Source organism: Lathyrus oleraceus, chromosome 7, assembly GCF_024323335.1.
Source record: "Lathyrus oleraceus cultivar Zhongwan6 chromosome 7, CAAS_Psat_ZW6_1.0, whole genome shotgun sequence".
In the NCBI taxonomy this organism is placed as follows: Eukaryota; Viridiplantae; Streptophyta; class Magnoliopsida; order Fabales; family Fabaceae; genus Lathyrus; species Lathyrus oleraceus.
In genome coordinates, this window is record NC_066585.1 from 519,559,299 (window position 1) to 519,631,387 (window position 72,089).

General features: G+C 38.5%; 2 protein-coding genes across 2 annotated transcripts; both read left to right on the top strand.

Annotated features, from left to right (window-relative positions):
• The first annotated feature begins 36,636 nt into the window (after window positions 1-36,636).
• On the top strand, window positions 36,637-40,141 carry LOC127104704 (uncharacterized). Its single transcript, XM_051041874.1, has 4 exons — window positions 36,637-38,051; window positions 38,162-38,932; window positions 39,011-39,322; window positions 39,409-40,141. Exons 1-4 carry the CDS (start codon window positions 36,637-36,639, stop codon window positions 40,139-40,141), a joined length of 3,231 nt encoding a protein of 1,076 aa, XP_050897831.1.
• A 492-nt stretch (window positions 40,142-40,633) lies between these two features.
• On the top strand, window positions 40,634-42,406 carry LOC127104705 (uncharacterized). The gene is made up of 2 exons (XM_051041875.1): window positions 40,634-41,322; window positions 41,983-42,406. Exons 1-2 carry the CDS (start codon window positions 40,634-40,636, stop codon window positions 42,404-42,406), a joined length of 1,113 nt encoding a protein of 370 aa, XP_050897832.1.
• Window positions 42,407-72,089: the final 29,683 nt, after the last annotated feature.

A 72,089-nucleotide genomic window follows, 5' to 3' on the forward strand; every position in this document is an offset into this window, starting at 1 on the left:
TCGATGGCCACATGTTCCTAATGCACCACTTTCATCTATTCCACTATCAATGCCATTGCAACAACAAGAAAGTGTTCAAACTTCTCAGATAAGCCGTGACCCTGCCGGAAGAATAACCGTGACGGTAACCTCACAACACATACATGTGACGCATCATGCCGTCGATACCCTGCAACAAAGCCATAGTGAAATCACAGCGGCATCAACCAAGTCATGATCAAACATGGCACATACATTGTGAATTTGACAAAGTAATGCACATGAATTTTGGTTTTCGCACTCACTTCGACATATGTTCCTGCAGTAAAACAAGATATGTTTAAAATGCTACCAACTGCACCAACATCATAAGAGTTTGCTCTTGGAAACTACAGCCAATTCCTTTGTTCCCGGTCCACCATGTCACCTGGCCAAAACCTCATTCCTACCAACAACAGCGAAAAGAAAACCATAACATCATCACTTTATATTTTCTCTCAACTACCAATCAAAAACGGATAGGGAAGCAAAATCGAAAATAAAAGTTGAAGAGAGTGACCATGGAAGATTTCTATGATGTTAAGACATCAACCATTGGCCGCCGTTTAGTGAGCTTATTTGGAATATTTGACGGTCATGGCGGTTCTCGTGCTGCTGAGTATTTGAAGGATCATGTATTTGAAAATCTCACGAAGCATCCAAAGTTTTTGACGGATACCAAATTGGCTAAGTGAAACATATCAGCAGACCGATGCTGAGTTTCTAGACTCAGTAAAAGATAATTTCCGGGAGCAACCCCTGCTGGCATGGCAATGATGCTACCTCCGGTTACCTGCCAAAATCAAATGCAACAAAGCAGACAGTGTTATTAGCAGAAATCTGAGCAGCGAGCACCTTATAAGCATGAAAATTTGATTAGAGACAATCGAAATGCTATTCCTTAACTGCAAAGAGCCTTCCGTTTTGAACCAAAGTGTTACGTGGTTGTTAGAATACATTTCAAACAATACAAGTTACAGTGCAATTCAATCATAATTATGTCTCTTTACAGACCACGGTACGAATCCAACAACAGCTGGTATGGAGTTCGCAACGCGCCAAGCCATTTTGCTTTGCTTTGAAGACTCGGAATCCACGACCTGCATAATAAAATCGGTTCCATGGTAAGTTTCGTGACAGCAACAACCTGTAACATCCTGCAAAGCGCCAGATGCATACCAACGACTTTGCTTTCCCAACAATTCGTGTCGTATATCACCTGCAAACATCTTCCAAACCAGTTGGATAGAGAACTAGCGGTTCATTCCAATAGTTTGTTCACCAACATTTTGATTTAACACGAAATCGATTCATCATCGCAGAAGCTAACATTCATATAGCCGCATCTAATCATTCATTCCTTAGCTACCACATAATTACACATATTCATAACCATAATGACAAAATAAAGCCAGTCACCATCTACTTCTAGTGGGGAAGGCCAGAGTCGAGACCGTCCTGCAACAAATGCAACCGAGACACCAGTTCACAGCTATAACCTGCAGCCATCAAGCAGTTCAATGCCAATTTCAGCGCGTGAATTCCAGACCCGGCAACCATAACTCGCATATAAAATGTTAACCTACAACATAGCATCACATTTCACTCATACTCAATTGCAATAACTCAAACATAACTTTCATCCAAAAGCCCTGAATAATGCAGTATCAGCACCGAACCTCAATACAAACAAGTTTAATGCATTGCAAAGACACACTTTCCATTCATTTGCTCGCATTTTACTGCAGTAAAAAAAAAAACAAGTTAACTCAGTAGGCGGTAAAAAATCCATCAGTAATCCAAAAAGGAATTGAGACAAATTCAAAGCAAAAAAGCATAGGATTATGTTACCTCTTCGGATTGAGTACCAATTTGAGGCAAACAATCTGAACCCCTTAAAGCACTCCCAAGAGCATGCCATTTTGATCTCCATAAGCTGAATCGAAAACCCTAATAAGCTGGGTATAAAAAGGGGATACTGTTCAGAATAGGGAGAGGAACGAAAAACCCTAGAGAAGAGTATTAGCGGCTGCTGTTCAAAAAGAAAAACCCTAGGATTAGAAAACGGCAAGGAGGCGGTAACAAGAGGACTTTGACGAAAAGAAGTAGAGAAAACAGAAACCAAAGCAATAGTGAGGAAAAGCATTACCTCCATTTTCATCGATCAATCCAAACTGCAACTGGTTAGTTTCACCTTCGATTTGTTTCACTATTAATATAGCTTCAAGTTTGTTTTCCCTGCGTGTTCGCGTTACCGTCATGTCGCTGATTCCTTATTGTTGTTCGAAAATGAGTTTAAATGATGTGCAAGAGAAATGAGCGTTTCTTAGCAGAGAGAGAGACGAGTAGGAGGCGGAGGGGAAAGACTCTATTTTCACCATCTGTTAATTTATTTGTAGGCTACTTTATCAAGGCTTTAAAGCCATTAATGATAGCGCCTTTTTCAGAACCCAAAGTTGACTGTTTCATTTGATTCTCTTGGCCTTTCCAATTTTTCACGTGACCGTTGTCGTTCCCACATATTCCCTTGCAGTAGGCGGCTAGGGTTGATGGTTCACTTCCCTCTCACCATTCTTGTGGGCTTTAGTAGCCCATTAGTTTAAACAGCCCATATTGTTTTAGCTAGTTTTTTTTTTTATTTTAAACTTATCTTTGTCTATGTTTGCTTATATATATTTAAGTTGTTATTAAGATAATGAATGACCATAGGTGGTCGAGTGGAGAAAGCAGTTTCATCTTTCTTTAGTGGGATGAGATGAGTTCGATACTTGGAAATAGCATATTTCTATTTACTTTCATTTTTTTGTGCTTGCTATTTTATTCTTTCCAATTTTAAATTTTTAATGTGCCGTAAATATTTTGTTTATGTATTTATTTTTATTTTTATTTCGTCCAACTTACTTTTGGACATGTTCTCCACGAACTCATGTGCCATGTCAATTTAATTGACCAACACTTCAAACATTCACATTAATCTTTCTATCCAAATGTATCTCTTTTTTAATAAAATAAAATGTGAAGAAAAAGGTTACCTGGATGGAATGTCCAGTCGTAATCCCGAACATTAGGCTCAAGCTGTAAGAGCTTGCAAGTCATAAATGTTCGTCTTCTCTTTAATATTCAAATCTTTTCCTTAATAAACGTGAAGAAAAAGATTACCTGGATGGAATGTCCAGTCGTAATCCCGAATATTAGGCTCAAGCTGTAAGAGCTTGCAAGCCATAAATATTCGTCTTCTCTTTAACCCTCTAATATTCAAATCATCTTCTTAAAAGTTGGAAGAAAAAGATTACCTGGATGGAATGTCCAGTCGTAATCCCGAATATTAGGCTCAAGCTGTAAGAGCTTGCAAGCCATAAATATTTGTCTTCCCTTTAACCCTCCAAAACACTCATAAATATTCGAATCATTTTCTTAGCAATATTGGAAAGAAACAAATTGCCTGGGTGGAATGTCCATACGTAGTCCCGAGTATTAGACCCAAGCTGTAAGAGCTTGTAGGTCACAAGTACTCGTCTTTCAAATTTCAAAATACTTAATTCCTATCTTAACCTTTTTCAATAAAGATGGAAATGGAACATGGTGTATACCATGCACTCCTGAGACTAGGATTCGAGATGTATATCTCGCTCATCCGAGTTCTCGCCATCACTCAAAATACATTCAACCAATCAAACTCTTTCTCGCCGCCGTGCGATTAATCAAAACCTTTTTCATAAACGAAAGATATATTGTCTTAAGTGATACAAAACAATGTTTCGGCCACGATTGTTGAGTAGAGATAAATGACGTTTTTCCGAATGTAGATTTATAAATCCGTTCGATGTGTGGTATGCGTTCACTCCTTATCTGTTTTGGGTAAAATAATGTTTTCGTCGATTAATACAGTATGACTTTCGCTAAAATCGACCAACAAACAAACATTTTTCTACCCAGAACTACGTAAGCCTTGACTTCTCTTTTGAGATACGTAGGAGCAGGATTTTTAAATCTTGTCAGGCCCACTAATAAAAAACTTAGGTTTAGTCCTTCGTCAAAAATCCAAAAACATTCTCTTCTCTCTTCTATTCTTTCTTTCCCACCTAATAACTGAAAAGCCTAACACTTCAAACTAACATTAATGCACACAACTGACCTAATGGTTCCCGTTGAGTACAACGGACGTGAGGGGTGCTAATACCTTCCCCTTGCGTAATAGACTCCCGAACCCGGATATTGGTTGCGATGACCATATCTTATCCTTTCTTTTGTCTTGGGTTTTATCGATATTTCCCCTTTCCTTTTTAGGAATAAATAAAGTTCGGTGGCGACTCTGTTCAGTCCATCATTGCGAGCGTGCGATCGCGCTTCGCTTTGAAGTCGTATCCCCATTATTTTCGAGGTGCGACACTATGCCAATGTTACCAAGCAAGTGGTTGCCCGGTTCATTAAGAAGGAGATTATATGTCGTTATGGGGTTCCTGAGAGAATCATTACTGATAATGGTTCGAATCTTAATAACAAGATGATGAAAGAGCTTTGCAAAGATTTCAGGATTGAACATCACAATTCTTCTCCTTACAGACCGAAGATGAATGGTGCTGTAGAGGCGGCTAACAAGAATATCAAGAAGATTGTGCAGAAGATGGTCGTTACATACAAGGATTGGCATGAGATGTTGCCTTTCACTTTGCATGGGTATCGTACCTCAGTACGTACGTCAGCCGGGGCAACCCCTTACTCCCTTGTGTATGGTATGGAAGCAGTCCTACCAGTTGAAGTGGAGATTCCTTCTCTGAGAGTCTTGCTAGATGTCAAGCTAGACGAAGCCGAATGGATTCGAACAAGGTTTAATGAGCTGAGCCTTATCGAAGAGAGGCGGTTAGCAGCTGTGTGCCATGGGCAGTTGTATCAGAGAAGGATGAAGAAGGCCTTTGATCAGAAAGTGCGTCCTCGAAGCTATCAGACAGGTGATTTAGTTTTGAAGAGGATCCTTCCTCCCGGTACAGATAACAGGGGCAAATGGACTCCGAATTATGAAGGTCCATATGTTGTTAAAAAGGTTTTCTCTGGTGGAGCCTTGATGCTTACAACTATGGATGGTGAAGATTTTCCGTCCCCTGTTAACTCAGATGTAGTCAAAAAATACTTCGCATAAATTGACTCGCTGGACGAAAAGAATAAAAGAGTCCAGGCAAAAAAGGGCATCCCGGCGAACCAAAAACAAAAAAACAAAAAAAAAGAAGAAAAATGTTCGGGCAAAAGTTAGGGATAAAGAATGAAGAATATGTACACCCGGTAAGTCGAAAACCCGCAGGGGCGGCTTAGGCAAAAATGGGTATCCCGATGGATTGAAAACCTGAAAAGGCGATCCAGGCAAAAGAGGGATTAAAGCGAAGGCTACAGTCTGAGTTATTTGTACTTCATCGCGCTTCAGTGTCTACCATCTCGAAGGGTATGATCGGTCCAATCATTCTTCTCAGAAAGCAAAGAATTTGGGGGAAATTGAGGATCTGTGAGTCATAACAGAATTGGGAAATAGTGGATGCCGTGTTCACATTGCCAATAGGATAGTTTATTTCCTTTTGTGCATAATTACCTCTTTCTAGGAATTGCTTCCTGATGTATTTGCCTTTTCAGGCCCATTTTCAATCAATAAAAAAGTCGTTATTCAGTTAAATTGCTCTCTTGTTTTTTATCTTACTATTTTGTTTGCAAAAACGTCCGAATTTTTGATAAACATTGCATATAAAAAACGTGAAGGCTAGACAATAACGTGCAGAAAGATAAAACATTTGAAAATCATTTTGAAGGTTGAGTACACTGGGGTGTATCTTGTCCATATAATCCCCTGGGGCATGTATGTCTTGCTGTGTTGCAGGTTTGTTCAAAGGTGTTTCAGCACTATCCAGTAGTGTGAGAAGTTGGGTTGTCTAAAGCAAGTTCAGGACTTGTCTCCCCAGCATATTCGAGATCAGAGATTCCTCAGCAGGGTTGAGGACGTTTCCCCAGCAAGTCTGAAAACTGTTAGAACGGTTCTTCCCCAGCAGGGTTGAAGATGTTTCATCCAGGCCTGAAAGTTGATCTTTCCCCGACAAGTCTGAAGATTGTTAGTCCCCACTAAGTCTGAAGGTTGCCGTTTCCCCAGCAGAGGTGTCTGTGGGTAGTTTGTTCCTCAGCAGTCGGGTCTGAAGTACTTCGGGAGTCGGTTATGCGAAGGGAAGGTATTAGCACCCCTACGCATCCGTAGTACTCTACGGGATCCACTTTTGTAGTTCTTGTCTAAAGGGTGTGAGTTTATCTTGTGTTGTTTACCAAAAAAGGGGTTAAATGAAAATGACTCGCGCGGATGTTGCATCCACTGCATACGTATCTCATTTAAATATGAGAATTAGAGTCTTCGTAGCTCGGCTGACCTATGGGTTGGGGGGATGTGTGCTCGCTAAGACATCGCGTCTTATGCCTACGTATCTCATCTGGAATGAGAATCAGAGCAAGCCGTAGTTCGGCTAACTACGGGGTTATGGATTGGGTTTTGGACGAACGACGTTACTACGCAATCTACCGGATGCTCGACCTTTGGAGACTTACTCACCTGTAGTAGAAGGAGTAAACGTGTGTTTAGGAGAAGAAAAATCAATGAAGGGTTAGGGTTTGGGATCCTCATGCAAAAAGGCAGTCCTCGACGAAGGAACCGCGCTACCTATGGGGATACGAACACATACAAAACAAACATGTATAAAGTAAATGTGCCAACAAGGCAATTAGAATAAATCTCCCAAATGGTATCCCTGCAAAAGTCATGTGAGCCTTCACAAAAACTCAACAAAAGGGTCAGTGAAACATGATAAGCATTTTTTTCATGGATAGTAGTATGGTTTTTTATGGATAAGAGTATGGTTTCAGAAACCTCAAATCCTATGGCATACACTTCAGAAATTAAACGATTAAGCATTCAAGGCATTACTTATACATTCATACATAATTATGAACCCGTGGGCAAAAACCTAATGAAATTCATCCATCATACCTCAAACATTCAGAGTATTCAACTTCAAAGCAAAAGGTAATGGGAATAAGGGCAAACCTGATTGAAGAGCTTGATTGAAATTGAGTTGCACCCGTGAGGTTTACAAAACAACCTTTAGAGTTTATGTGAGGCAGAGGTGATTCTGTGCAGTTGAGTTCCTTCAGGTTTTGGAGGTTGCTATGAGTTCTCTGTCAGGTAGTCTCTCTCTAGGTTTTGTCCAGGGTTTTGTTCCAAGGAAACCTCAGAGTATTTTGCTTCTCTTCCTTTTTCTCTCTGTTTTGTTTCAATGAAATTCTAGTATTTATAGGCTAATATTGGTAGCTTAGTAGGCTTTTGAGAGAGGTCCAAGTTTGAGATTTTTTCTTTTATTTATTTAATTTTTTTTTTGTTTTTTGTTTTTCATTTTTTTTTTGAAAAAATATTCCGATTGCCATGATGAAATGCAAATGCTAAATGACCTAAAAATGAATGCATGCATGAGGTGTAAAGCGTATGCTTCCAGAAAAAATGAAGGGTAAATTTTGGGGTATTACAGCTGCCCCTATTCAATCAACTGGAGACCTGGAAAGAAGATAGCAGCGACTTTCGTGCTTTCGAGGTATCAAGGGATTGAATACAATAAAAGCCCAAAAATTTACAACTGAAGTGAAGTGAAGTAACAATGTCTGTCAAAATCGGCAAAAAGGTGGTCTTGAAAGAAGAATCCGTCTGGTACGGTGAGAGTCAGTCTGAATACCGAAAAAGAATGTTAACCTGGTGTAGCACCTCAAATTTGCACCTCCCATTCATGCATTCATTTCATCTTTAGGTCATTAACATTACATTAACATTACATTGACATTACATTAACATTGCATAGTACATTGCATCTCATCAGTCAAAACTAGTATCAGGAGAATTCCTCAGTGCAAAAGAGACCAAGCATTTCCATGAGATAAAGGCCCTATGGTTGTTCTAGAGAGCTTACATGAACCCAAGGTTCATTTTGAAGCAACTTGACCAAGTGTTAAAGGCTCAAAGGTTCACAGTGCAGTTTCAGGTCATCTGGGGCCCATAAAAGTCAACAAAAAGTCAACTGAGGGCTAGGAGGTGGAGGAATGGTTTGAGACACTTCATTCATGTCCTAAAAGAGGTTTATTTAACATGTCAAACATCTACCTTGAAGAGTTTGAAGCCAGATCAAAAGTTTCCCAAAATGGAAAGTGACCTGTAATTTCAAGTTTCTAAAACTGGAAATTTTTTGGACCAAATTCAACTCAACTTTCCAACATCAAAGAAGCTTCAAATGAAATTTTGTCCAACATGAAAATTGAAGATCTTTCTCTCCCATTTCCAAAAAGTCCAAGATCATGAATTTATGATGAATGGTTAAGGAGTTAGGATTAAATCATTGTCAAGTGTGCATGGAACTTCAAAAGGCCATAACTTTTGACTCATAATTCCAAATTGAGTGGCTCTTTTTGCATAATTCTTCTCATGACATAAACTTTCCAAATCATTCATCACATGGCATGAAGATTCATCATATGATCATATGCATATTCATGCTTATTTTGGAGGGAAAATCATGAATTCAAAATTGGTGCATCATATGGACTTTTTAACCATTCCAACATGTTCATGAGAGGATTTTAAGTGAAAATGCATGGCCATTTGCTACTGTTCACGTAGGATTGCATGCATGGGGTGAAAAAACCAAATTTTGCATAACACCTCTTTTCTCATTAAAGTTTAATTAGCCAAGCCTAAACATGATTAGGAAATGGATTAACATGTCATATAAATAGCTAATTGTAACAGAATTTTCACAATACACAATTCTAGATTTAGATTGAAAATTTCCCTCCAAAATTTCTCTTCTTCCAAATTCAAAAATTCTTCAAAGAACACTTGATTTTTATTGCATATTCTGGATTCTTGATCATCATTTGGTACAGATCAAGCCTTGATTTGCAGAAATTGGTGAAGAATCAAGCAATTCCAATCATGAACATGAACATGGAGTTTTGAAGATCTAGCTAGATCCAAGCCATTCCAAGGGTTGATTTGTGCTTCAGAGGTGTTAACAAGGTTGATAGAAGAGGTTTGGATGTTGTTGGACACTTGAATCTACCACTGCCATTGTTGAAGCTTCAAGGAGGTGCAATTTTCGAACCTCTTAATTATCTCTTTTATGCACATAATCTTGTAGAGTGTTTCATGGTGAGAATTCTGACATAAAATTCATTAAAAACGGACGTGTATTCATGGAGATATGCTAGTTTAAAGTTTGAATGTTCATGGAAGTTTTGGTTCAATTTGCTTTGTATGTTAAGAATTAGGACTAAGTAATGTTGGATTCATGATCTACATGTCAAGGCGAGTTGATTGGTGTATGCATTTTAAAAATCTGGAAAAAAATTCATGTGAGGTACTGTTCACCGCCGCCGTCTCCACGAAGGAGACGGTGGTTTTCGCCGCTAGCGCCTCCGTCTGCAACGTGCAGAGTTGGCTAGGGCTTCGTGTCCACGCAGGCGCTTCCTTGGCAAGATCATTGGTTTTCGTGGTTCCACATGCTCAGTGGAAGCTGACTGGGCGCCAGCGTATTAGTGAGACGGTAACGTTTTGGCTAGTCCAAAACGCAGGCGTTTGAGGCGCACACGGTTCGATCCAGCCAGACTGCGTTTTCATTTTCATCAATTCGTTTCAATATTATTTGCCATGTTTTTTTTTAATTTTTATTTCATTTTCTCCATGATATTCAAAAAACCATAAAAAATAGAATAATAATCCAATTAATTCTAGTTTTTTTCTATATGATCCTTGAGATGTCCTCTATTTTCTGAGGTGGTTTTCTGAAATTGTGCATGGCTGGAATTTTGGTTGTGCTAGACTCTTTGGACATGTATGCTGTTGTGACCTTGCTTCATTCACCTTATCATAAAATGCTCAATATTGATCCAAATGCCATGAAATTTTGCATGATGAGTCTTAACATGTTGATGGATTTGTGTGATTTTATTTGGCATTTTTTGTTATTTTCTTCACTGTTTGGGACACATGTACTTTAGGTGTGACAATTTGTGTCACACAATTGGATGGTTTGCTTATGCATTTTCATTTCCATATCAATTGAACTCTGATAATTCTGATTTTTGGTATGATGATTGTGTTGGATGTGTTGAGTGCTCATAAAAATTTCCGGAATTGTTTGAGTCATTTCTGTTTTGATGTGGAATTTTGATTCTCAATGATCAATTATGAGCTTTGAATTTGCCTTTGCCTTCTCTTGCACATGAAATGAATTTGCCTAATGATTTTGACTTGGTCCTTTTTAGGACATGTTCATGATTGATTAAAGTTGCTTTGTGTTGAGTGTTAGCTTCTGTTTTGAATTTTTTCTCCACCTTTGACCCTAGGCTTTGCCCTAGGGGTTTGGACTCACATTTGAGCTTTGAATTTCAGGTTCAAGCATTCATCTCGATGATTGATGTTGCTTCATCATTTGAGCTTGGCTATTTGATATTAGTTGACTAACCTTGCTGTTTTATAGGTCTTGTGGATGATGAATCAATTTAATTTGCTTGCATCTTATGCCTTACATTGATGTTGTCTGATGATTGGTTGTCTCACTGTTGGATTTTCTGATTGTTTTGTCTGAATACTATACTGATTGTTTGGTTGTTTACACAGGTACTTTAGCCACTTTAACTCATTGTTTGAGTTGCTTTGCTTTGCTTGTGGTTGGCATACCACCTAGGTAACTTCCTATTCTTCATGTAGTCTGGAAGACCTGTCATGTTATGTTGGCAGGCACCTGTCTGAAGCCCTCCTTAAGAGGCAATGTTTGTGCTTGTTTATCTTTGTGCCTTGTACATATAAAGACCTCCTAGGTGAAGAGGCATTGGCAGATAAAAGGGATGTGCAATCCATCCCCTGTTATTCAGTTGTGTCTTTCATCTTGCTTACACCATGTGTTGATGCACTTTGAATAAAAACCCAAAATCTTGTTGTGTCAGTCATGTGGAATAGAGTCCCACATTTTGGACTCCCACACTTTCATTGTTTCAAGCTCTCCCAGGCCAGGGATAAGAGTTATGAGGTCCTACCCTCATTTCCCATTTCATCTGCTTCACCCTAACTCTCAATGTTAGGGTTAAGAGCTAACAATACCCCTTTCCAGTTGGCTTGTTTGTCGAGGTTGATGTGACCCCTTGACTAAAGCCCAGCCTTGTATGAGCCCCTTGTTTGCATATAGTGTGTGTGCTTGCTCTCTTGTGCTTGTGTTTGTTTACTTGTTTAGGCTAGCTTGCTTCCTGTGCGAGTTAGGATTAGAGACCTCAACATAGGGATCGTATGCATGACAACTTCTAGGCTCGAGTCGTAGTCTCCCTAGTAGCTTGTTATCTCCCTAGTCTCTGGTTAGGTTAGAAGTTTTTCCCTGTTAAGGGGAACTACGTCGCCCTGATCCTCATACCAGATGAGGTACGTAGGCAGGAGATGAGCAGATCTCTTCGGGCGCCCTTATTTTTCAACCTGCTTGTTTGTTTGTTCGGAGTCTGACATAAGTCCAGCGATTGGCAGTCGGTTTCCCGTGTTTGGTGTGTGCTTGGAGTCTGACATAAGTCTAGCGATTGGTAGTCGGTTTCCTGTTTGTGTTTTGTTTGGTGTGCGTTAGCCGAGCTACGAGTGCTATGATTCTTTCTCTGGTCGGAGAAGATACGTATGCATAGGATGTGACATCCTAGCGAGCACGTTTCCCCTATCCCCGAACTACGTCGACTCTGATGTTTGTGTTTGACAAACTACGTAGGCCCAGGATACGACATCCTGCCGAGTTACCTTCTTCCGTCTTTCATCTGTGTTTCATTCCAATTGTGTGCAGTTCTTGAGCAGTTATTTAGAAACCTTTCTTCTATTCTTTTTGAGCGTGGATCCCGTCGAGTACGACGGATGCGTAGGGGTGCTAATACCTTCCCTTCGCATAACCGACTCCCGATCCTTGCATCTCTGGTCGCGAGACCATGTCCTATCCAGGTTTACTTCGAGCGTTTCCTTTCCCTCCTTCAGGATAAATAACGCACGGTGGCGGCTCTGTTTCTTTTTCCCGCCGGTTTTTCGTGTAATGCGACACCTGGATACCAAAATAAATGGTAACACAGAAATAACCATGGCCTGAATGCCGCGCATCAGTCTGAATACTGGAAATGACTTCGATCTGAACATCGGGAGATATGAGATTATTAATATCGGTCTGAACACCGAGAGGCTGGCCTGAATGCCACAAGTTGCGTCGACCTGAATGTCGGAAACTTCTTCGATCTGAACATCGGAAAACTGGCCTAAATGCCACTTCGATCTGAATATCGGAAAACTGGCCTGAACGCCACAAGTTGCATCGACCTGAACGTCGGAAACTTCTTCGATCTGAACATCGGAACACTGGCCTGAACGCCACAAGTTGCATCGACCTGAACGTCGGAAACTTCTTCGATTTGAACATCGGAAAACTGGCCTGAACGCCACAAGTTGCATCGACCTGAACGTCAGAAACTTCTTCGATCTGAACATCGTAAAACTGGCCTGAATGCCACTTCGATCTGAATATCGGAAAATTGGCTTGAATGCCACTTCGATCTGAATGTCGGAAAATTGGCCTGAATGCCACAAGTTGCATCGACCTGAACGTCGGAAACTTCTTCGATCTGAACATCGGAAAATTGGCCTGAACGCCACTTCGGTCTGAATACCGGAAACTTCATCCCTGTCAGAATCGGCAGAAATAGGGAACGATAATAGAGGCGGCGCATGGGACAATGACGCTTGCTGGGGATAACAAAGGTAAGTCATGAACAATCTTCAGTCTGAGTACCGGAAACAACTTCTGGCTTATCACTTGGGATACCGAGAATGTTTTATGCTTACATGCGTATGTTTGAATTTTTCAATGGCGTAATGCTCCATGAAAATGGAAATGCTACGCGATTTGGGAGGATGCAATGCAATAGGATTCTACATGCAGGGATGCGGAATGCTGGGTAGAATGCCAAGCCGAGGCAAGGGAATCTGTTGGGGAAATGATCACCATCTTCTGGACCCTGACAAGGCTGTTGGAGATGCACAGTGCAAAGAACTCTGTGGGTAAATGACCCGCCACACGGTGTTCTAGCAATGACGAAATACCGAGATTCTGACTGGGGAGAGAACGGCACTGAAAACCTGCTGTTGGGGAAAGCGATATGGTTCTGGCAACCACGATTTGCGAGAGAGACGACTTAGCAGGGGAAGCTAACACCGATACGGTACCGAGATTCTGCTTCAAGGAAAGAGACCATGGATCTGGCGTCGAGATCATCGATCTGGCATCAAACCCTGAGGAGCAGCCGCTTCTGCTGGGAAGATACAGTCTGGCACTGTCAACTTCGCTGGGGATATATAGTCTGGCACTGTCAACTCTATTGGGGAGTGTATAATCTGAAACCACCACTTGGGGGAGGTACAACAGTGAGAGCCTGATGGGGATCGAAGAATCCAACGCTCTGATCAGCTCTGCAGGGATAAGATACTGAATTCGTCTATTGGCGACTTTACTGGGGAAAACATTCACGATCATCTGCAGGGGATTTTAAGGAAATGCCCCGAGGGTACCTGTTCTAAATAGACGATCCAAAGCACTTAAAATTTACAGCAATTTTAAATGTTTATTAAGCATGTACCTGTAAAGCTCTTATGTGTCATGATGCAATGTTTATCAAAAAATTCGGACGTCATTTTTGCAAACAAAACAGAAAAATGAAAATGAAAACAGAGATATACTGAATAACATGATTTTATTGATTGAACGGCCTCTGAATAGGCATTTACATCAGGAAGCAATCCCTGGAAAGAGGTAATCGCACAACAGATAAAAGCAGACATTAATCTAATGGCAATGTGAAATGGATTTCTATTGGGTTCCAATTCTGCTATGACTTGTTCGTCTTCAAGATCCTCCAGATGATCAGCTTTCTGAAAAGAGTGATTGGACTGTTTCCTATCCTTCAAAAGTTTCCAGTCATTGACACGAGATGAGATTCAGAACTACTCAGATCGCAGTCATTCGCTTAATCCCTAACTTTTGCCTGGATCGCCCTTTTCGGGTTTTCAATCCACCGGGATACCCATTTTTGCCTAAGTTGCCTTTTCAGGTTTTCAACTTACCGGGTGTACAATCTTTTCACTTTTAATTCCTAATTTTTGCCCGAACCTTTTTCATTTTCTTGGTTCGCCGGGATGCCCATTTTTTCCTGGACTACTCTTTTTATTGTCCAGCGGGTCTATTTCATGCGAAGTATTTTTTAACTGCGTCTGAGTTCATCGGGGAAGTGAAGTTTTCACCATCCATCGTTGCAAGCATTAAGGCCCCACCATCAACCATGGTGACAATATACGGTCCATCATAGTTAGGAGTCCACTTGGCCCTGTGATCTGTCTGAGGAGGAAGGATCCTTTTCAACACCAAATCTCCGACCTGGAAGCATCGAGGATGCATTTTCCGATCAAAGGCTCTCTTCATCCGACTTTGATACAACTGCCCATGACAAATGGCTGCCATTCGCTTCTCTTCGATAAGACTCAACTCATTAAACCTTGTCTGAATCCATTCAGCTTTGTCTAACTTGACATCCAACAGGACTCTTAGAGAAGGAATCTCCACTTCAACAGGTAGGACTGCTTCCATACCATACACAAGGGAGTAAGGGGTTGCCCCTGTCGATGTACGTACTAAAGTACGGTACCCATGCAAGGCGAAAGGTATCATCTCATACCAATCTCTGTACGTAACGACCATCTTCTGCACAATCTTCTTTATGTTCTTATTTGCCGCTTCAACAGCACCGTTCATCTTAGGGCGGTAAGGGGAAGAATTGTGATGCTGAATGTTGAAGTTCTGGCACCACTCCTTCATCATTTTGTTGTTGAGATTAGAACCATTATCAGTAATGATTCTTTCGGGAATCCCATAGCGACAAATGATTTCTTTCTTAATGAATCGGGCAACCACATGTCTGGTGACCTTCGCGAACGATGCTGCTTCGACCCACTTGGTGAAATAGTCGATGGCAACAAGGATGAAGCGATGCCCATTGGAAGCGGTCGGCTTAATCTTTCCAATCATATCGATGCCCCACATAGCAAAAGGCCACGGCGAAGACATCACATTCAAAGGATTCGGCGGCACATGCACCTTATCAGCATAAATATGGAATTTATGGCACTTCCGAGCATATTTGAAACAATAAGATTCCATGGTCATCCAGTAATAACCTGCTCTCAACAATTTCTTAGCCATTGCATGTCAGTCGGCATGACTACCGAAGGAGCCTTCATGAACGTCCTGCATTAACATGTCTGCTTCGTGTCTGTCCACGCATCTGAGCAAAACCATGTCGAAGTTCCTCTTATACAGCACATCGTCTTTGTTCAAGAAGAAACTGCCTGCCAATCTTCTCAAAGTCTTTCTATCATTGTTGGATGCCCCTGCAGGGTACTCTTGATTCTTCAGAAAGCACTTGATGTCGTGATACCAGGGATTATCATTAACTACCAGTTCAGCAGCAAACACATACGCGGCCCTGTCGAGGCGCATCACATCGATCCTGGGAGTGTGGTTCCACCGAATCACGTTGATCATGGAGGATTGAGTAGCAAGAGCATCTACCATCTGGTTCTCATCACGAGGTATATGGTACAGCTTTACTGTTGTGAAGAAATTCAACAGTCTTCTCGTGTAATCTCTGTAGGGGACCAGAGTAGGCTGGAGAGTGTTCCAATCACCATTCACTTGATTGATCACCAGAGCTGAATCTCCGAAGATGTCCAAAGTCTTGATTCTCAAATCAATGGCTTGCTCAATACCCAAGATACAGGCTTCATACTCAGCTTCATTATTAGTGCACTCGAAATTCAGATGAGCGGTGAAAGGCATGTGGGCACCTTTCGGAGTTGTAATGACAGCACCAATTCCACTTCCTCTGGCGTTGACGGCCCCATCAAACATTAAAGTCCACTTTTCGTCTGGATCCGGTCCCTCTTCAACAACTGGCTCTTCACAGTCTTTCATCTTGAGGAACATGATGTTTTCATCTGGAAAATCAAACTTCATCGGCTCATAATCTTCAACTGGCTGTTGAGCAAGATAGTCTGACAAAATACTCCCTTTGATGGCTTTCTGGGAAGTATACTGGATGTCGTACTCTGTCAGTACCATTTGCCAACGAGCAACTCTTCCGGTGAGAGTTGGCTTCTCAAATATATACTTGACTGGATCCATTTTGGAGATCAGTAAGGTTGTGTGAGACAACATGTATTGTCTCAATCGCTTCGCAGCCCATGCAAGTGCACAACATGTTTTTTCAAGCATTGAGTATCTCGACTCGCAATCTGTGAATTTCTTACTCAGGTAGTAGATGGCATGCTCTTTCCTACCTGTCTCGTCGTGTTGACCGAGAACACAACCCATGGAATTGTCTAGTACTGTCAAATACATAATCAGCGGTCTCCCTGGGACCGGGGGCACAAGGATAGGAGGATTCTGCAAATACTCTTTTATCTTCTCGAACGCCCTTTGACAATCATCATTCCACCTGATAGCCTGATCTTTTCTCAACAATTTGAATATTGGCTCACACGTGGCTATTAGGTGAGAGATGAACCTTGCAATGTAGTTCAACCTCCCTAAGAAACCACGGACTTATTTCTCTGTTCTTGGCTTAGGCATTTCCTGTATCGCTTTCACTTTGGCCGGATCCACCTCAATCCCTTTTCCGCTAACAACAAAACCCAGTAGTTTTCCAGATCTCACCCCAAAAGTACACTTGTTCGGATTAAGCCTTAGCTTGAATTTCCTCAAACGCTCAAACAGTTTCTACAAATTCACCAAATGTTCTTCTTCTGTCTGAGATTTGGCAATCATATCATCAACATAAACCTCGATTTCATGATGAATCATATCATGGAACAGAGTCACCATCGCTCGCTGATATGTTGCTCCGACATTTTTCAGACCAAACGGCATCACCTTGTACCAGAAGGTGCCCCATGGGGTTATGAATGTTGTCTTCTCCATGTCTTCTGGTGCCATCTTAATTTGATTATAGCCAGAAAAGCCATCCATGAAGGAGAATACCGAGAACTGATCCGTGTTATCCACCAAAATGTCAATGTGAGGTAAGGGGAAATCATCTTTAGGACTAGCCCTGTTCAGATCCCGGTAGTCAACACACATCCGTACCTTTCCATCCTTCTTAGGTACCAGAACGATATTTGCAACCCATGGCGGATAATTTGTGACTGCTAGAAACCCTGCATCCAACTGTTTTTGCACTTCTTCCTTTATCTTGACAGCCATCTCTGGTCTTGTTCTTCTGAGCTTCTGCTTGACCGGAGGACAACCTTCTTTGAGCGGCAAGCGATGTACCACGATGTCTGCGTCAAGCCCTGGCATGTCTTGATAAGACCAAGCGAAGATGTCAACATACTCTTGCAACAATTCAATCAACCCCTTCTTCACATTGTCTTCCAAAGTAGCCCCTATCTTGATTTCTCTCTTGGCGTCCTCGGTGCCGAGATTAATCACTTCAACAGACTCTTGATGCGGTTGAATGACCCTTTCCTCTTGTTTTAATAACCTGGTAAGTTCTTCAGGGGGTTCACAGTCTTCATCACCCTCCTCTTCAGCTTGAAAGATTGGATTTTCAAAGTCGAAGCGAGCCATAGCAGAATCGTTATCAATAGGATCCGGTGATGTGCATCTGCATGAGTGATGGTATGTGCTTATGAGTGTGAAAAAATGGAAAAAAAAGTGGAAACTAAACAAAACATTGCCATTTTTTTTGAAAAACTGCAAAAATAGAAAGACAGGGAACGAAATATTTGAATGCAAAAAGACGTCCTTTATTTATGATAAAAAATGAAAATTGCACATAGATGAGCCCTACAATGAGTCGTTACGCCCTGGCGGAACGTAAGACTTGGATATGCATGAATAAACAAAGAAAATTACTCCTATAGACAAGTGGCTTTGACAATCTCCTCAGAAGACCAATTGTTGAGAACTTCACCCGGGATCCTCGGACGCACCCAGTTATCGATGTCGCAATCACTATCCCCATCTTCATTGTTAACCGCAGAGACTAATTTGACTTCTCCTTCAACCATGTTAACGTTGGCTCCACCATGCTGGGGCATGGGATTGTTGACGACATTAGGAGCTGGTGCAAAGTTAACGGCCTTCGAATCAATGATGTCCTGAACTACGTGCTTAAAAGCTTTGCAGTTCTCAATATTGTGGCCAGGTGCCCCAGAGTGGAAGCTACACCTAGCGTTGGCGTCATAACCCATCGAAAGCCTACCAACGGGAGGAGCCAGAGTGTGCAACTGCACAAGTTGTAGTTGTTGAAGACTAGAAAGCAACTGAGCGTACAACATTGGAAGAGTGTCGAAACGCCGGTCCATCGTCCTTGGCCTCGGTTGATAGGCGGGTCTGTTACCCGGTTGTTGTGGTTGGTACTGAGCTGGTTGACGCTGTGGTTGTTGTTGTAGTGGTGTTGTAGCTAAAATGGTCACAGCCCAACATACGGTTGCTGATGATAGTTCTGAAAGTTATTCCTCCGGTTATCCCTGTTCTGATAAGAAGATATGGCATCTGCATCCCCTTCTATCCTCTTCTGTCCCTGAATGAACAGCTTCTTCACCCCTGATGAGGATCCACCTCCACTCTGGGTCTTGTATGTCCTCAGGTAATTCTCCACCCTCTCTCCGGTAGAGACTACATCAACAAAATTGGAGGCATTGCAACCCACCAGGCGCTCCAAATAAGGTCCTGGCAGAGTGTTCATGAACATGTTAGCCATTTCCTTATCCAACATAGGAGGTTGAACACGGGAAGCTGTTTCTCTCCAGCGCTGAGCGTATTCTCTGAAGCACTCATTGCTTTTAAGAGACAGATTTTGAAGTTGAGTTCTGTCTGGAGCCATGTCTGTATTATACTGATACTGCTTCACGAAAGCCTCAGCCAAATCCCTCCAGCAACGGATGTGGGCTCTGTCTAGCCTCATATACCATTCAAGGGATGCCCCAGCTAGGCTGTCCTGGAAAAGGTACATAAGCAACTTTTCGTCATTGGAGTATGCAACCATTTTACGGAAATAGGCTTGCACATGGGTCTTCAGGCAAGAGTTGCCATTGTATTTGTCAAATATCGGGACCTTGAATTTCGGTGGCACTCTCACACCTGGGACCAGCCCCAAGTCAGCAACATCTACTCCTAGAGGATTTTGTCCTTCCATTGCCTTCAACCTCTCTTCCAATCTTCTAAACATGGGGTCCACACCATGACCCATACCAAAGTCTTCCTGCAGAAGGGGGAACTGATCGTCCTGATCATCATGAACGGGTTGTTGACCGGAGGTGACATGTAGGATTGGGATAGGCCCCGACCCATTGGGTCCATTAGCCTCTCCAGCTGGAGGATCAATCACCGTCTCTAGTTGAGCAGGGGGATTCCTATGTATCATCTGCCTGAGCTCTTGCTGTCCCTGAGCCACCCCTTGAACCACATCCATGAATTGATTCATGCGGATTTTCATCTCGGCGAACTCTGCCTGTAGGCTTTCCCTTACTCTCTGTTGGTTTCTTCGGGTACCATACCAGTGAATGCCTGAGTCAGCTATCCTGCTGATGGAACACCAAACAAACTGAGAACACTGTGGCGGTATCTGTTATGCAAGACATGCTAATGAATATGTAAATGCAATGACATGTTTATCAATTCCAAAGGTATTCTACTGTTGGTGTAAGCCCTAGAGGCCAATACTTTTTGGTACTTGTATTGAATTATTTATTAACAATAAAAGGCATTTTATTTATTATGGTTGATTAATAAAGTCCCTGGAATAGATAGTCCGTTTAATGTATTAAGTGTGACTTAATCATGAGAACACATTAAACATAAGGAGACTATTCTTAAAGTGTCTGTAGTCGAGCTTTAGTGTGAAGTGGGATAACATTAAAGCATTAAGACTATTATGTTTGTTGACTGATGATCACATCTCATGGATCATGGATAAAGAGTTATCAAGTCTTAAACATAGGTATGAATATTAGGAGTAATATTTATACCGGATTGACCCGCTATGAGAATACTATATAGAAAGTTATGCAAAGTGTCATAAGTTATTCTCATGGTGATAATAGTGTATACCACTCTTCGACCTGAAACCACTATGGATCCTAGATGTAGAGTCGAGTGCTTTATTGCTGATCCAACATTGTCCGTAACTGGATAACCATAAAGACAATTGATGGGTACTCCACAAAGCATGCTGAGGGACATGAGTGTCCTAGATGGAATTTGCCCATCCTGCGTAACAGGATAAATGTCTATGGGCCCAATATTGAACTGGACAAGGGTGACACGGTCTATACCTTGTGTTCAATATAGACATAAGGGCAAAGGGGTAATTATACACATAATTATTATCACAGAAGGAATTGTCATATCACATGACATTTTCGTGTCTTGGGTAGCAGTGATGTGTTGCTAGATACCGCTCACTGTTTATCATGTTAAATGCGTGATTTAATATAATTGCCAACGTCACGAAAACCTACAGGGTCACACACAAAGGACGGATTGATGAGAGATAGAGTAACTAAGGAATACCGTAAGGTACGGTGCCCTTAAGTGAATTATAGAACATCGTAAGGTACGGTGTACTTGAGTAGAATACGAAATATGGTAAGGTACCATGGGCTTAAGTGATTTTGGGCATATTATAAGATATGAGCCAAAATACACTTAAGTGGGCTTTTAGCTTGAAGCCCACACAAGTGGTTCTATAAATAGAACCCTTGTGCAGAAGCATTAATAGCGGTTGCATTATTTTCGTTTTCTCTCACTCTCTCTCTCTCTCACTCAAAGCCTTCATTCGTACCAGCTAGCACTGAGATTGAAGGAACCCGTTCGTGTGGACTGAGTAGAGACGTTGTCATCGTTCAACGTTCGTGATCGCTTCGTGGATCTGCATCAAAGGTTTTGATTGTCACAAGAGATCTGCACCAAAGGTTTCAATCGTCACAAGAGGTAAATATTCTATCACTGATCATGACCATTCGTAAGGATCTCTAAAGGAGAAAATTTAATTTTCGCTGCGTTTTGGACCGCAATTCTCCTTCAGTGGTATCAGAGCCACTTACGAAACCATGAATCGGATAGCTGTTTAATTTCTGTATTAATATGATTAAAAGACAGAATGAATCAATTAATTAAACGGGTAATTAAATTTGGCATCATGAGTGTACGAGTTGGATGATTGATGTTGACTATGCTTCGGTACCGACATTAGTATGGTGAAGCAACGATACATCGATCGTCCATAGGTTACGAAATTGAGACCGATCAATTTATATATGATATAAGTAATCCTAATGCAAAGTACGGTATATGTGATATACTGTTTCTGTTTCGTTCATTCAAACACTAAATGATTGTTTTCCTTTGAGCGATCAATGGTCATTTGCTTCGGAATCCGACATTAGTATGGTGAAGCAATGACCTGTTGATCAATCATACTGAATCAACAATCGAGGTGTGTTTGACGGTCTGAAATTGGCGCATTAGGGTTGGTGACGGCGCAAGGGTTGTGCCGTCAAAGAGTTGTGAATTTAGGGCTTGTTGGAACACGTCTGCTGACTGTTTCAAAGTGCTGGTTTTGACCGTGTGACGATCGCCATGGACTTGTGACGATCGTAACAAACTGGGCGTGACGGTCGTAATGGACGTGTGACGAGCGTAACAAGTTGGACGTGACGGTCGTCACATGCCTTGTGACGGTCGTCACACTCACAGATCCAAAATTCTAGGCATTTCTGTTTCTGGCCGCGTGACGGTCGTAACATGCCTGTGACGGTCGTAACAAGCTTGTGACGGTCGTAACATACTTGTGACGGTCGTCACACTCACGGGGTCAGAATTTTTGGGGTTTTCAGTTTTGTGACTACGCAAGAGTTGTGTTGATGCAAAACAATGTCCATTTCAAATGAATTGTTCATTAAAAATTTTGGAACCACCGTCTGCTGACCGGGCAGCGGAAACCCCGGCTAACTCTGCGTAGTGTGATCGGTCGCCGAAATTTAATTTTGTTTTAATTAATTAAAGGAATTAAAATTAATAATAATAATAATGTGTTTGTTATTATTGCCTTGTGGTGATCAGTTATGGCCTTAGTTGTCCTTTATTTTGTTTTGGGTTTTAAATACGACCTGCGTGTCGTGCCTCTCCTTTTAATCTCTTAATGTAACTTCTTTTCTCATCTCAATCCCTCGTATGTAAAACGAGTTTCTTCTATAATGCAATGAAGAAAGAAAAGAAGACAATGTTATGAAGAAAGAGAGGAATTCAATATCAAAGGAGGACAACCTTGAAGATCTTGCTTGGAGAAGCTTAGATCGTTATTAGGTTAGCTTAGGTTCTCTCATTGGCTTGGGAGAACAATTGCGCTAGGGGCCATAACTGTTTCATTATGTATGTTGATGCATGTGTATGTATGTTGATGCATGTGAATATATGTTGATGCATGTGAGAGACGATTTATATGATAAATAAGCCGGTGAGATCAGAACAATTGCAATTCCCTCAAACTAAATATTAAGTTTATGCTTTCCAAGTTTTAGCACTCATCAAGACTAGTATCAGATAATGTAGGTTTCGCCTACGCGAGGTGCATGATCTATATATTAGTAAGGTGCGATGGGATAATTGTAATATCCAACTGTTAAAACAATGAGTCAAACTTAACTAAACAAATTATGAGAATATTATAAATGTTTGCTTTCCAAGTTTTAGCACTCATCAAGACTGGTATCGAATAATGTAGGTTTCGCCTACGCGAGGTGCATGTTTTGTATTAGTTAAGATGCGATGGGATAATTGTAATATCCAACTGCTAAAACGATGAGTCAAACTTAATTATAATTTTCTTATATATGTTTAGAAGCAAGAGTTGGGAATAATCCATATGATGGATTGGAATAAGGAGTTATTCACCCAACTGAAATTTTCGAGAGTTGTATGAGATACAACTGGAAGAAGTTCCTACCTAAATAACCTAGTTTTGTGTAATCCGCCTACGCGGACTTAGAACGAAGTGAAATATGGATCTCGACCCACTAGAAAATCTTCCAACGGGATTTTCCGAATCAAATGATGAGGGTCATTTGTTTTGAGTAAAATAGTGGGAGCATATTTGATTAAAGGCCTAATTAAATATGTCAATGATACTTATATTTTCTTAATCCTTATGTAGATAACCATGACAGCAAACACCTCTAACAACATCTTGCGATCAATCCTTGACAAGGAAAAATTGTCTGGGACAAATTTTCTGGATTGGCACCGAAACCTGAGGATTGTCCTCAAACATGATAAAAAGCTGTATGTCTTGGAGACACCTGTTCCTGAAGAGGAACCTCCTAGTTCTGCACCTAAGGCAGAAAGAGATGCTTATAAGAAGCATGTCGATGATGCCAATGAAACTGCTTGTCTCATGCTGGCTACCATGAACTCAGAATTGCAAAAGCAACATGAGAACATGTCAGCGTTCGATATGATCGAACACTTGAAGATGCTCTATCAAGAGCAAGCAAGGCATGAGAGGTTTGAAGTTTCAAAAGCCCTTTTTCAAAGCAAGTTAGCTGAGGGAGCCCCTGTAGGTCCCCATGTACTCAAGATGATTGGGTATGTGGAAAACCTTGAGAGATTGGGTTTTCCCCTCGAAAAGGAACTTGCGACTGATTTGATCTTGCAATCGTTGCCAGATAGTTTCAGTCAATTCGTCCTAAATTTCAATATGATTGATATGGAAAAATCTCTTCCTGAACTGCTCGCCATGTTAAGAACTGCCGAGCAGAATCTGAAGTCAAAAGGGAAGTCCATTCTGATGATCGGAAATGGAAAGAGACAGAACAAAATGCCCACTAAGCAGGGTGATAAAGGGAAAGGCAAGGAAGTTGGCAAACCCAAACCCACCGTTACTGCTTTAAAGCCTAGTGGAGGCATAGCAAAAGAAGGCACCTGCTTCCATTGCGGTAAGACCGGACACTGGAAGAGGAACTGCCCAAAGTACCTGAAAGATAAGAAGAATGGAGTAGAGACTTCAACTTCAGGTATTTTTTGTTATTAACTTATCTACTTCTGCATCATGGGTATTAGATACTGGATGCGGTTCTCACATTTGTACAAATGTGCAGGGGCTGAAAAGGAGTAGAGATTTGGCAAAAGGTGAAGTTGACCTACGAGTTGGCAATGGAGCAAAGGTTGCTACTTTAGCCGTAGGATCTTATGTATTGACTTTACCTAGTGATTTTATAATTCAGTTAGAGAACTGTTATTATGTACCTGCAATTAGCAGGAATATTATTTCCATTTCTTGTCTGGACAAGTTTGGTCTTTCATTTATAATAAAGAACAATTGTTGCTCAATTTATTTGAATGATATATTCTATGCTACTGCACAAATGAGCAATGGACTATATGTCCTTGATCTCGAAATGCCTATTAATAACATTAATACTAAAAGGGTGAAAACCTAACGAGTTAAAACCAACTAGGTAAGAATATTAAAACTCTTCGATTAGATCGAGGTGGTGAGTATTTAAGCCTAGAGTTTGATGACCATCTGAAAGAGTGTGGGATCCTATCCCAACTTACTCCTCCTGGAACACCCCAATGGAATGATGTATCTGAGAGAAGAAATCGAACCCTGTTAGACATGGTCCGATCCATGATGAGTCACGCCGATCTTCCAAACTCCTTTTGGGGACATGCACTATTGACAGCAGCTTACACACTTAACCATGTTCCATCCAAAAAGGTTGAGAAGACACCATATGAGATATGGAGTGGTAAGAAACCACATATGTCTTACATAAAGATTTGGGGTTGCGAGGTTTATGTGAAACGACAAATTTCAACTAAGCTTGAGCCCAAATCTGACAAATGCTTATTTGTGGGGTATCCTAAAGAAACAAGAGGGTATTACTTCTACAATCCTTCTGAGGGCAAAGTGTTTGTCGCTCGGACTGGAGTTTTCCTAGAAAAGGATTTTATTTCCAAAGGAACCAGTGGGAGGAAAGTAGAGCTTGAAGAAGTTCAAGAATCACAAAGCATCGACACACATATGGAGGAATTGGAGCAGGAAACGCAAGTAGTTGTGTAAGAGCAACCTGCTCAAGTAGAACAAGACCAGCGTAGGTCAGGCAGGATACGTCACCTACCTGAGATATATGGATCAAGGTGATGTATTACTCATGGATCAAGATGAGCATGTGACCTACTCATGGAATCTTCGTTTTGATGAAACAGTAAAACATTATGGATTCATCAAGAACGAAGATGAGCCTTGTGTCTACAAGAAGGTTAGTGGGAGCATGATCGTATTCCTGGCATTATATGTAGATGACATATTACTCATTGGAAACAATGTCCCTACCCTGCAACAAGTAAAGTCTTGGTTGGGGAAATGCTTTTCTATGAAGGACCTAGGTGAAGCAGCCTATATATTAGGAATCAGAATCTATAGAGATAGATCAAAAATGCTTGGCCTAAGTCAGAGTACATAGACAAGGTGCTGAGACGCTTTAATATGAATGATTCCAATGGTTATGTGTTTTGCTGAAATGGTGGCGCTGTGAGCTTGAAAAGTTCAAAGCAAGATATAGTTGCTGATTCTACAACCGAGGCCGAGTATATTGCTGCCTCAAATGCAGAAAAGGGAGTTGTTTGGATCAAAAAGTTCATTAGTGAACTTGGCATAGTCCCTAGCATTGTGGATCCCATTGGTCTCTATTATGATAACAATGGTGCTATCGCACAAGCTAAGGAGCCTAGATCTCACCGACGATCCAAACACATACTTAGGCGTTATCATCTCATTCGAGAGATAATAGATAGAGGAGATGTGAAAATATGTAAAGTACCTACACTTGACAATATAGCTGACCCACTGACAAAGCCTCTTGCGCAGCAGAAGCATGATTGCCATACTAGATCAATGGGCATACGGGGTATGCCTGATTGGCTCTAGTGCTAGTGGGAGATTGTTGGTGTAAGCCCTAGAGGCCAATACTTTTTGGTACTTGTATCGAATTATTTATTAATAATAAAAGGCATTTTCTTTATTATGGTTGATTAATAAAGTCCCTGGAATAGATAGTCCGTTTAATGTATTAAGTGTGACTTAATCATGAGAACACATTAAACATAAGGACACTATTCTTAAAGTATCCGTAGTCGAGCTTTAGTGTGAAGTGGGATAACATTAAAGCATTAAGACTATTATGTTTGTAGACTGATGATCACATCTCATGGATCATGGATAAAGAGTTATCAAGTCTTAAACATAGGTATGAATATTAGGAGTAATATTTATACCGGATTGACCCGCTATGAGAATACTATATAGAAAGTTATGCAAAGTGTCATAAGTTATTCTCATGGTGATAATAGTGTATACCACTCTTCGACCTGAAACCACTATGGATCCTAGATGTAGAGTCGAGTGCTATATTGCTGATCCAACGTTGTCCGTAACTGGATAACCATAAAGACAGTTGATGGGTACTCCACAAAGCATGTTGAGGGACATGAGTGTCCTAGGTGGAATTTGCCCATCCTGCGTAACAGGATAAATGTCTATGGGCCCAATATTGAACTGGACAAGGGTGACACGGTCTATACCTTGTGTTCAATATAGACATAAGGGCAAAGGGGTAATTATACACATAATTATTATCACAGAAGGAATTGTCAGATCACATGACATTTTCGTGTCTTGGGTAGCAGTGATGTGTTGCTAGATACCGCTCACTGTTTATTATGTTAAATGCGTGATTTAAGATAATTGCCAACGTCACGAAAACCTACAGGGTCACACACAAAGGACGGATTGATGAGAGATAGAGTAACTAAGGAATACCGTAAGGTACGGTGCCCTTAAGTGAATTATAGAACATCGTAAGGTACGGTGTACTTGAGTAGAATACGAAATATGGTAAGGTACCATGGGCTTAAGTGAGTTTGGGCATATTATAAGATATGGGCCAAAATACACTTAAGTGGGCTTTTAGCTTGAAGCCCACACAAGTGGTTCTATAAATAGAACCCTTGTGCAGAAGCATTAATAGCGGTTGCATTATTTTCGTTTTCTCTCACTCTCTCTCTCTCACTCAAAGCCTTCATTCGTACCAGCTAGCACTGAGATTGAAGGAACCCGTTCGTGTGGACTGAGTAGAGATGTTGTCATCGTTCAACGTTCGTGATCGCTTCGTGGATCTGCATCAAAGGTTTTGATTGTCACAAGAGATCTACACCAAAGGTTTCAATCGTCACAAGAGGTAAATATTCTATCACTGATCATGACCATTCGTAAGGATCTCTAAAGGAGAAAATTTAATTTTCGCTGCGTTTTGGACCGCAATTCTCCTTCATCTACCCCCTTGATTCCAGTCTCTCACTAGATAAACGATGTAAAAAAAAGACTAAGCCGTTGATGAGAACCAAGAAAATTCCGACTAGAATCAAGTAGAAGATATAAACCCCAAAGAAATGGATAAACATATGTGAATGATTATGAATGCAAAATGATGCGATGCAAAATGATGTGAATGCAGTGCAGTGGCATGGGAATCAGGATCGCTGTATCTGCTTGAACATCTGTCAGGTTGCACTGTCTGGAGAGAAATTAAGAGCATACCAAACAAAGGTCATGGGATGGATCATGTTATCCTTAATATCAACCACCCATTTTGGTGGATTATGGTTTACACCTTATCCACACCCAAGTTTCATTGATATTAAGGATACTTGATCGGATCAACCATGAATCAAGGGTTTGTTGCAAGTCACGAGCATGGAGTTTAGGTTAAGAACCACCCAAAAGGAGTGTACTAAGGTTTAAACCTGCCAAACATGTTCTACAAAAGGTTCCCATAGTCATAATCCCATCTTTCGGATATTATCGGAGGAACGACTACTCGTATTCCAAAAATATTCTCAAGAGAGACTCTTATGAGTGTAGTATCGCGTAACAATCGTATCAAATCTTACACTTGAACGACTTTCGCACTACGTCCTACGAATAGGCCAAGATGGGTTTGGTAAACTAAGGTCCTCGGCTTCTAAGGTCTATATTGGAAAAAGTAATGTCTAACCACAACTTACTTGTGTGACATTATTGATCTCAACATGACCTCCACCAAGTGAACAGGCTTGCAAGTCAACTTGCTAAGGAATAACTCCACACAAGTCGACAAGACTATTCCATTCTCCTATCCTAAGTGCACTCGAGTTCGGGTATAGAACTCATCTCACAAAGATCACCAAGCAGCCATAGCCAGCCAACAGATACAGCAATGATATATACACAATGCAATAAGGTAAAGTAGGTAAATAACTGTACAAAAGCATGAACACCCAATAAACAAACAAACTACAAAAGCTAGGAGGGACTCGCTTAGGGAAATCGGGTCCCCAGCAGAATCGCCAGCTGTCGCAACCTGAAAAAATACAGTGTGCGAAAAAACAACCGGCGAAGAAAATGACAGAAGAGTCGCCACCGTGCCTTATTTATCCCAAAGGAGGGAAAAGAAACACTCGAAGTAAACCTGAAAAGAGGAAAGGAAAAGACAAGGTCTCGCAACCAAATCTTGGGTTCGGGAGTCGGTTATGCGAAGGGAAGGTATTAGCACCCCTACGCATCCGTAGTACTCTACGGGATCCACTTTTGTAGTTCTTGTCTAAAGGGTGTGAGTTTATCTTGTGTTGTTTACGAAAAAAGGGGTTAAATAAAAATGACTCGCACGGATGTCGCATCCACTGCATACGTATCTCATCTGAATATGAGAATCAGAGTCTTCGTAGCTCGACTGACCTATGGGTTGGGGGGATGTGTGCTCGCTAAGACATCGCGTCTTATGCCTACGTATCTCATCTGGAATGAGAATCAGAGCAAGCCGTAGTTCGGCTAACTACGGGGTTATGGATTGGGTTTTGGACGAACGACGTTACTACGCAATCTACCGGATGCTCGACCTTTGGAGACTTACTCACCTGTAGTAGAAGGAGTAAACGTGTGTTTAGGAGAAGAAAAATCAATGAAGGGTTAGGGTTTGGGATGCTCATGCAAAAAGGCAGTCCTCGACGAAGGAACCGCGCTACCTGTGGGGATACGAACACATACAAAACAAACATGTATAAAGTAAATGTGCCAACAAGGCAATCAGAATAAATCTCCCAAATGGTATCCCTGCAAAAGTCATATGAGCCTTCATAAAAACTCAACAAAAGGGTTAGTGAAACACGATAAGCATTTTTTTCATGGATAGCAGTATGGTTTTTTATGGATAACAGTATGGTTTCAGAAACCTCAAACCCTGTGGCATACACTTCAGAAATTAAACGATTAAGCATTCAAGGCATTATTTATACATTCATACATAATTATGAACCCGTGGGCAAAAACCTAATGAAATTCATCCATCATACCTCAAACATTCAGAGTATTCAACTTCAAAGCAAAAGGTAATGGGAATAAGGGCAAACCTGATTGAAGAGCTTGATTGAAATTGAGTTGCACCCGTGAGGTTTACAAAACAACCTTTAGGATTTATGTGAGGCAGAGGTGATTCTGTGCAGTTGAGTTCCCTTCAGGGTTTGGAGGCTGCTCTGAGTTCTCTGTCAGGTAGTCTCTCTCTAGGTTTTGTCCAGGGTTTTGTTCCAAGGAAACCTCAGAGTGTTTTGCTTCTCTTCCTTTTTCTCTCTGTTTTGTTTCAATGAAACTCTAGTATTTATAGGCTAATATTGGTAGCTTAGTGTGCTTTTGAGAGAGGTCCAAGTTTGAGATTTTTTCTTTTATTTATTTAATTATTTAATTTTTTTTTTTTTTCGTTTTCCATTTTTTTTTTGAAAAAATATTCTGATTGCCATGATGAAATGCAAATGCTAAATGACCTAAAAATGAATGCATGCATGAGGTGTAAAGCGTATGCTTCCAGGAAAAATGAAGGGTAAATTTTGGGGTATTACAGGAATGAATACTTTGTGATAGAGAGAAAATACGGTTAGAGTTTTGCAAACCGAATTTAATCAAGTGTAAATACTTTAGAATAAGGGTTCTATTTATTAAACTGGTTGTGTGGCTTCGAGATGAACAAACCCGATTAAGTGCATCGTACCTTATGATGTACTATTTTTCAGTTAAATATATTGTATCTTACGGTGTTCTGTATTCCACTTAAGAACATCAGGTCTTACAATGTTTTTTAATTCACTTAAATGCATTGTATCTTTCGGTGTTCTGTATTTCACTAATTAATCACTAGTACATCACAAGACCACACAATTAAATACATTCACTTGTTCATTTTATCGCTCATCATTCTATCCACATAATAATTTCAATGCTTTAATGATATCTCAGTTCACAATAAAACTTAACTATATATACTTTAAGAATAATGCTCTTATAATTAATGCGGTCTTACGACTAAGTCATACATAATGCTTTATCAAATAAACTAGTTATTCTAGGGATTATATTATAAAAAAACGTAATAAAGAAATACCATATTATTATGTTTAGATAATTTGATACAAGTGAAACCCTATACCCTAAACTATTGGTCTCTAAGACTTACACCAAGAGTAAAATCTTGTCAACCAACTTTCTTTCATTGTTGGCCAAATTGTCACTTCACAGGAAATCCAAAGAAGTTGCGCTTTGACCGTGAAAAACAAATAACTAGGGACACTGATTTAAAAAAAAAAAAAAGGGTTATTTTGATTTTTTTTAAGTGAATGAGTCCATCAACGTCTCATAGATTTTATATCTCTTCTTTTTTTCGTGAAAGACGATACTTTAGTTGTCTAGTGTGTTTTAAGATTTGAGACCTAATGATTATTCTCTTTCTCCTACTTACTATATCTCATTATTCTTCTTTGTATGTTGTACCGCAAATTGAAATATTCTTAGATGAATGATGGAGTATGAAGATGGTTTTTCGAATTTTGATCCAATTGCCCCATGTTAGGTACAACCCCTTGATTCTCGAAAAAAGGGGCATGAGACGATTCCTACCTGGGTGAGGTTCTCCATCTTCCAAACAAACTATGTTCAACATGCCTGCTCTTGTGCACTGACAAATGCCTTGACTCACGTCCTTCTAATGTTGAAAATCATTATAGATTTCTTTCTTCATTTGCAACTTTTTTCCTTTCGAACCAACACAGGTTTAGGCGTTGCTCCATGAGGTTGATGCAATATGAGTTGTTGTTCTTGAATCTTTTGCACATGAGTTCAAGCTTGCAGAGTGCATTCCCTAAAAGACAAAATTGATGACTTCAATCGTCATTTCCTTGCCCTTCATTGATGAATACAATTGGTTGCGTTGATTGTAGTTTTTTAAACATGATTATAGCATTTTAAGTATCATAAATATTGAGTCAAAGAAAAAAGTATCATAAATATTTTGAATACCTATTGAAATATTTATATAAATACGGTAACTAGTTTGAGATGCGATTACTCTGGTAAAAGTATGAGTTGTTGAATTTTTTTGTTGCTAACAAATTTTACATAACGTTTAATAATACTTTTCAAATTCCAAAACATTTATTTTTTGAATTATTAAAAGAATCAAGTACTCTTTTAAAGTCTAGCTCAAATGCATGCACAGTCTTATTCATAATATCGAATACAAACACCAAATGTTACATTTGTCCAACTTGAGAAGAAAGGAGCGTGTATAATGCCTATACAAAATATCTATAATAGTAAAAAAAAGTCATATACGACACAAGTACACTATTTCCACAAGAAGCAAAGTCAAGGAAAAAGACCATACCATTTCTGGATCACATATTCCAAAAATATCAATATATCTCCAATCATATAAATCATGTGCGCACCAAAACGATAACAATCCTGATAATAAGAAAGAAAATGAAAGTCTGGAGGGGTTAAGTTAATCTCATACCAAGAGAAATTAACCAAAGTAGTTTTACAGTGGGATTGAGAGTATTCAAAGCTGCTTTAAATATAGTAGTCCAGCATGAAAAAATGGGTTTTGACCATCAAAATGCTTTTATATCATTTAGTTTATACTTTTTTATTAATTTTTTAATATTAAATGCAATAGATTTTTTTTTAAAAAAAATATAAAGACTTGTGTATAGTAATGATGTATGTCTACATACAATAAATGTAACTTTTAAAATAATTGATTTTATCTTTAAAAAAAATACATTTGTCTTATATCTCTATATATTCACTTACAACTTAATATCGCATGTTTGTTTTCTTTATTTTTCTGACGTTCCAGATGAAAACAAGACATGATGGAGCAAAATTGGGGAAAACATGCGAAGACTACACAAGACGAGACTCCCATAGACAAAATCATAGCCCACTATCGCTTGACTGTATCTCCTTATAAAGGTTGTGGTGTCCCTAGAGAGCACTATGGGTTGCCTCTATTTGGTGCTACAAACGTAGTGAAGCCATGCCTGCCTAAGATTCCATTTTATAGCTGTTTTCTTTTGGTCAGTCATTTTCTATTTGTTTCGTTTCACCTATAAGGCATAATTAAACGATTTTATCATCGTCATTATACATTTGTAGCTTCTTTAGGCATATATAAAGACTTGTATACATTTCTCAATATTCTATTTCCTACCAGACTTTGTTTTCGTTATTTTTGAAAGTAGGTTCACTACAATTCCATGTTTTGTTTAGTTTATATATTCTAATCATGTTTATGTTCATTTCTATAATCATGTATGATTTAATCCTAAGAATGTTTGAGTAGATTTCCTTAGGATTTGAGACATAAGAACTGTCTAAATGACAAACCTCAATTAAGTTCTATGATGTATATTATCTAACGATAAATTCATATTTATTTTAATTTTCTGTTTTAAACATTTAAACTTCTCTATGAATGTAGGAACGGTTTGACACTACTAGAATAAGTCATTTTAGCCTCCTAGTTTAGAGTCGGCCACCGACACGGACACTATTAGTGTCGGCTAAGCCTACACTAACGGACTCTATCTACGTACATCATTTAAGACAAGTTATTTTTTTTATCAGTGTCGGCAAAACCGACACTACTTGTTATGTTACCTTTGAAGAATGTTTGATTAATTTATTTAGAGTCGGTGTGACCGACTCTATCTAGTAGCATTATTTTTTAATTAGTATTTATTTACTTAGAGTCCGCGTAGCCGACGCTATTATTATTACATATAATTTTTCCATTTATTTATCTATAATATGTATATATATTTAAGGTTTAAGTATTTTATTTATTAAGTAGAGTCCGCTTGGCGGACGCTAAGGAATTTTCTATTTCTGACCAAAAATTGCGCGCAGCTTATTTCCCTCTTTCCTTTTCCCTCGTCATTTTTCACTCTCCCTCCATTTCATTTCACAACACGAAAACCCTAATTCCATGCTAAATCGTGAATCCGTTTTTTCCCAATTTCGTGAACCGATTCGTGAATCCCTAATCCGTGAATCCATTGAAGAATCCCTAATTCAAATCCCTCGTTAAAGGGTTTCTGAATCATCAAAGGTAATGCATATTCGGTGAATCCCTAATCCGTGAATCCTTTTCGATGTTTATACATTTGTGTGCGTGGTTGTTTGCCCAGGCTGTCTATTCGGTGATATCTTGCTGTAGGAGGGAATCCTCTCCTCTTATAAAGGGTATTTGCTGTTAATGTTTGTTCGTTGATATGGTTTGTGTAACTTTGATAGCTTGATTATTTTAGCTCGCCAACTCTTTTCTTAATTGTTGATAGCAATCTGTCTCCTTCCACTGTGGTTTGCTTGATTTTCCTGTCTTATGTAGTAAATTGGTTTTATTTTCTTTTTCTATCTAGTGAAGAATCAAATTAGATTTTTTTTTCATTTAATCAAGAGCTTTATATGATTTTGAAAGTTATTATCATGGTCTGTAAATGATCGCTGAAACTCAAATTTGAGCAGGGAACCTGAATGTTTGATAGTGTTTTATGAAGTTCTAGGTTCTGAGTGTTTTATCTCTGTCCAACATAACCAGAATTGCATTAATTTCTGTATAGTGCTCTAATGTAAAGTTGATTTGATGATGTTTACAATGATTTCTAATGCCTTGCTATTGCAAATCTAATATGATATTGGTTGATGTTTGCTCTGTCATGTGTTTATGAAAGGTTTGAAAATAGCTTGTAAAATTCAATTATTCTACTGCCAGATAAAGCTAATGTGATTGTTTTTCCCTAAGAAAAGAATGTCTTTTAATTTTATTCTCAATTGATTTTGTATGTTAGTTCACAAGATTGGAAGGCAAGACTAAAGATTCCACCAGCTGATACACGCTATAGGACAGAGGTATGATTACAAACAATTTAAAGCTGTTATCATATATATTCCAAGTGATTGTTTATTTAAATTATGTATTATGCTTTGGTTTTGGTCATATATTTTGTTTAAGAATTGCGATCTTTGAGTTTGTCAGGAACAGTACGCATCCCTTGTTGGAGTTGATTCTCTGCATTGGTTTTAGCTTTCATTTTGTTGAGTCATGTCATTTTTAGTGCCCTATGGCCTGTGCTCAGTGCCTTTTAGACATTTTATTTGATATGCCATTTTTCAGTCATTAGATCATTACGGCTTAGAATTTAGAGTATAAACATGCTTGATGAGATATTTACATCCTCACAGTCTTTTTTTACTAACTGAAATTAACCTGCATAACTACATTCACATAAAACAAGGAGGGAAAATTTTACAATTTTCATTTCAGTTACATTCCACTTAAATCTCAATTTCGATTCAACTAACTTTTGAATTTCTAAACTAACTGAATTTACAATGGAATTTAATTTCAAAACAGAATTTGAGTTAAACATTTCACTCACCAAATCCACCTCTAACAGATTTTATAACTTCTCATAACAGATCCTAACTAACTAATAACCTCTAAAAGAAACAAAATTGCTGCACAGTTTCTGTTATGAACTTCTTAGCTAATTAAGTGTTAGGAAATTAATTAGTTGAATGTGTTATTACTTATTAGTAATGTCAGCTGTGAACTATTGTTGAAAGTCTAATAGTTTGCTTCTGTTAATGTTAATGTTGAGTTGTTATGACTTAAATGAAACCATGATATGCTTTTCTTGTGGACTGCTATTAGCGAACTGTTTGGTGATTACTGAATTTCTGTTAGGATGGAGTTAAGTTTCAGTTAGATTTCTTACTTGAGTTAAGTCTGCTATCAGTTAGTAGGTTGTTTTGAATTCTGTTATGACTGTTAATGTTTGTTAAATTTCGGTTAAGTGAAAATTGTGAGAGTTAATTAGTTAGGAAAACAGAATTGAAAAATGACTATAACCTCACTCTCTCATAACTTTGTGGCTTATGGCCAGTCCAGTTAATCTTCCAAATAAGTACATCTTACAATTAGTCGGTGAGAACCACTTTTTGAGTTTGGCCTCCATTGATTAACAGGTTTGAATTTTAGTAACAAAAAATTTAAATGCAGACTTCATAGAAAAGGTCTAGTGTTGTCTTTGGAATACAAACATTTTATAGGATTTATGCTTTTGTACTGAACTGTTTCTTCTTCTTATTATTACAATTTTTAAAATGAATTTATCAGTGTAACTGTCACACTTGCACTAGCCTGAAATAAAACGGTCAATTCATATTTGCTCACTGTACATAATAATTAGGCAAATGTTGTTTTTCTGATATTGTTGACATGGACATAGATGATGTTTTGGTATAGGAAAGGGAAAGTGTATTGGTGTAGGAGCCAAACACATGTTTCGATTATTAGGAAGTTACCTTCTAATGATATACATGGTGGAATTTTATGCATCTATTTTACTCTTGCATGACATCTTTACTGGTCGAGCTCTATGAAACAGCCTGGCTCGAATGGATCGTAATCTGTTCCCGGCATAGGGACAGGTGGCTACTTCTCATATTAGTTATTATGAAGTAGAAGATGGGGAACATCATTAATCTATTTGCCTAAAAAATGTTTTTTTTCTACTTAATCATTTCTGATCATAATCTAATTTTATATGAATGGGGTAGAGAAATTTGCTTATATGAGGTGGTTCTTATAAAAAATAGCTTGCAGGTCATATGAATATTCTAATTTAATGTTAGAAAACACAACTTTCTGAATTTGTTACTGCTCTTGGTTAAGAACCTTTCTTGATGTTTCATTTAGTTGCATTTCTACTTTCCTCAACAAACAAGGAGAACTGTACCGAAAACATTTTACATTCATATTTACACATAAATACATAAACCTCAAATACATGCCATCACATAGATATATATGTAACCTTTTATCTTGACAAATTATTGTAATATCTAATCCCTTGGAATGCATGTATTCTATTCTCTCCTAATACCCATTAGGAAGTTATCTGATTTTCTCCTAATACCCATTAGGAACTTATCAGCCATTCATTTTTGTCTAATATATGTTTTAATTTTCAGTGGTTGACGAGTTAATTGTTTGCCTTATAGAAAATGGATCGTACTTGGATGTACGATAGAGTATATTCCAATAGACACGGATTGAAAGAAGAGTATGTTCGCGGGGTTAAAGACTTCGTAAAGAGGGCTTTGAAACAACCTATTTGTAAATCTGAGGGAGGGATAAGGTGTCCGTGTATAAATTGCAAGTGTCTCAAGATAAGAACACCAACTAATGTTAGACTTCACTTGTATCGAGATGGATTTCAACCAGACTATTGGATTTGGACTCAACATGGAGAAGTAGAGCTCAATGTTAATACAAGGAATGATTCAAATAGTAGTGAGCATGTGCATCATGATGACCAAATTGAGGCAATGAATCAGATGGTGTATGATGCTTTTAGGCCTTATGGAGTATTCTCTCACGTGAATGATAACATAGAAGTTGAGGAATATACGGAGGATGAGTTTCCCAACGAAGATGCCAAACGATTTTATGACAAGTTGATATCTTTCAACAAGCCCATTTATGAGGGAGCGACCCAATCAATATTATCAATATCTACTCAACTTCTTGAAATTAGGTCTAATTGGCATGTACCACAAAAAGGTTTAGATTTTGTTGCACAAATGCTTAAAAGTGTATGTCCAGTTCAAAAATGCTTGCCCGATAACTATTACCAAGCAACACAGTTGGTATCTAAGTTAGGGCTAAAGGTTGAGAAGATTGATTGTTGTAAGAATGGTTGTATGTTATATTACAAGGATGATAGCAATCTATCAGAGTGCAAATTTTGTAATGCTCCTAGGTTCATTCCTCGCAAGACTGGCATGGGAAAGTACAAAGATATCCCAGTGAAGAGAATGTTCTACTTCCCAATCATTCCCAGATTACAAAGATTGTATGCATCAACTGAGTCGGCAAGTGAAATGAGATGGCATCACATGAACAAAAATAGTTCCAACATCCTTCGCCACCCGTCAGATGGAAAAGCATGGAAACATTTTGATAGTGTATATCCTGACTTTTCTAGGGAACCCAGAAATGTAAGGTTGGGTCTGTGTTCAGATGGTTTTACTCCTTACATTCAAGCGTCTGCTTCTCCATACTCATGTTGGCCAATAATAGTTACTCCGTATAATCTCCCCCCTGAAATGTGCATGACCAAACCATACTTGTTTTTGGCATGCCTCATACCCGGACCTAAAAACCCTAAATTAAAGATAGATGTCTACTTGCAACCATTGATTGATGATCTACATCGATTGTGGTCCAATGGAATATTGACCTATGATATATCTACAAAACAAAACTTCATCATGAAAGCCTGCTTGATGTGGACAATTAATGATTTTCCAGCCTATGGTATGTTATCTGGATGGGGAACACAAGGTAAATTGGCATGCCCTCATTGTATGGAACACACTGATGCTTTCACCTTGAAAAGTGGCCATAAGAATTCCTGGTTTGACTGTCATCGTCGTTTCTTGCCATCTAATCACTCCTTCAGAAGGAGTAAAAGAAGTTTCCTAAAAAATAGGGTTGTGACCAATGAGCCACCTCCCATTTCCACAGGAAAGATATATGGGCGGTAATAAGTAATTTTCCAAAAGTTACTGAAATTGGATGGGAGGCGAAATGGAAAGAATTCGAAGGGTATGGAGTGGATCACAATTGGAAAAAGCGAAGTATTTTTTGGGATCTCCCATATTGGAAGGATAATTTGTTAAGGCATAACCTCGATGTGATGCACATAGAAAAAAACGTCTTCGATAATATATTTAATACTGTCATGAATGTTAAGGATAAAACAAAGGATAATGAAAAGGCAAGAGAAGACTTGGCTAAATTATGCTTTCGCGGGGACTTGGAGCTCCAACCCTTAGAAAACGGAAAGAATGGTAAACCAAAGGCTAGTTACACTCTAACCAAATCTGAAGCCAAGTTGGTTTGTAAATGGCTTAAGGAATTGAGAATGCCAGATGGCTATGCTTCAAACCTCAGTAGGTGTGCGAATGTAGAAAAGGGTACGGTGCATGGGATGAAGAGCCATGATTGTCATGTTTTCATGGAATGTTTACTCCCAATTGCATTCCATTCATTGCCAGATTTGGTTTGGAAACCATTAACTGAGCTAAGTCGATTCTTTAAAGATCTTTGTTGCAATACATTGAGGATGGACGACTTAATTAAGTTGGATGAGAATATTCCAATTATCATATGCAAGTTGGAAAGGATTTTTCCACCAGGTTTCTTTGACTCAATTGAGCATCTTCCAATCCATCTTGCCAAAGAAGCAATTCTAGGTGGTCCAGTACAGTACCGATGGATGTATCCATTCGAAAGGTAATTGTTGTGGTTGATTTTATTAAGTTATTGCATGTTTATCATAAATTAATAAACGTGGAATGATTGAATGTGCAGATTTATGGGAGTCTCAAAGAGGGCAGTGACAAATAAGGCTAGAGTTGAAGGTTCCATATGCAGTGATTATATACATCGCGAGACAAATTACTTTTGCTCTCATTATTTCAACTCTTTCCGTTTGTTGCCAACCATAAATCTTAGTAACAAACCTCATTTAGACAATGATGACATTCTACCTACAATGTCCATTCTACAAAGTGGCGGTCGACCAAGTGGGAAGTCACGAAAATATTTTCTATCTGATAAGGAATGGAAGTCTTCACATGTGCATGTCTTGATAAATTGTGATGAGGTTAAACCATATCTTGAGTAAGTGTGCATCATAATATATTCAATCAAATTATTGATGCATATCATAATAGATATTTACTTATGAATCGTGTGATTTATTTCAGCATATTCTTAGAGAACCACTCTCTAGATATAGAAGATTCATCTGGGCGCATACATATAGAGTTTCCCATATGGCTGAAGAAATATGTAAATGAGGAGACAAATGGAGTTACTAACCAAGATATAATTGCCTTGTCTCGCAGTCCTGCATCAATGGCCATATCATGGAACATGTATTTTATCAATGGGTACAAGTTTCATACTGAAGAATGGAGCAAAGGTAGAAAAACTAGCAATTGTGGTGTGCACGTGAAAGGTCTTGCAGAAGGAGGAAATACTGATTTTTATGGAATAATCAAACATATCTTTGAGCTAGATTACTTTGGTCTGAAGCATAAGATTCCAGTTTTTTATTGTGAATGGTTTGATCCAACAAGGAATACGGGCACAAAGGTTCACCCACAATATAAAACTGTGGATATTAAGATGGATAAACGTTATCGTCCTTATGATCCTTTCATCCTTGCGCAAAATGCAAGACAAGTGTATTATGTCCCATATCCAGAAATGTGTAGAGATATGCGTGGATGGTGTGCGGCAATCACCACAAAACCAAGGGGTCGCGTAGAGATTGACAACATAGAGGATGAAGTACCTTATCAATCTGATGGGATGTTACCGACGCTACCCAATGTAGAAATTGAAGCAATATCTTGTTTGCGTGACATGTCACAATTAGATGTGTTTGAAGAGATTTTTGATTGCTCTACTAGTGAAGCAGATAGAGGGCATTGATGAAGATAAATTAAGTCGCTGTGCATTTATCTTTTCCCTGTAGAGAACTTTTTCTTTGTTTACCCATCCTTTGTTAGCAGCATTCCTTTGTATTTGATTACAGGGTTTCTATAATGGAATATTTGAACACTGTAGATTTCCTTGATTAATGGATTTTCTGATGACTTCTGAGTACTTTCCTTGATTATTTTATATTATCATATCCACTGTTGTGTAAATGTATCTTATGCATTCTTTCCAACATGATAGTTTCCATACCCAAGATATTTTGCAGGATGTGTGCTTTTTGTTGTTTTCAGAAGTGATGCTTTCACAATTGATGAAATAATTTGCAGTGACTTTACTATGCATTTGTTGAACTAAAATTAATTTAATATTATACTCGCCACATCTTTTCTTTTACTTTTAATTTTATCAGAAACTGCATTTGATAATGTTATGATACTGTTAAGAGTGTGACACTAACTAATCCTTTTATTTTTATGACAACAGATGACTAAAAGAGGTGGAAAAGCTAAGGTATTAGCACCAGGAAAACTTCAAGAAGAACGAAATCGCATAATTAACAAGAAGCATATCGTTAGGAAACCTGCTCAAACAACATTGTCTATGCAGGATGCATCATCGGCACCAACACCAGCTCAGGCAGCACCGTCCGTGCAGGTTGCATCGTCGATGCCGACATCAGCTTCGAAAAAATCATCTGTGCAGGCTGCATCGTCAATGCCAACACCAGCTCAGGAAGCATCGTCCGTGCAGGTTGCGTCATCAATGCCAACATCAGCTTCTAAAAAATCGTGTGTGCAGGCTGCATCGTTGATGCCAACACCAGCTCAGGCAGCATCGTCCGTGCAGGCTGCATCGTCGATGCCAACACCAGCTCAGGCAGCATCGTCTGTGCAGGCTGCATCGTCGATGCCAACACCAGCTCCAACTGTAGTACCTGTTCATGCCACTACCTCTGAGAAATTCAGTTTTATGCCTACTCCAACTTTAAGCCATCAAACAATGGCTGGCCCTCAAAGTATAAACCTTCAAACAATGGCTAGCCCTTCAAATTTGGCAGAGGAGGAAGATGTGGATGCTGATGAGGATGAGGCGGTGGGTCAAGAAACTATTACCCCTCTTGTGCCAACAATAGATGAGAATGGGAAAGTTATTATAAAACCATCTGGTACTGGGTAAGTCATATATATTCTCATAATTTAATTTTGTGCAGGAATCTTTACTATATGTTGCACATTTTGATTTTGGCTTTTCTGCATGCCTAAAGAAGCTTCTGTAAAATTGTGTATCCTCTGCATTTTCCACCTTGTTGTGAATCTCACCTTTTATGGATTCGTACACTACAGCTTTTTAAGTGCTTCCCTACAGTTAAATATGATTAATAATATTGTTCTGTCTTGGACTGGAATAATTAACACAAGAATGTAACATGTGTCATAATCATAATTGGTCATTAGGAACTCCATTGCATGATTCTATACAGAGGAACAGAACATGTAGATTGATTTTGGGTGTAAAAGCTCCTAATCTAAATATGCTTACAGTACTAAAGTTCCACTTGGGAACATCATTCTCTAATAAGCTTCTTTCAGTTTACTTAATGTTTTATTTTGAGGTAAGTATCTCGTTAATTAACTATGTAATCATTAAGATACTGATGTTTAAAATATTCAATTAGACATATTGATTGATAAAAAGTTTAAGTGTGGAAGAAATCTCATATAGTTTTATTATTGTATTTTGTCTAAAATATATATAACCTGTTAAGAAAGTTGAGAATATTACTATCCATATGATTCTTAATAATTTAGTAGTTTTATTATTGTATTTTGTAGGCTAGTTCCTGCCAAAGAAGTTGCTGGTGCCATTAATTTTGCTGCTGGGGGCCGTAACCGTGGTCGGGTTTATGGCGCTGCAGATTTAGCTATTAATCTAAAACGTGGATCAAAAAGTTTTACCCAACAATCTCAAACTCCTCAACACTCTATGTTTGGGATGTCATTAGAAGCTGAAAGAGCAGCTAGAATTAGAGTTGAACAAATTGCCGAGGCTGCAACGACCCAATTACAAGAGGCTAACGAAGCAATGCGAGCTGCTACCGAGGCTGCAAAAGCTGCTACCGAGACTGCACAAAGGATGGAGAGGGAGATGAATGCTTGGAAGGAATTTATGATGAAGAAATTTGACACTTCAACTTTTGTATCACATTCTCATCATTATGATGACGATTTGGATGATCAATCATTAGATGAAGATTGATCTTGTACTTTTAGTAGAATGAATTAATCTCGGATGTGATTACTTTTTGTGTATGTTTTTTGAAAGTTAATGTGGGTAGAACTTTTGTAGTTACTTTCACGAATGTTTAAAATTGTTTCCAAATGTTTTACCATAAATATGATATTGTGGATTGAAAAAATTTGTTCGAGTGAGGTTGTCATGTTGCAACCCGTTATTGTCCTTTTTTGTTGACTTTAGAGTCGGTGTATGCAAGGCTAAATATTAGTATAGACTTTTCTATGTTGACTTTAGTGTCGGTAACACGGACGCTATCTGTTGACTTTTTTGTTGACTGTAGTGTCGGTGACACGGACGCTAAACATAATATTGACTTTTCTATGTTGACTTTAGTGTCGGTGACACGGACGCTATCTGTTGACTTTTTTTGTTGACTTTAGTGTCGGTGACACGGACGCTAAACATAATATTGACTTTTCATGATTTTGAAACAACATAGCGTCGGTTCCATTAGTGTCCGCTTTAGCCTCCGTCTCCCCGAGGCTACGTAGCGTCGGTGTATCTTTAGCCGACGTTACACAGTAGCTTCGCAACTTTTATTCAAGGCCCGACACCGACGCTAAACCGACGCTAACCACATATTAGTGTCTGTTTTTTCACCGTTAGCGTCTGTAAATGGCCGACGCTAAAAACAGTTTTTCTAGTAGTGTGAGCATCGTTTATATAATTTGAAAAAATATAATTGATGTTTGACTTAGAAATTTTGGTCAGTCCGCCACCTCAGGCTCAAATGAGAAAAGTTTTACCATTTTAAAGTTGTTTTGTTCCAAAGGATTCTAAAAAAATGGGATATGTTACGACATGGTAATGCGCCGATGAAAGTAACCATTATCAATAATTTCTATTTTTTCTACAAATGATTTTCACATTATTAATTGGAACGAGAACTTGTAGGAGTAAGTATATGACAATATTCATTGTTCTGAATCGCATTTTATAAGCTCTTAAAAACCAATTATAATTATTTTCAAAATAATCTAAAAAATATTGTCAGTTTTTTAATACTTTGATAAAGGTGTATGCTTGTAGCGTGTCATTAGAGTGTGATGTTATTAGAAATATAATTATCCAAATGGATCTTCGAGGCACACGCCTCTTAGGAAGAAATTTTACATGGTTCCAACAAATAAGAGGATGACAACTTATGGTCGTGATAGGATTCTTTTGTTAGGTGAACCAAAATATCGTCAAGTAGTATATTTATTGAAAGATTATATCCAAAAGGATTTTATTATAATTTGTACGAGGAAATAGTAATTTTACTTGTTTAATGAAACAATAGTGATAATAAGAAAGGGGTATGGACAACACGTATACCGAAAAGTTTAGAGAATTGTGTAAAATAAAATAGTAAAAATAAATTGGGGTTAGAAAATCTAACAAAAGGAATCAAACAACAAATTGTTGGAACAAAATTGATTTGTAAAATACCTCTAATGTTTTTATGATAACAAAGTATTAAAGAACAATTGGGTATACTAAAATATGTTCAAGTGCGCAGGATCATAAACTAAAATTTATGATATAAAGTCAGTTCTGGTACTAAAATTGAACATTTAAAAAGAAGTTAAAAGATCCAAAATCTAAAGGGTCAGTAGCTGAGAATCATACTCTGAAGAAAGTCAGTCTCAGAAGTTCTCAGACTCTGAAGGAAGTCAGCCTCTAAAGACTAAGCCTCTAAAATTCTCAAACTCTTAAGTCAGTCAAAGTAAGGATCAAGAAGAGCTAGGTCACTATCTGACTCTAAGTTCAATTAACACAAGGATTGAGAAGACTCTAATAGGTAAAGTTCAGACTCAGAGAGCAATTTTTCTTTTTCTGATCACGTGAAGATTTAAACAAAAATCTACACAAACAACTGGAATGTAATAGATAATTTCTCTTGAAGAAAAGGGATTTTAAATATCTTTTCAAAAGGATTAACCATATCAAGTAACATTCTCCCGTCTATGGTCAAGATTCTCCAAGACTCACTTATGCTAACTCTTTTCTTCAACGAATATTTTCTATATCTCTATATAAGTAGATGAAGAGTTGAAGAAAGATAAACTAACCCTTGACAATAAAAGAGTTGTTACTATGTTAAACAAAAAGCAAAAGTTTAACTTAGAATTTCTTATCATTTGTATATCTTAGAAATTCTTAAGTCTTAAAGGGTCTTATTGAGTTGTATTTTGTTTACACCTCTGATTATATATCAAGTGTAAGAAACAAACAATATTTTTTTTGTAAGTTAGATTGTTATAAGTATATTAATGTGTTCTTCAGTATTAGAAGTGTCTAACTTATGTGTTTGAGCATTGAAGGTTTCTTTCTTGTGTGCTTGAGAATTTGTAATCAGTAAGGATTATAATGGAATCCCTTGGAAGTACAAGGGGACTGGAATACTCTTTTTTTATGGTATGAACTAAGATAAATCGGCTTGTGTCTCTCTTTCTTTCCCTATCTAACTCTGAACTAGTTTTATTCCACTATGTAGCGGTAAATTCATGACCATCAAGCTATGGATAAGCTAGACGTCAATTAAACTAGAGTCGTCACCACGCTTTTATTGTTTCCAAGGGAAAAGGGAAAAGTATGAACAAAAACGCAAAAATAAGAAGTTTTCAAATTAAAACTAATAAAATCCCAGAGATTACAGGTAATGGGGTTGGTTACACAGAGGGAAGGTGTTAGCACCCAAAGTGTCCTAGGTACTCCTAGGGAGTCCTTTTTTGTGTGCATATGTGTTTTTGTACAAAATGATGTTTGCAATAAAATAGAATGGAGGGATGAGAAAAGAATTCATTAATTATTTTTGTGTTTGACAAGACATTCGGACTTGTGCCTACGTACCAACATAAAATGAGGGATCAAAACCTCGTAGTTTGTGGTATAAACTTCAAAGTGAATGAGTTTCTTTTAACAAAATTTTAAGTTTAACAAAGGCACCAAAGGCCTAAAAAGGTTTGAATGAGTGTTAGTTCTTTTTGTCTTTTGAAATTTTAAGTCAAGTATAGTTAAGTTCATTTACAAGTTTGCTTAAGAAAATAGTTTTAAAATGCAACGGCATAAGGCCAAAGTTTCTAATTTGCAAAATAGTCTAAGTTTAGAAAACACAAGCAAAGAAGATTTTAAAAAGAGGGAGAGATTTGAAATTAAAGAAGTGGGGAGGAGATGAGAGACTAATCCTAAGCACAAATTTGAAAGTTAAATTGAAAAGATCTGACCAATGGGCTGCAATCCAATAGACAAGAATGTCATATAGAAACCCAAATTTCCCTTGGACTTTAGAATCAAGCAATATCAATACACAAATAGCAAGATGAATAGCAAGGCATCAAATAAAGATAGCCATATCCAATCTTAGCAACTCCATGATCTTCTTCATAATTCCCCATGTATCAGATGACTTCAAAGATAGGCATTAGACACAAGTTCAAAATAACAGCTTCAATATGATCATGTTGAAGATGAACTCCAATGGATCTTCAATATTGTATCAGATGAAAATTCACTTCACAAGCACTTGGTTTCATGAAAGTTGGCATTGGCCAAGTCCTTTGCACAGGGAGTGTTGCCTAATTCTAAGTCCAATGTCTCAAAGAAAACCAACAGTCCACACAATTTTTTTTAGAGTTTTTGTTGTTATTATATACATTTAGGTCAAAAGACCACAAACACAAACAAGTATATACAAACATAATATATTCACAAAGTATGACTCAAGTGAGCAAAGTGAAAATGATATTAAAGTAAACAAATTGAATGGTATGAATAATGGTAAAATGAGATAAGACTTAAAATTAAAGTGCATAAAAGTAAATGACTTGAAATTAAATGTTAGTTGTTAGTTGATTAGAAGTTAGTATTGCTTTTGCTTTTGTTTTGTTTAAGTCATTCTTTGGAGAGCACTCAACCCACTTATCACAACCATGAATCCTTGAACCAAGACATCTGTAGCACCTCAAATTTGCACCTATCATTGTACATATCATTTCATATTAGGTCATAGCATATCATGATCCATTGCATAACATTTTGCATTGTCTTCAGTTGCCTCAAGAGCAAGCAAGCCAGAATTAGGTCAAACTGATCAGGAGATCAGTCCACCAATCAAGCAAAGCTGTTTCTCAAGGAGTAAAAGGTCCTGGGGTTTGCCCATCAAGTTCACATGCCTTGGGGGTCTCTTTGAAGTGTTCAAGTCAAGGGTGAAAGGCTCAGAGGTCAGCAGTCAATGCACAACCAGGTCAAAACCCTAAGCATTCAACAATCAGTCAAAGCAGTGGATGGTGGCCATTCTTGTGGAATTTGGGCACCATGATCAATCATCAAGAGTTCATATGTCTTGGGACATCATTTGAAGTCAAGATTTCAAGGAACTAGGGTTTGGAATTCATCAGAAGTGCACAGTCAAGTCCAAAACCCTAGAAAGTCAAAGTTGGTCAACTGTGGTTGATTCTTTGGATTTGATGGATAGAAATGATTTGAAGGAGCTTATTCATGTCCTAATAGGCCTCATATGTCATGGCAATTAACATCATGGAAGAATTTGAAGCAAATCAGAAAAATTCCCAAAATAGAAACTGGACCTGTAATTTCAACTGCCAAAAATAGAAACTTCTTGATCCTCAACTTGCATCATGATACAAGCTTCAAATGAATTTTTTCCCAACATGAAAGTTGAAGATCTTGTTCTCCCATTTTCAAAAAGTCCAAGAACTCTCAAATCCTATGTATGGTTGTCAAGATATGATCAATTCATTTTCACAAAATCTTGAACTTCAAGGGGGCATATCTCTCAAACCATAAGGCCAAATTTGGTGGGGTTTTTTCCTACAAACCACATTTTTCATCCTCTTTCCAAAAATATAAACTTCATGACCTATAACCTTGCCAATCAAAATGGCATTTTTGGACCTATTCCATTAAAAATCAAAGTTTGACCAAACTTTGACTTTTTGATTCTTTGATCTTTTCTCCATTTGGCCAATTGGAAAATGTTTCATACATCATTTGTGATTTGTCTAAAGTCCTAAACCATGTTCATACCATCATCATATCACTATTTTGGCAAGAGGTACATAACTTGGTATTTTGGCAAATAGCATCTTAAAAACAAAACAAGTTAACAATGCATGGTGCAGATCAAAAACAGTTGAGTTACAGGCCATTTTGCAGCCAATGCCAAGCCCAGCTCGTGTAGATTACACCCTCCATTTTTCACTTATGCAAGTTTAGCAACTTTTGCAATTAGCTTCATAAAACAAAAACAAAGTGAGCAACTCATGAAGCAACCAAAAACAGCAAGTTGTGTGGTCCTGTACAGCATAATTAAGGCCCAAAATCGTGCCCATTCACACCTCTCTTTCCACTCATGCTCACTTAGCATTTTTGCATCTTTGTTCATTAAAGTTAAAATTGGATTAGCATTGCATTAGAGGAGGTTAAACAGAAGTATATAGTGTTATGTTCTGTCCAATTTGAGCCCTAGCAGCCTCTTGAATGCACAGAAATCTCACTCTCTCTAAAATCCATTCTTAGCCATTCTTCAAACTTCTTCCAAAAACTCCAAAAGAACTCGTGCATTGGTTCTTACCTCATCACTTACCACCACTTTGCAAGCAACTTTGAGCATCATTCTCTTAACTGGAAGCTCATTTCGAGCTCTGTTTTTCTTCAACCTCAACAATGGTGATCTTCATTTTGGACCATTTCAAGCGTGGCCAAGCTAGAACTCTCCAACCATTCTCCTTCTAGAGGCTTCATGTACACCTGTTCCGAGGTTTTGCAAGCAAACAACAGCCATTTCATCACCTTGCTTCAGTTTTGGTAAAATCTCGACTTACTCCATTTCCTAAACTATGCTGTGCTTACTGTAGACCTTAATGCGCTGATTGTTTTGAGCTTTAAAACATGAGAAATGATCGAGTATTTAGTGAGTTATGTTGCTTTAAAGCTGCACACATGAATATGTTCTTGCTTGTTACTTCTTATTTAGTTCAAATTGGTGTTTATGGTTGTGGTAATAGTGATGTACAAAGAAAGAGGAACATGTTGATATGATGTTTGTCGATGTTGGTCGTGAATTGCTCTTACTGTTTTTTTCTTGAAATGATGAACAAAATGATGAGGGTACTGTATGATTGAAACCCTAAAGCTTGCGCCCAGATTTCCTTCATGAAATGCGATTGGGCTTTTGTTTCCTTTTGTCTGCTTGCTATTGGCACTGTATCATTGCCTCACCAGTTACCACTTGCCACGTCCCCAAACCAATACTCACCGTTTCATTTATTAGCACACAGTAATTTGTCCACTTCATGAAACACGTTTGGGCTGCTAGCTTATTTTGCTTTACATATGCAGCATTATTCTTTTTGCCATGCTACCACTTGATGCGTGACACGTCCCCAGGTGCTACGCACCATTTCACTCAATTAAACCAGCAATTACCGTAATGCCCTACGGTCTATTTAATTCAAATTAAAACCAATTCATTTCAATGCTCATTTCATTTTGTTACTTCATTTTACAAAAATCACAATTCACTCAATTTAACTCCAAAAATCATGAGACTTTTTCCATCATGTTCACAAGAATGTCTAGTTTTTTATCATCATTTTTAATATTTTTTCTGATCATTGGATATTAATTGGCTCTAGGGTTTTTGAAATGTGACAAATATTGACACATCTTACCATTTCAATTGTGAAATACTCTTGACATATCCATTGTCTTTGAAATTTTTTGTGATGAAACTAGACATGTTCACCTTCATTTTGATATAAAGTTTGTGGATTTCCCATTTGTGGTTTGCTAGTTATGATTTTTTGAAGTCATGTGTTACATTTGTTGCTATACCATGATCATGCATGTTCCCTAATTTTGTTCACATGCTTCCTTACATCCAATTGACCCCATTTTTTGCATGAATCATCTATCATGTGTCTATTTCATGTATGAATTTTCTTGGAATTAATTGTGCAATTTTCCATTTGATTGTGATTTTTCTTCCCTGCCTAGTCCATGGTTGACTTTTTGTGCTACATGTTGCCAAATCTTTTGGGAAATTCTCATAACATATTGTATGATCATGAAATTTCATATGTGATAATTAGACATCTCAAGCTTTGCATTGGTGTTAATCTCATTCATTTCTCATCTGTTTTCAATTTGATATGATTTTTTGAAGTTGACCCATGCTTGTTGACTTTCATTGTGCTTGCTTGAACTTGGTTTGATTTCATGATTTTAATTGATTACCTTCCTCTCATCCAAATGCCATGAAATTTTACATGTATACCATGTTAGATGTTAGGATTGAATGTGATTTATTTCATGATTTTTGAGATTGCTTGAGTTGACTTTTGAATGAAGTCATGCTGTTGACTTTTTGTATGCTTTCTTTGCCATGATTTGTATCCCTTTGTGCATAAAATGATATAAATGCATGATTTGAATGTGGGCCCAATTGTGATTGCTTTCTAATTGGTTGACTTTGACTTTGAGTTGACTTTTCCTTGCTGCCTTGACTTTTTCTTTCATCTTTGACCCTAGGCTAGCCCTAGTGGTCCTTTGGACTTATGTTGAGTTCATCTGTTTCAGGTTGAGCATAGTGCTTCCAAGATCATACCAATTTGATTGATGTTTGTTTGTCTATATTGTGCTAACCTTTTGTTTTGTAGGTGACTCATGTAACTTGAGTCTTGCTTTGCACAGTTGACCTTCTGTGGTTGACTGTTTATCCATTTCCTTTGGTTTTAACTGTTGAACTGTTTACTGATTGGTTTGAATTTTTCAGGTACTTTAGTTGCTTAAGTTCTCTGAACTTGCTTGCTTTGCTATTTAGCATTTGCTTTGAGGTATAAACATTTCTTCTTCATGTAGTCTGGAGTCCCGGTTTGTTATTTTGGCCGGGCAAACTGTCTGAAGTCCTCCTTAAGAGGCAATGCCTGTGTATGTTTACTTTGTCCCTGTACAGAGTCAAAGACCTCCTAAGTGAAGAGGCAATTGGTGGAAGGTAGGGATATGCAATCTATCCCCCACTATTCAGTGTGTCTTCTGTCTTGCTCACACCACTGTGTTGATGCACTTCAGATAAAAACCCAAGATCTTGTGCAATTGCACAGTTGAGTCAGTTTAAATGTGTAGAAGGGTTCCCGCTTTCTGAACCCACACATTCTTGTCAAATGCTCTCTCTGGCCAGGGATAGAAGCAATGAGGCACACCCCTCATCTCCTTTCATCTGCTTCACCTTAGCCTCTCAATGGCAAGGTTAAGAGCAACACTCACCCCGTTCCAGAGGTTTGTTTGTTGAGGTTGATATGACCCCTCAACTAAAACCTAACCCTTGTGTGAGCCTCTTGTGTGCATATAGTGTGTGCTTCATGTGATTGTATTTGCTTGCTTTGCCTCTTAGGTTTAGCTTAGACTTGCTCCCGTGCAAGTTAGGTTTAGTTTAGACTAATCCGTGCTTGTTTTCGCCCTCGTTGCGATCCTTTCTCTCGCCCTCGTTGCGATCGAGCCTTTTCCTTTCTCTCGCCCTCGTTGCGATCGAGACTTTCCCTTTCTCTTGCCCTAGTTGCAATCGAGACTTTTTTTCCCTGCCGGCCGAACTACGGCAACTCTGATTCTCATGTTCAGGTGAGATACGTAGGCACGAGACGCGATGTCTTGCCGAGTTTGACTAACCACTAACACTAACTCTTTTCTCTCACCCCCGTGTGATTGAGATCTCTTCTTTTCTCTCGCCCTCGTTGCGATTGAGACCTCCCCTTTCTCTTGCCCTAGTTGCAATCGAGACCCTTGCCTCCTGTGCAAGCCGTGTCTAGGATAGGTTGGCCCGTGTGCCATTTAGCTAGAAACCTTAACTTAGGGTTGACTTTGCATGACAACATCTAGGCTCGAGTCGTAGTCTCCCTAGAGTTGTGTCTCCCTCTGTTATCTGGTTAGGCTAGATCCTTGTCCCTGCGTAGGGGAACTACATCGCCCTGATCTTCATACCAGATGAAGTATGTAGGCAGGAGATTGAGCTGATCTCTCCGGGCGCCTTTTTCTTTCTTTTTGTGTGTGTTGTCTGACCTTTGCTAGGCTCGAGTCCTCGTACTCCTTGGCATTTGCTGTCTGTCTGTTTGTTTGTGCTTGACAGTTATAGGCTCGAGTCCCCGACTCCCTAATAACTTGTTGTGTTGTTGTGTGCTTGGAAGCTGATGTAAGACCATCGAGTGGCATTCGGGTTCCAGTGTGTGTGCGTTTTGGTTCGGATGCTGACATAAGTCCAGTGATTGGCAGTCGGGCTCCACGTTTGCCTGTGTCTTGTTTGTTTGTGTGCGTGTCAGCCGAGCTACGAATGCTCTGATTCTTCTCTCGTCCGAGAAGATACGTATGCATAGGATGCGATATCCTAGCGAGCATGTGTCGTTTCCCTAGTCCGAACTACTTCGACTCTGATGTCTATGCCTGATAGACTAAGTAGGCCCAGGATACGATATCCTGCCGAGTCAGTTTCAGTCAGTTTCTCTTGTCTCTTTTCAGCCAGTGTGTGTGTGTTCGAGCAGTGTTTAGCAACCAATGTTCCTTCCTTTTGTGCGTGGATCCCGTAGAGTACTACGGATGCGTAGGGTGCCTAACACCTTCCCTTCGCATAACCGACTCCCGAACCCATTCTCTTTGGTCGCGAGACCATGTTCTTTCCTAGGTTTACTTCGAGCGTTTCCTTTCCCTCTTTTGGGATAAATAACGCACGGTGGCGGCTCTGTTGTTCTTTCTTTTCCCGCCGGTTTTTCGCGCGATGCGACAACATCTTCCAAAGGAAGGAAAAAAGGCTAAGTTTCCACACAATACCATGAAAGAGGGGGAGACTTACAATCTCACTTACTAGAATGTTATGCCTTTTTTGTGTCACAAATTTAGCGCTATGTTAAGCAATCGTAATTGGACTTATGTAGAAGTCACAACTATTTGAGGCCGGTGTCGCATCCGCGAAAAAAAATCGGCGGGCTAAAACAAAAACAAACAGAGCCGCCACCGTGCGTTATTTATCCCAAAAGAGAGAAAGGAAACGCTCGAAGTAAACCTGGAAAAGACATGGTCTTGCGACCAAAGAGAGATGGGATCGGGAGTCGGTTATGCGAAGGGAAGGTATTATCACCCCTACGCATCCGTCGTACTCGATAGGATCCACGCTTAAAAGGAAAGAATAAGGTTGCTAAAACAGAAGTTGCTCACAAACAATGCACACACACACACACTAGAAACAACACAGGTGGGAGAAGAGGGGAAATGGCTCGCTAGGATATCGCATCATATGCCTACGTATCTCATATGGAATGAGAATCAGAGCTACCGTAGTTCGGCTCACGCACGCCAAACAAAACAAACACAGGAAACCGACTGCCAATCGCTGGACTTACGTCAGACTCCACACAAACAGGCAAACATGGAAACCGAATGCCAATAGCTGGACTTACATCAGACTCCGAACCAACAAACACACACTGGAAACCAACTGCCAATCGCTGGACTTACGTCGGACTCCATACAACAAACGCCAATAGGATACGGACTGCCAATCGTTGGGCTTACATCCATCTCCTAACGCACACAAGAAGGGTAACAAACAACAAGTTAATAGGGAGTCTGGAACTCGAGCCTAATAACTGTCAAGCAAACACACACAAAAGAAAAAAAAGGTGCCCGGAGAGATCTCGTACGACCTCCTGCCTACGTACCTCATCTGGTATGAGGATCAGGGCAACGTAGTTCCCCTTAACAGGGGAGAAACTTTCTCCTAACCAGAGACTGGGAAATGACTAACTAGAAGGGAGACTGACTCGAGCCTAATAGTTATCATGTATTCCACAATGGTCCTAGGTTGAGGTTTCAATCTAACTTGCACAGGCGGCAAGCTATCCTAAACAGGCAAAGAAAAGCATACAAGCAAAACAAAGCAAACATATACACAATTAGCACACACTATATACAAGCAAAGTGGGCTCACACAAGGGTTAGGCTGTGAAACACAAGCCAACTGTAATCGAGTGATGTTAGCTCTTAACCCTAACATTGAGAGTTAGGGTGAAGCAGAGGAAATGGGAAGTGTGGGGTGTGCCTCGCAGCTCTTATCCCTGGCCAGGGAGAGCTTCAGACAAATGAAAGTGTGGGTTCAGAAAGTGGCAACCCTTCTACACTTATGACTGACTCAACAGAGATCTTGGGTTAATATCCACAATGCATCAACACCAGTTGTGTGAGCAAAGGGATGACTCAAATGAATAGCAGGAGATGGATTGCACATCTCTTGTATCTGCCAATTGCCTCATAGAGGTCTTTTCCTGCTTGGCACAAATATAAACATACACAAGCATTGCCTCTTAAGGAGGGCTTCAGACAGGTGCCTGACCAAGTAACAGGCCAGGTCTTCCAGACTACATGAAGTCAGTGAGTTATACCTCAATTGGTTAAGCAACCAAGCAACAGCAAAAGCAAGTTCAAAAGAACTTAAGCAACTAATGTACCTGAAAACAATCTAACTCAGTCAGTATACAAGTCAAAAAGTCCAACAGACAATGGTCAACAGTCAACAGTTAACTGTACACAGTCAAACAAACAATCAAGCAATGAATGCAAGCTCAACTCAAATGAGCTAATCCACCTACAAAACAACTCAATGTTAATCAATATCAATCAAGTATGCAACTCAAGCCAATGAATCAATTCCTCAATGCCATATGCTTCTTGTTCTGAAAACAAAGGCCAAACATAAGCACAAACCACTAGGACAAGGCCTAGGGTCAAAGAGGGAGAAATAATTCAAAACAGAACATGAAAATTGGCATGAATCAAGCTTAATCACTTAAGAACAATATCCAAGCGGTCTCATATCAATAGCATCAACCAATTTTATTTCACAAATCAAAGAAAGCAAAGAATGCAAGTTCAAAGCTCATTGAAGCAACCAGAATGAACCAATCCACATCAACTCAAAAATGATTCAATAAATCTCAAGAAAAATCATGGCTAAACAGCATACATCTCATGATCAACATACCAAAAATCAAGGCATTTGGACAAGTGTAAGAATGGCAAATAAATTCCCTAGGGCAAGGCAAGCATAAACAAGCTCAATTAGGGAACAATTTCATACATCAACTTCACACAAGCCTAAAACAGAATCCAAACATGATAAATGTCTCAAACCAAATCCAAAAGGAACTTCAATGTGTCTAGAAACAATGTACAAAATTTCAAGTCCATATGATAAACATCAAGCATTTCACAAATCTTTGAAGTTCATGACTATCAAAAAGTCCACAAATGACAAGCCAGAAGAGAAAATCTCAAACAAATCCAAATTGAAACCAAAAATTCCACAAAACTTCACAAGCAATCCTAACATCCACAAGTAGCATCATGCAAAAATTCACATCAATTGGCATTGAATTGGCATGGTAAAGAAAATCCACAAGTTGAGCAAGCAATGGTGTGACACACATTGTCACACCTACATTAAACAGATCATAACTCAACAACCAGAAATGAGAAAAATACAAACTCTATACCAAAATGACCATTAGGATGTCTATTTTAAGCATACAAAATTTCACAATCATTGGAGCAATATCCATCATTTCACAAAGAAAATGGCATGGAAGGTACAAATTGGATACACATGAACAAACCCTAGGCAAGTTTAAAATTCATCCAGGCACAAATCATGAAAAAATAATCATTGAATTCTAGAGATCATGAGGAACATCATGCAAAAAACCTCATCTCATTTGGACAATTATTCATGAAGTTATGAATTTTTGAAATGGAGAAAAAATTAAAAATCACATGGAAGCATGTACATGAACATGGATGAAATGATGGAATGAAAACGCAAAGCAATATTTGGAACAGCCAGAGCCAGGAATCGAACTGGCTGCGCTTTTGAATTGAAGCGCCCTTAAGTGAAACGCACCGTTTCACTTAAGGCTATGTGGCAAAGGCGAGCAACCTGGACCAACCAATGCGCCACGCTGGATACAGCTGGACCAATGCATGAAGGAAAAACACGAAAACACATGCATATTGGCGCTGGACGGATCAAACATATTTCTGGAAAAAAACCCTAGGATCTTCAACAGCCTTCATACGTGTTCATCATCTCAAGAACACTTTTGCTCAGAAATTCATAAAACCTATACCATTGGAATCACCTTTCAGTGTACAACACGAATCTAAGCTTGGATTAACCTAATTCTCATTATATCACAGGATTCGATCAAAAGAAAGTTCATGCCTCAAACTTAGATTCAACATATCTCGCTCAGTTCTTGATGAAATTCCACGATACAAAGCTCAGTGCACTCTACATTCAAAGATCTACCACATGCATATCCTAATTTCAAGAATTATTACATTCGAAATCTGACCTTAATTGGAGTGCAGAAACGAAATTGCAGCTTTCAAGCTTTGTAAGGTCCAAACAGATGTTCTTCAGCTCTTGTACAATGGAATGGATGAAGATTTAGAGGTTAAGCACGCACGATTTGGCTTGAATCTTCAACTGCCATTGATGAACCAAACTTCAACAGTTCCCAAAAACAGCTCGAAAATGATGGATTCTTGCTTCCAACACACTCAATTATGCTTATAGATCAAGGATTGATCAAGAACAAAGCAATGTTTGTGAAGATTTTTGATGAAAAAGTGAGAGGAAAAATTGTGAAGATTTTGGGAACTAGATCTAGATCTGAGAATTATGCAATGTTAACCACATTTTCTGTTATGATTTGCAATATATATGTTCTGTTAATGATGCACACTAATCATGATTAGGCAAATGCAAGTGTATTAAGCTAAAACCAAGTGTAAGTGCAAATTGGGCAATTCACCTCATGTGCATGAAAGCAATGGAACAATGCATGTTTTCTAAGTTAAATCCACTTGAAATGATGTTTCTAAGCCAAGGCAAGTGATACCATGTGTGAACAATGACTAATTTTTGAATTTGGACTTTTCCCTCCAAAATTCAAATGGAAAGTCAAATATTTTTGTGATCAAAATGCATGGCTTATGATGTATAATTTGGATAGCTCGTGTCAAAATAGGAATGTTGCAAAAAATCCCACTCCATTTGGCCTTATGGTTCAAAAGTTATGCACTTGTGAAGTTCAAATTATCTTGACCAAGATTGATCCATATCTTCTCAACCATACATGAGAAATTCATGTTTTGGGACTTTTTGGAAATGGGAGAACAAGATATTCAACTTTCATGTTGGACAAAATTTCATTTGAAGCATTTTTGATGATGTAATCTTGAGGAGAAAACCTTTCCATTTTTGGCAATTTTGAATTACAAGTCACTTTCTATTTTTGGAAAGTTTTGTCCTGACTTTATTTTCTTCAATGTTGATGTTTGAAATGTCAAATGAGACTTGTTTGGACATGAATGAAGTCTCTCTAACCATCTCCCACCTTCAAATCCATCAGCTGACTTTTGGTTGACTTCTGTTGACTGATAGATGACTTGGCCATGCACAGATGAATTTGAGCCTCAATCTCCTGATAAAATGGCTCCAAAATGAAACCCTAGCTTCCACAAGCTCATTAAAACCATATGATGATCCCCATCTCCATGAAGACCTCATCTCCTTGACAAGACCCTGACTAGCATAATACAACTGATTAGGGCTGACTAGAGGTCAAAACCCTAATCCCAAGGAAACTTGATCAGGCACAATGAACCTCTTGGTGATGATAAGACCATGATGATGATGATGTATCATTGCAACCAAGATAAAGATCAACCTCCTTGAGGAACCAAGAAAACCCTAATTGAAGCACAATCCTCAGATGATTAGTGATCAATTCAACAAGACCATCAGGCTTGAATCTTTTAACCTCTTCATCTTCTGAGAAAGACCTAGGAGGATGACTTGCTTATTATTTCCACATGATGTGCAATATGCAATGACTAATGTCCTAAAAGATGAAATGCAATATGCTAAGCTAGTCCCAAGAGATGAGGGCAAATTTTGAGGTGTTACAGCCGGGAAATAGAAATTTTAGTGTTAATGCATGTTAGAGACATGGTATTATGAATCATGCTCTTAAAACATACAACACTTAAAAAGAATATGCAAAAGGGGGATCTAATATCATTCACACCCATGTTGATTTTTCAATCAACTAGCCTTAGGATATGGAGATATCATAGATCCATGACATGAATGAATAGAGAAAGGGAATGAGATTAAGGGGGAGGGGAAATGGAATCAACACAAATTGGTTAAAGGAGGAATTTTATCAAATTAAAATCATTCATTCATTTTGGGAGATGAAATGTACATTTCATCAATCCCCTAAATTCAATGATTTTAACTCAACAAAGTCAAATCAACCTTGACCAAGGCCTAACAACACAAGTCAAACTTAGCAAGTCAATATCAAATACTCAACACAATTTATTTTGCAATTAAATAATAAAAATCAATTAAATAATGCATTAAATTAAATTATGGTTTATCAAATTCCTAAAATCTCATCAAAACACCAAAGAAATGGCCATGAGATTTATCATAGGTCAAACAAGGTCAAAGGACCTTGGAGAAAAAATTTCATAATTTTTGGAAACTTAAAACTATTTTTAAACAACTAAAAATATCAAAAAATCAATTAAATCATGAAAAATATTAATAACGATCCAAAAAATAATTTTAATTTAGAAAATGAAAGAGGAATTTATTTAATTTTTTTTGGTGAAACTCTCATATTTTTTGGATCAATATTAAAATTAATATGAATTAATGAAAATAGAACAAATAAAATGAAAATAAAAAAATCAAAAAAAACGTGGACCACTTGATCTCCCTCATTAATTGAGGTGGCAGATCAAGTGGCCACTAGCGCACAATCCATAATAGACCTCAGTCAGCGCGCCACAACAATGGTAATTCAAACCAACGCGTGAGATTAGATTAAATCAAATGGATCCTATGGTTCTGAGGACTTCCAACTCACCGCCGGAGCCAAAGCTCTGGTCTCCTTCTCCAGTGAGCCTCACCGGACTGGTTCAGTCACAACCATCACCAAAATTAAAAAGAAGGACATGATTTTAAAGTAAAAATGGCACTGAGCTCGAATCTGGCCTCAATTCATCCTAACTCCAAGTATATTGAGAGATACAAGGAGTTGAAATTTGAGGTGCACGATCTGAGTTTCTTCGATTTGACCTCAAAGTAACTCAATATTGTTGCCTACATTGGTAGGACATCAGACAACCAAAGATCCAAGAGAATTATGGGATTGAGTGAGAATCGAAGAGGTTAAAATTTCTGGAAAATACCTTCAATGGAGGTCTGAATTCGATTGGTCTTGCTCTTATCTGTGCTTGATCTTGCTCTGAATGCTTGAAGGAGTAGATTAGAATGATCAAAAGGCTTTGGATCCTTGGAGTTTTAAATCTCAAAACAGTGAGATTCAAACTCAATTTCCAATGGAAATTCTCAAGGTTGTCCTCTAAAATGGAAGGGTTTGAAGGTGTGGATTCAAAGTTGGCGCGCAAGGTCCTTTGTTCTGAGCCTAGAGGTCTCTATTTATAGCCAATTCAATTGATATTTGCACCTTTGAACATGGAATCCAAAAATAGCAATGTGTGATGCATGGGTGCATGGGCGTGAACAGGCCCATGAAATCACTCCATCTGGTCCATAATTGAGTACAAGCAAGGCTGAGGTCATGTTGGAATGCTAGGCAAATGTGCATGGAAGTTTGAAGTTCAATCTTACCAAATGATGATGCAATGTTCAAGCCATGCGCATCCCATTTAAATCTTGTCCAAAATCGATGAAATTGGACTTTTTGGAAAGGTTAGATCACGAGGAACAACTTTCATGTTGAACACTTTTTCATTTGAAGCTTGTATCATGTTGCATTTTGAGGTGGAAGTTTGGAAAATTAAACATATAAAAAAAATTCTAAGTGTCAAGCCATATGTTCACTTATTCCACCTTGGCTAATGGTTTATGTGAGCTTCAAACGAGAAAAGTTCCTTCATAAAAGTTGTAGATATATCAAATTAATTAAAAATGGTCATAAATTTGACCTTATTTGGATTTAATATGAAGGCGTTATGCATTTTTGAAGTTGAGGAAAATCACTTGTTCAATGGAATTGGTCCAAAATGACCTATAATGTATCCTCATATCACATGCTCATAAAAGTTGAATTAGCTCTTCCTACAAACATAAAAGTTGAATTATACATCTTGTATTTGATTATGAAACTTGGAAATCTTTCATCTCATAAAAATTGAACAAGTTATGGCCTTGGGAAGTTGACCTCCAAATTAGGGTTTAGACAAAATGACCTATAACCGTTCACCATAAAAAATGACTTTCCAAGCTAAAATAGCTCTTGACCTCAACATGAAAGTTGATTGGAATGTCATTTAGAGTAACTTTGCTCTTGGAATCATTTTCATATGATAAAAATTGTAGGAGATAGGGTCTAGGGAACCTCAGTTTTGATCAGATGAATTCCTCTAGTCAACCACCATTAACCAACTTGCTAGCTTGCCATTCTCTTGACTTTTAGGACTCATGGAGGATCATATATGCAGAAGATAATGAAATTTTAAGTATCCCTTGAAATATTTGATCAATTGGTGAAGAAGCTTGTTGAAGAAGTTACACAAGATACCCAGATGAACTAGGGTTTCCAAGGCAAACCAATTCCAAACTCTTGATGATTTTTTGATCAAAATAACATGTGAAGATAATGGGGATTCATATATGATTCTTAGAGCCATAGTAGACCAATCTTGATTGAGCTTCTTGCACTGAGGATCTTAAACCCTAGATGTATGAGCTTGATAGATCAAAGGTGAGCACATGTCCTACCTACAAAAGAGTTAGACAAAATGCAAAGACATATTTTTGGTATTTTGGTTAGTAAAAATGATAAAAATGCAAATTATGATACAATCACATGATGCTTGGTGATCTCTCCCAATGCAAACGCAATAGGTGAGGGGTAAGGAGGATGAAGCAATCCACCAACTTTGAAATTGTTACCACGAACTACGAGGTTTTGATCCATCATTTTTATGTTGGTACGTAGACACGAGTCCGAAGGTCTTGTCAAACACAAAAATATAATCAATGAATTCTTTTCTCATCTCCACACTCTATTTTTCTCAAACCTCTTTTATACATAAAACACATACGCACATAAAAAAGGGCTCCCTAGGAGTACCTAGGATACTTTGGGTGCTAAGACCTTCCCTCTGTGTAACCAACCCCCTTATCTATAATCTCTGACATTTTATTACTTTTGATTTGAAAACTTCTTATCTTTGGGTTTTATTCGTACTTTTCCCTTTTCCTTTGGAAACAATAAAAGCGCGGTGGCAACTCTGGTTTTATTGACGTTGAACTTATCCATAGCTTGATGGTCGTGAATTTACCGCTACAAGGAGTAATAATCATTGCCCCAATTCCATTACCATAAGAATTAACAGCTCCATCAAATACCATGCCCTAATGGGAACCAGGTTCTGGCCCTTCTTCAAGCAATGGTTCGTCACAACCTTTCATCTTCAAGTACAAAATCTCTTCATCAGGAAAGTTATATTGCACTAACTTATAATCTTCAATAGGTTAGTGAGCCAAATGGTCAACCAAGACACCACCTTTAGTAGCCTTCTGAGATCGGTATTCAATATCATACTCAGATAACAGCATCTGCCAACAAGTGATCCTCCAAGTTAAAACAGGAATCTCGAAAATTTATTTGATTGGATCCATTTTGGATATCAACCAAGTAGAATGATTGAACATATACTAGCACAGACGCTTAGCAGCCCAATCCAATGCGTAACATGTCTTTTTAAGCATAGAATATCGAGTCTCACAGTCGGTGAACTTCTTACCGAGGTAGTAAATTGCATAATCTTTCTTCCAATATTCATCTTGCTGACCAAGAACATGACCCATACACTCATCAAGCACAGTCAGATACATGATCAAATGTGTTCCTTCAATAGGCGGAGACAGAATCGAAGGCTCAAGTAGATACTCTTTCATACTATCAAAATTTTTATGGTAATCTTTAGTCCAATCACAAGACTGATCTTTCTGAAGAAGCTTGAATATAGATGCACATATGGCAGTCATATGTGATATAAATCCCGAGATATAGTTCAAGCGGCCGAGAAAACCTCTAGCTTGCTTCTCAGTTCTAGGTGCAGGCATCTCTTGTATTGCTTTGACCTTGGTTGGATCAACTTCAATACCCTTCTCGCTGATAATAAAGCCCAACAACTTACCAGAGCGAACACCAAAAGTACACCTATTGGGATTCAAGCGGATTTTATACTTCCTCAAATACTTGAATAACTTCAACAAATGCGCAACATGCTCTTTTTCATCACTTGATTTAGAAATCATATCATCAACATAGACTCCAATCTCTTTATAAATCATATCATGAAAAAGAGTGGTCATAGCTCTCTGGTACGTTGCACCAATATTCTTTAGACCGAAAGGCATCACTCTATAACATAATGTTCCCCAAAGTGTAATGAATATGGTCTTCTCCATATATTCAGGTGCCATCTTGATCTGATTATAACAGGAAAACCTGTCCATAAACGAAAACACTTTGAATTTAGTTGTATTGTCTATCAACATATCATTGTATGGTAGAGGAAAATCATCTTTCGGACTGGCTTTATTCAAATCCCTATAATCAACACACATACGAACTTTTTCATATTTCTTAAGAACAAGCACAATATTGGCCACCCACTGCGGATACTCAGAGGTAACAAGGAATTCAACATCAATATGCTTTTGCACTTCCTCTTTAATCTTCACTGCCATATCAGGATGAGTTCTTATCAACTTCTGCTTGACCGGTGGGCATTCTGGCTTCAAAGGCAATCTATGCTCCACAATATCAGAATCTAAACCGGGCATATCTTGATAGGATAGGGCAAACACATCAGAATATCCACGAAGAAGATCGATCAACCCCTTCTTAGCTTCTGGACATAGTTGAGACCCAATCTTGACCTCCTTCACATCATCATCGGAACCCAAGTTGACTAATTCAATCTGATCTTCAAACTGCTGAATGGATTTTTCCTCGTGCTCAAGCAAACGGGGTAACTCATTAGATACTTCTTCATCATCATTCTCTTCCTTAGCTTCAAACACAGGAAAATAAAAGTTTGGAGAGGGAGTATGATCATTATATTCAATGGATTTGAGAATCAACCTGCATAATGATTTGATATTTTGATTTTAGAGAAGTGAGGTGCAAACAAATATTACGCAGATGGAAAGATTGTTATTTATTTATGTTTTTTGTGATTACCATTTTCAGAAAAACCATAAAAGTAAAAAAAAAACATCATAGACGTGGATGAATAAAATTGTACTTCATTGATGATAATCAGGAAAATGCCCAATAATGTTTCACTTCTCCCTTAGGCATAGGAAAAGGATTTTTCTTAAAATAATAAAAACAAATTACTTCGAACGGCGCATAACAACAAGAACATTAACAACAATCCAGTTGTTGTAAGTTTGGTCGTGTGTTACGAAGTTGGAATAAGCCTCATCTTCATCATTATCTTCAATAATGGAAACTGAGTGTTGATCATCCTTGTGAATGAACCCTCCACTGCGGAAAACTAGTTGCATAACCTTGACATTGGTGTTGAATGGCCCTTGCTGAAATCCAAGCCCTGCTTTATTCTTATTCTCAAAAACTTTCACAACACGACCCCGTCTGCCGGTGTTACCAGCCTGAATAACCTCTTTGGCATCCTTCAGAGAAAACATGGGTGCCCCAACCTTCTTAAATTCATCAGCAACAGACAAAGCTTGGAACCGTGTTCCAACTTCCTCTTTAGCATCTAGATAAGTAAAGGATGTCAAATGGCTTACCAACAATGCTTTCTCTCCACCCACAACAACAAGCTTGTTGGTTCTATGTGTTGGCATCAATTTTAGTAAAACCTAGATTTATCACAAGTTGTCACGAGTGTTGTCTTGACATGTGATATCAGTTTCCTGCAGGATGTTTAAATATGGTTGTGCAAGATTTAGCTGAGATGTCAGACCCGATGTTAATACATGTGTATACAGAACATTCAGTTTGAATGTTATGTATCTTAAGATTGCGCTTTTCATGCAAATCTGTGTGTGATTGATGTGGAGATTGAATGCGTCATTCAAGGAGTAATTTGAATTAAAACCAGATTGATTTATTTTCCAATAAGATATGATCAGCTGTCGTGAATAAGAAGATACGAAAGGAAATAGATTTAGGGTTTTATGATGTCCAAGCCCATTCAAAAGCTTCTATTTAAAGGCCATGTAAAACCTGGTTTTAACACACAAGAAAAGGAACGAAATAGTGAGAGAGAATAAGGGTTTTAGTCTTGTGTGAGGTTGTGTATTGTGAGCCATTCATTCATCCTATTGGTGATTGAATTGGACTGACTTTTGTGTTGTATTTTGTCCACTCTAAGCTTTGAAGCATGAGTGTATGTTTATTTGGTTGAAGCTTTTAAGCAAGATCAAGTATGTGTTCTTGAAGAGTATCTTCTTTCTTTGTAATATTTGTTTTTATATCACTGCTCTGATTGAGGGGGAGTGACATAGGGTCTCTTATCTAAGAGTTCTTAGATAGAAGTCACACGGGTAGAGATTAGATGAAAAGACTGTAACTTGAAGTTGTTTACTGAGAGTCTTTGAACTAATTTTGTTTAGTGGATTTCCTTCCTGGCTTGGTAGCCCCCAGACGTAGGTGAGTTTGCACCTAACTGGGTTAACAATTGCTTGTGTCACTTGTACTATTGTTTCCTTGTCTTTTATCCTGTTTATATTTTAGTGGTTGTTCAGATATTAGTGTCGTGACATTACCTTCGACATCTCATATCTGATACCAGAATTTCAATTGGTATCAGAGCAGGCATCCTGCTCTGGTTCTGAGTGAGATCTTGGGACGTTACTTTCTAGTACTATGGATAGAGACGGAGGATCTGTTCACAGACCACCAATTCTGGATGGATCTAACTATGACTACTGGAAACCTCGAATGGTAGCCTTCCTGAAATCTTTGGATAATAAGGCTTGGAAGGTTGTTCTAACAGGCCGGGAACATCTCGTTATTATTAAGGAAGGAGAAGTTACAACTGATAAGAAGGCTGAGGAAGAATGGACCAATGAGGAGGATGAACTAGCTCTTGGAAACTCTAAAGCATTGAATGCTATATTCAATGGGGTTGATAAGAAGATCTTCAGACTGGTGAACAACTGTGAGGTGGCTAAAGATGCTTGGAATATTCTCAAAACCACTCATGAAGGTACCTCTAGAGTGAAGATGTCTAGATTGCAGCTGCTTACTACCAAGTTTGAGAATTTGAGGATGAAAGAAGATGAAAGTATTCATGACTTCCATATGAATATCCTTGAAATTGTTAATGCCTTAGCAGCCCTGGGTGAGAAGATGTCAGATGAAAAACTTATGAGGAAAATTCTCAGGTCACTTCCCAAGAGATTTGCCATGAAAGTGACAGCCATAGAAGAATCTCAAGACATTTGCAATATGAGAATGGATGAGCTAATTAGATCCCTTCAAACATTCGAGTTGGGGATAAGTGATGGATCTGAAAATAAAGCCAAAAGCATAGCCTTCATGTCAAACACTAAAGAGAAAGAGGAAGAAAGTGGTCAGGATAGTGATGAAGATCTGGCAAATGATGTAGCACTACTGGGGAGATAGTTCAACAGACTCCTGAAAAGGATGGATGTAAGGTCAAAATCTAATGTCAAGAACAACTCATTTGACATCAGTAGGTCCAATGATACTGGAAGAAGAATAAAATCTGAGGAAAAATCCAAACAAGGAAAAGGAGTTCAATGCCATGAATGTGAAGGGTTTAGATACATTAGAGTTGAATGTGGGACCTTCCTCAAGAAACAGAACAAGAGTCTTGCTGCTACTTGGTCTGATGAAAGTGAAACAGAAGGAGAGTCTGCCAATCTTGTGACTTCCTTGACTGAAAGATGGGGTTCTGATGAAGACTCAAGTGATGATGAAGTAACCTTTGATGAATTAGCCACTACTTACAGAAATTTGTGTTCCAGAAGTGAAGAAGTGTGTCAACAAGTGGAGAATCAGAAGAAATTGATAACCTAACTAGAGGATGAGAAGACATAACACTTGGAAACCATTTCTAAGTTGAAAATCGAAGTCGTGTTCCTGAACTCCAAACTGGATGAGATGACAAAGTATGTCAGAATGCTAAACAGTGGATCTGACACCTTAGACAAAATCCTCCAGACTGGAAAGGTGGCAGGAGACAAGTCTAGCCTTGAGTTCAATGAATCCACTCCTGAGTGTAGTCACACTGGTAGCAAACCAAAGATGTCACATTAGGTGTCCTAACATCACAAGGAAAGACAACATAAAGGAAAACACCAAATATGGAGATGTCATTACGGTGGAAAATTTGGCCATATAAAACCATTCTGCTTTAAGTTGTGTGGCTATCCTAGTCCTACTCATCATCAACCTAGACCTAAACACCAGATCCCTATCAACAAAAAATAGTGGGTTCCTAGGTTTGGTGCTACTAACTTGATAGCTCACACTTCCTTTAGAGTTTCACCCAAAGAAGACTGGTATTTTGACAGTGGATGCTCCAGACACATGACTAGAAGCAAAAACTTGCTAATTGACCTTCATCCTCATGCCACCAGCTATGTGGTGGCATGATGGAATCTATCAATGTTGTTGTTGATGATCAAGAGACTGATGTCACAGACGATGTTGAAACATCTCTGAATGATGCCCCAGCTGATCTCCTGGACAAAAGTTATGAGAGTGAACCCACTCAAGCTGAATCTGAAGCTGATAAAATTAATAAGGGACCCTCTATCAAAATTCAGAAGGATCATCCGAAAGATCTCATTATAGGAAACCCAAATAAGGGGGTCACCACTAGATCAAGGGAAGTGATCTCACATGGTTGTTTTGTGTCCAAGATTGAGCCCAAAAATGTCAAAGAAGCCTTAATTGATGAATTCTAGATCAATGCCATACAGGAAGAGTTAGGCCAATTCAAGAGAAATGAAGTATGGGAATTGGTTCCAAGACCTGAAGGAATAAATGTTATTGGAACAAAGTGGGTTTACAAGAATAAATCTGATGAACAAGGGGTGGTTACTAAAAATAAAGCAAGATTGCTAGCACAAGGATACACTAAAGTTGAAGGAGTTGACTTTGATGAAACATTTTCCCCTGTAGCTCGCCTGGAGTCCATTAGATTACTGCTCGGAGTGGCATGTATTTTGAAGTTTAAACTGTTCCAAATGGATGTGAAAAGTGCCTTCTTGAATGGTTACTTAAATGAGGAAGTGTATGTTGAACAACCTAAAGGGTTTACAGACCCAAATCTTCCAAAGCATGTGTATAAGTTGAGGAAAGCCCTCTATGGGTTGAAACAAGCTCCTAGGGCTTGATGTGATAGACTCACAGTGTTTCTCATTGACAATGGATACAAGAAGTGAGGCATTGATAAGACCCTATTTGTCAAAAATGAAGGAGGAAAACTCATGGTGGTTCAGATATATGTGGATGATATTGTGTTTGGTGGGATGTCAAATAAGATGGTTGAACATTTTGTTAAACAAATGCAGTCTAAATTTGAAATGAGCCTTATTGGAGAACTAACCCATTTTCTTGGGCTACAAGTCAAGCAGATGGAAGATTCTATCTTTCTATCTTAAAGCAAATATGCCAAAAATATTATTAAGAAGTTTGGCATGGAGAATGTAAGTCACAAAAGGACATCCGCTCCTACTCATCTGAAAGTATCTAAAGATGAGAATGATGTCAGTGTGGATCAAAGTCTCTACAGAAGCATGATAGGGAATCTGCTATATCTCACAGTAAGCAGACCTGACATTGCTTTTGCTGTAGGTGTTTGTGCTAGATATCAAGTTGAACCAAAGGTGAGTCACATAAACCAAGTGAAAAGGATCCTGAAATATGTCAATGGCACTAGTGACTATAGGATGTTGTACACTCATGGATCTGGATCTGTGCTGACTGGATATTGTGATGCTGATTGGGCTGGAAGTGTTGATGATAGGAAAAGCACATCAGGAGGATGCTTCTTCTTTGGGGAACAACTTAATATCATGGTTTAGTAAGAAACAAAATTGTGTGTCTCTGTCCACTGCCGAAGCTGAATACATAGCAGCTAGAAGTAGTTGCTCTCAACTGGTGTGGATGAAACAGATGCTGACTGAATACAATGTCACACAAGATATCATGACATTGTACTGTGACAACCTGAGTGCTATAAACATTTACAAAAATCCTATTCAGCACAACAGGACAAAACATATTGATATCTGTAACCATTTTATTAGAGAACTCATGGAAAATAAAATTGCAGCCCTGGAGCATGTTGCTACTGAGATGTAGTTAGCTGATATTTTTACAAAGGCCTTGGATGCAAATCAATTTGAATTTCTAAGAGGGAAATTAGGGATTTGTAATTATGAGAATTTGTAGCAATTAATATGGAGTGGAAAAGGTAATCATATTATTGTCTTCTTACTTAAAATAAAGCGCCCCCTTTATGGTAAATCATCACTCATTCTTGGAAATATCATCTATTACCTTTTCACATGCAACCTCTACTCAAACATTTCCAACTCCCTACTTAGCAGAGGAGTTTGAGGAAGAAGTTGAAGAAGATGTCCCTGACATCTCCCTTGTGAAGAGGACAACTATGAGGAAGTCCCCTGTGAAAGTTACTACTGTGCATTTGGACAATATCTCTTTCCATCTTGAAGATGAAGCTGCTAAATGGAAGTTTGTGGTCCAAAGAAGGGTGGCTTTAGAGAGAGAATTAGGCAAGGATGTTGTTGAGGTCAAAGAGGTCATGGACCTAATCAAGAAGGTTGGGTTAATGAAGACTGTGGCTGGATTATCTTATTGCTATGAGGGATTGGTTAAGGAATTCATTGTCAACATTCCTGAAGATATTGCTGATAAAAACAGCAAAGAATTTTGTAAAGTTTTTGTGAGAGGTAAGTGTATCACTTTTTCTCCCACTGTCATTAACAAGTTTCTAGGAAGAGGTATATAGGGTGTATGTGAACTGGAAGCTACAGACAATGAGGTCTATATAGAAATTATAGCAAGGTAGGTGAAGGAGTGGCCTAGTAAAAAGCATCTCCCTGCTGGGAAGCTGACTGTTAAATATGCCATATTGCATAAAATAGGATCTACAAATTGGGTGCCTACCAACCACATTTCTACAATTTCAAATACGCTTGGAAGATTTATCTTTGCTGTTGGAACCAAGCTGAAATTTGATTATGGTCGATTTATGTTTGAACAAATTGTCAAGCATGCTTCTACTAATGCAGTAAAGCTGCCTATAGCCCTTCCCTCAATGATTTGTGGGATTATCCTGAGTCAACACCCTGGGATTCTGAGTACCAATGACCTTCCAAGTAGAAGAAAACCTCCTCTATCAGTACACTACAAATTGTTTGAAGGCAGTCATGTCGAAGACATTGTCATGACATCTGCTGTGAAAAAGCCAGCCTCAAAAGGTGGACTTACTGTTGAGTTGAAGGAAACATGTAAAGAGCTGGGTGCGGGAATAAGGGTAGCAACAACTAGGAAAGAATCGTTGGAAGCCCTAATTGCAAGCTTGGAGCAAGCTGAAGGTGAGAATATTGGACAAGCCAAGGAAGCTGAAGCCCAAACCTCTAGTGAGAGGTCTGCAACTAAAGATAACATAAGTGACAATTCTGGTTCTGATGCTGATGAAGATGCACGCTCAAGCTCCTCTGATTAGCCCTTTTTGAAGTTTGCCCCCATTCATGAGATGGTGTTTTTTTATTAGCTCTGTTGGATGTTCTGGTTTTTTTGGCAAGTTATGTTCTGCTGCTTTGATGTGTATTTTTCTGGATTTTCTGGTTTGTTGGATTTTATCTGAACTTGTTTAAAGCTGTATATGTACTTGGCTCTGTAACACTTAACCCTTGACATTTTGTTTGTTTGACTAAATAGACATTTATTTTGTCTCTTTGGTCTCTTTTGGCTAAAAAGGGGGAGAAGTAGCCAAAGTAGTTATAAATATGCTATAGATGATGATCTGTATGTTACAGATGATGTTGGAGATGATGTTAAATGGGGAAGTGTTCTGTATGTTACAAGTGATGTTGGAGATGTTGTTAGATGGGGAAGTGTTCTGTCTATGTAAAGCATATTAGTGCTAGCTGAAGGGGGAGGTGGTGTGTTTTGAGCACAAGCGCATGTGTGTTTACTATGTGTTTACTAGTTGCTATTTTTGCTAGTAATGTGTGTATGTTTACTTCTGCTGCTGAACTGATACTGTGATTATTTTCTTGGGAAACGTATGATCTGATGTATGTTTTAGCCAAAATTTGCCAAATGGGGAGTTTGTTGGTTCTATGTTTTGGCATCAATTTTGGTAAAAGCTAGAGTTATCACAAGTTGTCACGAGCGTTATCTTGACATGTGATATCAGTTTCCTGCAGGATGTTTAAATATGGTTGTGCAGGATTTAGCTGAGATGTCAGACCCGATGTTAAGACATGTGTATACAGAACATTCAGTCTGAATGTTATGTATCTTAAGGTTGCGCTTTTCATGCAAATCTGTGTGTGATTGATGTGGACATTGAACACGCTATTCAAGGAGTAATTTGAATTAAAACCAGATTGATTTATTTTCCAATAAGATATGATCAGTTGTCGTGAATAAGAAGATACGAAAGGAAAATAGATTTAGGGTTTTATGATGTCCAAGCTGTAAGACCCCAATTTTGACCCTAAGATCCCTCATGCAATTTCATCATAAGCATAAGCATTGGGATCATGTCTTGGAATTCTCCTTACCCCTTTTCACTGGGTTTGTTTTGAGAGAGATCACCAAGCACCTTTGTGATTATATCATACTTATATTTTATCATTTCACTAACCAAAATACCAAACATATGTCTTTGCACCTATCTAACTCTTTTGTAGGTAGGACATGATCTCATGGATTCATTGATCACATCTAGGGTTTGAGACCCTCAAGAACAAAAAGCACAACCAAGAATTGATACAAGAATGGTTATAAAAATCATATATGAGTCCCAATGATCTCTACATGTTATGTTGATCAATTTTTCTTCAAGAGTTTGAGGGTGATTTGCCTTGGAAACCCTAGTTTGATTGGGTATCTTGAGTAACTTCTCCAACAAGCTATCTCACCAATTGATCAAATTTCTCAAGGGAAACTTCAAATTTCATTATCTTATGCATATATGATCTACCATGAGCCAAGAAAGTCAAGAGAATTGGAAATTAGCAAGTTGGTTGATGGTGGTTGGCCAGATGAATTCATCTGATCAAAACTGGGTCTCCCTAGACCCTATCTCCTACAATTTTCACCATATTGTAGCGGGGTATTCGTTACCTTTAGATTTATTGACTAAATCAAAAGTAAATCATACAATTCGAGTCGCCACCGCACTTCTATTTATCCAAAGGAAAGGTTAGAAAGCAAACAAAAACCGAGAAGTTTTGTCAAATCAAAAACTAATAAAAATGTCAGAGATCTGGGTAAGGGGGTTGGTTATGCAATGGGAAGGTTTTAAGCATCCAAAACATCCTTAGTACTCTAAGGGAGTCCTTTTTGCAAATGTTGTAAGGTAGGTTGGTATTTGTGAAAAATATTTGTGCAAACATGATTTGGGAGATGAGAAAAGAATATACAAGTTATTTACAATTTTGTGTTTGAATGGATAAACCCATTGCCTACGTACCATCTTAAAAAGGTAGGATCAAAACCTTGTAGTTCGGGATAAAAATCTCAAAATAAGTTGGTGAATTGATTGGCCAAAATCTTTAAGGTCTTTTGTTATCAAAGGGAGAAAACTCAACCTAGAACCACAAATCCACCATGTGAGGAGAGCTTCAACATGCTAGTGAGGGGTTAACCCTATAATAAGCATGGAAGACTTATAGTCCATCACTAAGGATATAGGTGAGTATTATATTAACCTCTAGGATAACTCAAACCTAATAGCTAATGTTTATGAAAAGCTTTGGCAAAAGTGGTCATTGGAACCACACAAAAAACAATTGAGTGAGTTGTATTTACAAATGAAAAGTATTCACAAAATAAGGTCAAGGTTGACTTAGGATTCAATTTAAAATAAGTGTTATGAAAAGAGTTTGAAAATATCAAAGGCATAGTGCCTAGGTTTCTAATTTTAAAAACAATGTTAATGTTTGCACAAAAGTTTGGCTTGGGTTAGAGTGGAGAGAAGAAGACAAGGGCTAGATCCTAAACATGCAAAGATGAGGGAAGAGAAATAAAACCACTTGGAGTTCCCTTCTTGAGATCATAAAGATGATCCAAGTTGCTCCATTCCTTTGGACTTAGCAAGCAATAAGCAAATAACTAAAGCAATCAAGCAAATAATTCAATCAAACTCCTAGGAATCTTCCAATTGGCTTTTGTATCTCTTATCTTGGATGTCCATGACAATGGTTCTTCTAATTGGCTCAAGTTTGGGATCCCTATCACACAAGAACTCACAAATCAAAAAGTTCCAC

Excerpts from the sequence above, each read along its gene's own strand:
- LOC127104704 (XM_051041874.1), top strand. The coding sequence starts at position 36,637 with ATGGATCGTACTTGGATGTACGATAGAGTATATTCCAATAGACACGGA. Across the intron at positions 38,052-38,161 it reads AGTGGCCATAAGAATTCCTG|GAAAGATATATGGGCGGTAA; the intron begins GTTTGACTGTCA and ends CCATTTCCACAG. Across the intron at positions 38,933-39,010 it reads TGGATGTATCCATTCGAAAG|ATTTATGGGAGTCTCAAAGA; the intron begins GTAATTGTTGTG and ends TTGAATGTGCAG.
- LOC127104705 (XM_051041875.1), top strand. The coding sequence starts at position 40,634 with ATGACTAAAAGAGGTGGAAAAGCTAAGGTATTAGCACCAGGAAAACTT. Across the intron at positions 41,323-41,982 it reads ATAAAACCATCTGGTACTGG|GCTAGTTCCTGCCAAAGAAG; the intron begins GTAAGTCATATA and ends TGTATTTTGTAG.